This window comes from Thalia democratica, chromosome 3 (assembly GCF_965202585.1).
Source record: "Thalia democratica chromosome 3, ktThaDemo2.hap1.1, whole genome shotgun sequence".
Classification (NCBI taxonomy): domain Eukaryota; kingdom Metazoa; phylum Chordata; class Thaliacea; order Salpida; family Salpidae; genus Thalia; species Thalia democratica.
Window position 1 is genome coordinate 97,100,814 of NC_139167.1, and position 72,089 is coordinate 97,172,902.

Genomic DNA, 72,089 nt, shown 5'->3' on the forward strand with positions numbered 1-72,089 from the left:
GATTTATTTTGTATTATTATTTTTTTTTAATTTTGTATTTTAAGCGTGATAGCTATTATACTTTATTATGACAAAATGTAAGTTTCGTAAGTTTTAAATAATTTAAGAAGAAACTAACAAAAATAATAAAAAAAGTATACATTAAAACTTAGTAAAAAATTTTATACGGATATCCCATCTTCGAAAGATATACCATTCTTCATTCTTTTAAAAATAATTTAAATTAAAGTTGTAGTATTGTATCATAGTAAAATTTATCTTAATAATAAAAAAGTATTTTTATTCTTCTTAAAAACTCTTGTGTAAACCATATAAAAAAGCATTACAAATTGTCAACAAACTTATTTTAGTATATTTGTTATATAGTTATCTATTGCATTACATATAGTAGTCTTAAAGATTTCTCTGAGACTAAATGAAGTTGTTTTTGTCAAGTTCAAACTTAATATTAACAGTTCAAAAAACAAAAAGTAATGATTTTCCACGAAAAGTTTTTTATGACAATAGATATAGCTACCAAGATGATTTCAGTGTTTTAACTAGTGAAGGAAGAAATTAAAATTGCATGGTTGTTAAGATTGTTTATAAACTAAATATTCGCAAACTTAAACTTATTCAGATTTATTTGTTTTAGTTTGAAAGTTCGAAGAATAGTCTGAACTCACTAAATCCATGAAAAAGGACTTTCAAACGCAATTACATGTAGACAATAATGAAGTTTATGTTTGGCTTTCAAATAGAAAAATTATATGTATAGTTTAAGCAAATTGTAGATGTTATGCTTTCAATTTTAAAAGTTACAACAGTTCCAGTTAGCTGACACTTAAGGAATACGATATTTCGCAGCTTGTACAGTTTTTGAGAATAAAATTGACGTTTCAAGAACATCAAATTAAACACATGATTGTTTACGAAAATAATGAACTTTTTTTACCTTCTAAGAGTAAAGGAAAAAGCTATAAAACTTTGTTTGGCATGGGTAATATGACTAGAGATAAATGTAATCATTAGTTTTGATAATTTGACACACTGTAGAAAATGTTTAGAAAAGTTAAATATTTTAGTTGTTTGTAAAAATATCTTCTATATTGTCTTCAAATGCATTAATCCTATTCTACAACCACTACGAAAAAAAAAAACACTTTTTTATTACTTTAAAATGTATAAAATAAATAAACAAAAGAGCAAAATATTTATTTTTATTTAACCAAGTAAAAAATGTAGAAAAAATTAGTAAACTTAACAACAGCCATGATAAAAAAAACGAAGTATGAAAATAACCGTAATAAATCAAAAATATGTTTAGTTTATAGAACTAAGAAATATTTTGTTCATTAATATTATAAGTTATATTTAATATAACTTGAATAAATTAAATCATTTACAACTTCAATTTTCTTTTCTGACCAGCTATCATTAAATACATCATAAATAAAAACTTTTGTTTTTACTGAAATGTTTGGCACACAAAAAACTAAAATTTTATTACCAACACAAACAGCTTCACTTAGGTCCATACAATGTGTTTTGGACGAAGTAATACAAGTAAATTTTCTTGTGGAACTGTCAAACACTTCGCAACCTAAAGTATAATATCCACCAATAACAAACATTTTATTACCCATGCTAACTGTATCATGCCAAAATCGTTTTTCAATCATATCAGGTAAATAAGTCCATTTATATTCATATTAATCATATGCTTGTACTGACTTAGAATAACCTCCAGTAACAACAATTTTGCCTTCAAAAACTGTACAAGCTGCAGAACTTTTTTTTATAGTTCTAGCTAATTGAATCCATTCGTCACTTTTCAAGTTGTAAACATAACATGTGCCATTTTTATAAACTACATATAAATTGTTTTTGAAAGAACAAGAACTAAAATTACACTTATGTAGATTTAGTTGCGTTCTGCACGACCAAGTTTTAGTTTTATTAGAAAACATTCTGATAGAATTATCATATTCATCGTTTTTTGTTTTACCACCAAAAACAAATAAATCTGAACTAATAACAGCAGTTTTACAATTATTAAGTTCCTTTGGCATTGAAGTAAGTTTTTCACATTTTAGTTCACGACCATCTAGTTTAAAAATACTGTTTACCAAATTTCTACTATTATTAGTCAATCCTCCACAAACTAAAACACTAAAATCATCTTGGTTACAATATCTATTTTCGTACAAAACTTTTGGTGGAGAATATAAATTTTTCTTTCTTTCATTGTTACTTCTGGTTTTAAACTTGACAAATGTACTTAACTTCAGAGATCTAGAAAATGTAACACTAGTATTTTAGAATAACTAGTTTTTTACAAGAAATAGTTTTTATTTGATTAAAATAAAAATAATATATCTAAAATATATTTACAATGAGTTTTAATTTTTGTCAAAATTTAAAAAGTAAGCAAGTTAATCTGTATATAAACATTTTATCAACAGTAAATTAGTGTTGTTTAAAAGTTCAATTGAAACTAAACCTGTTTATAACATGTTTTAATGTTTTACTTAAAAAAATGTCTACGTTGAACAATAGTTAACTGTTTTCAAAGATGTGATATGTATAGAAAACTCAGTATTGTCTTGACAAAACTTGTATTACATTACTAGTTATATTTGTTTTTAATTGCTTGTTCAGCTTAGTAAAACAGCATAAAAATTTAATGTTAAATAAACTAAAAATACTGCAAGTTTTTCAAAGAAAACATTAAAATACAGGAAAAAAAGGATATAATAGTATAAAGAAGTGATAAATAATATTTTTGATTTGAAAACTTAAAAATATACATTTTTTACAAACTATTTACTTTATTTATACACATCTTATACTTTTCATCAATTTTATTTACAGTTTGAAAAGCAGTCTTACATCACCTGTAACAATAGAGGATATATAATATTCAAAACTTTTAAACTGTATATTTTTGAACTTTTTATTATTTGTTTATAAGTAAAATTTTAAAGTATTACTTATTGTTTTTATGTAACAGATACAAGTTTTGTTGAAATTATATTTTCAAATCACGTAAAAAGTTGTTTACGTTTATGATATTAAGTGTTCAATTAGTTTTAAACTTTAGCATATTACTAATAATAATTATAATGAAAACTGCATAGTTTTTTAAAATAGCAATATCTAATAAATTAAAAAACCATAAACTTTATGGTTTAGTCTAACTAGAATAACTTTAATATTTATCCCAATTTTTGTTTGTTATTTTAGACCTTGAGACCTTTGCACGAAGTTACTTACAAAAGTGCTTAATTTAGGTAGAAGGAACCGATCAAGAGGTAGTAGTAAAAACAAAAAGATAAAATGTTAGATAGAATTAATAATAGAAAAGAAAACAGACCGTAGAGTTTAAAAAAAAATTGAAGAACAATAAAAGAAAATTCATTGAATGATAAAACAAAAACATTATAGAACATAAAAGAGAAGAAAATTAACCCATACAAAAGCCATAATTCGGGATAAAATGAAACTTTGCACAAAAATTCTGCACTTCGTTAAATTCTGACGCTTGCCCTTTCTTGAGTTTTTATTACTTACTATTTTTCGATTTTTTGAAGTTCAAAATAGACTGAAAATGCAAGTTGGGTTTAATTTATTTAATAAACAGATAGACGGCTTACTTCTTCACACAGTTGTCATTTTTACACAAGGTGTCGGTTTTGCATGGCAAAAACTTAAATCATAATTTTACGTTTCGAACGACAAAGCTTTGAAAAAGCTTTTTACTTATATTTTATTAGTTTAATTTTACATTTATTTAAGTTTTTAAATTAAAACTAAATCATCTGTTCGCCCTAATAAGAAGAAATTGACTACTCATTCAAAACTAATATCTATTGGTTTAAGCATGTTTTTATACTAAAAGTCAATATTTTTGCAATATATAAAATAAAAATACAATAATTAAAATGTCAACTCAATATTTTACTGTTGTATACGTAAAACTAATTCGATTTAAAATATTTACACTTAAATAATTGACTCATAACTTGACATGAAGTTTTATTCTGTTTTTTTTTCAGATCTTTATAAAACATTGAAAAGTACTCAAACGTAATGTTCTGTCCGACTTTAAATAAGATGACTATTTTATTTTTGACATTATTTCTATTAATTCCAACTAGTCCTTGACAAGACGTTAGAAAGTATCCGTGCTGTGCGATTTAATAACCGTAAGGTGTTTTGTGCAACAGGTCCTGGAACCAAATTTTTTGAGTCTCTTTTTTGTCATTCAATAAACTATAAAAGATTACTTAATAAACAATTTTAAATTAATGAATGTCTTAATATTATTTTTTTACAGAGTACTATCTAAGTATTTTTCCGTCAAGTAACACACAGAAAAATCCTGTGAAGTTAAATTAAGTCGTTTTTGTCGAGTTAAAACAAAAAGTAACAATGCAGTTTATAAATAGACTTAACTTTCTTCAAAAAGTTTTGTATGAAAATAGATATTGCAACCAAGATGGTTTGAGTTTTTTAGTTTGTGGAGGAAGAAAAAAAAAGAAATTGTCGTTGATATTGTTTACTGTTTGTACGGCAACGAAACATTTTATACCTACTATTGATAACCTGAATAATGTAGATATCTTACTTCAAGTTCCATACAGTAGTTTTTATATCAGAACAATAATACAATGATTTATAAATGAGACAAGGGTTATAACATTTAAAGCTTTATAAATGTTTTTTTTATAGTAATAGAATATGCAGTTTTGAAAAGTTTTTGTACATTATTAAAACAACATAACAAAAAAATGTTATAGTTTTTTAATTTAGCTGTAATGTAACCATATTCTAAATATTTAAACATTACACAAGATAAAACAAATCAAGTATCTTAAAGCTTTTTTATTTAAGTTTTCTGATTAGTTTTCTGTTTTATTTATTAAGTTTTAAAACTATATATTTCTTTCTAAAATGTTATACAACAGTACTAAATCAAAATAATTCTACAAACAGCATTTCCTTGTTAAAAAAAAAAATTCCAAGGTAATATTCCAATTACTAATATATACTGAATGTAACTACAAATTTTTGGCCAGTATGCTCACCCTCCATTTCCCAGCAATGCCAAAAACGATGTTTGTACTCAAATTTCTAATCAACCAATGCTGGGTTAAAGAAATATATGATTTTAGATAGAAAACAATTAAAGATATCCACTTATGATACAACTTAAATTATTTAAGAGTTCTCTTTATAATAATCTTTAAATTCAAAAAATAGAACATCAAAAAAAATATTATTAAGATTTCATTATCAACATTTTTTTTTTCTTTAAAATATTGTTTTGAAAGTAAATATCAAAATTAAAGCTATGTGAAACATTTGATGCTAATGTCATACACAAGTATACTTGTTTTGTAGATCATAGCATCACCGACATTAGAAGACCACGTGTGAAATGTTTATAAGAGTTGTTGACCACATAGTAAAATATAAACGCAATTTTTGCGTACTTGCACGTACTTGCGTGTACTTTGTCAAAATTCAATATCGATAATAACTTTTATGTCATTAAAAGGTGTAAAAGTTTTATAGTTTGTTATCGATGCTCATTGAAAAAAAAAACCAAAACTAAATGTACATTAAGTTTCTGGAGATGGAAAGATCATTATATTAACCAAACTGTTGTTATTATTTTACTTTAACTAGCAGGTTTTTTTTAACTCTGTACAACTACGCCATATCAAGTTTTAAAAAAGTTATATTTATACTAAAAAATGTTTAAAAGTTCATTAAACATTAGAAATAGAATTAGAGATAAGATTCGAAAAGCTTTGTTTTACAAACTTGTGAAAGTCACAATTTTTTATATGTTAAGTTTTAAGTGATAATTAAGACAAAACAATTCCTTCCGACAACAGAGTTTAAAATAAATTATAGCGTTGCTTTGATACTTTTCATCATTAAAATTTTATATTATCTAATGTTATACTTTTGGCTGACCTTAAACTAATTTACTCATGTAAATATTTAAGTTAATTATTAGGACTTATCTAGTTAAAATACTAATAAGAATTTTTGTTAAATAAGTGTAAGGTAATAAAGGATACTTAGTTTTAATAAGATTATTTAAAAGCGTTTTGTGTGTCACTTTTATTTGATTTATTAAAGTAGTCTTCTCTTAAATTATATAATAATCATGTTAATAAACAAGGATACGTATAAAATAGCGAACTTATTTATTGTAATGAATGAAAAAAAAACCAACTATATCACTTTAACAAAATTTCAAAAAAAAAATTTTTGTCTGTAATAAACTAAAAGAAATTAAAACTAATATCAAACAGAGAAGCTATTTACTCAATGATAGTCGGAACTATATAAACTTAATATAACTTGACCAAATTAAAAAATTCACAATTTTAACTTTCTTTTCTTACCAGTTGTCTTGAATAACATCATATATAAATACTTTTGTGTTTAATGTCCCATATACCTTAAAAAATACTAAAATTTTATTACCAATACAAACAGCTTTACTTATTAATGGTATCATAATTTTTATTGTAGCAAAATTAATATAAAAAAATTTTCTTGAAAAACTCTCAAAAACTTCACAGCTTGTAGTTTTCCATCCACCGATAACAAACAACTTGTTACCCATGCTAACTGAAGCATGGTCTTTTCTTACATTAATCATATCAGGTAAATAAATCCATTTATTTTCAAAATAGTCATATGCTTCAACTGATTTTGAACTACCATCATCACCTCCAGTAACAACAATTTTGCCTTCAAAAACTGTACAAGCTGCATGATATCTAATTTGTTTTGTATCAGCTAGTTGGGTCCATTTGTCTTTTTTCAAATTGTAAACAATAAACATTTTATCTCCATAAACTAAATATAAGTTATTTTTGAAGGAAGAAGTACAAAAAAAATTAGAATAAAGATTAAAATGTAATTTTGTTACACGTAATGCTCCCGGTGTTACCGGCGTCCCCAGATTCCTCTGAAGCCAACCCTGTAACAGGTTCAGCAGCCTCAACAGGAGCTAGATTCGCGGTAGTTCCGGGGCATTCTTCTGAAGTATTCTCGGTTTGCGATAGTACTTCGGTCCTGGATCGCGTTCTTGGGGGTTTAAGAACCTTTTTTAAGGTTTTTTCAATAGAGGACATTTAATTAGATTAGATACAATGAGTTTTTTATAGTTTCAGTTTATTATTTACAATAAAAAATACAAAAAAACAAGTAACACACAAATAACTGCAAAGTTCAGTTAAATTAGGAAAATGAGCAGAAATATGCTTTCTGCTCTGTTTCACTGCGGTGTGACGAGTGGTTGTTTTGCTCAGACTCCGTTGATGGTTTACCTCGAAGGGTCGGGCTGGGCACGTTCTCTTGGTCGTGGTCGTTGAATTGTGATCGTGCGATAAGCGAAATAAAATTTTAATTTACACAAGAAATATTTACAAAATAAATGTACACTATTTTGAGTGTTGGGTTGCTGAACAAAGACTTAATCAGAACAATACCACTCGCAATGGTTTCGTTAGGAGTTATCTATCAAATGACTTAGCTATACGCTACAATTCTAAAGCACGTTACAAACTCAAGTCGAGTTTGACGCCCCGATATTTATAAGTTACAAAATTAAAGACACGCAAACCTCAATTTGAGCTAAGCGCCTCGTTGTAGTAATTAAATTAGAATCACTCAAAAAAAGCGCTTTGAATGATTAATTTGAAGTGCTTGTGCGGCCACAATCACGGATTGTGACGTAATGAGATAAGATTTGAGATCTTCGATTGACGTTGTAATTTCAAAATGGCGACCGTCGCTTCGAACTGAAACCGGCGTAGTGGTGCTTCTTGTTAACGTTGAAATCCAAATGATCTGCCTTCTCGTTCGCTCGGCTCTTTTTATATGCTTCTCTTACATAACATCACCTGGTCAAGACATGATTGTATGATGTAACATGCTGATTAAGGCATGAAAACCCGGCGTGATCGGTGGTTGATTCTATATTGAGTTCAAAACGAAATGCGTCAACTAGCGGTTGTTTAATATTATAATTTAAAGTGGTTTTTATAGGAATAAGTTTTGTGATTTAACAAAAAAACGAAATTTTTTAAAAAAATAACTTTAAATGAGTTCAATTTTAAGGCAATCGACGTGAAAGTAATAAGACCTTCACGTTGATGTCCAACATCGATTTCACTTTATTTTTTTTTTTTTTAATTAATTTTTTTATTTATATATTTCCTTTTAGATTGACCGGCAAATCGTTTATTAGAGTAAATCAATTCAAAAGATCTATTTGATATTAATTGATCATAGGATGGAAAAAGGAAAAAAAAAAAGTCAATAAAGTTTTACTGCGGTGAATAGTCTTTGCCCGGCGACACCAAACACTCAAAAATACAAACGTGGTCGTAAAACGGGAAAAGATAACTAGGCTTTTTGTGTGTAATCAATTGGCAATAAAAAACAATTTACAATTTTACAATTTATATTATTGATGTAATTATTTTTAAAGCAATACTTGAACATTGTAAAATCAGGAAGTGGTAAGAGAGAAAAAAAAAAACGTAATAAGAAAATTTATAAGATGTTGTAATGGAGAGTTTAATTGAAAACATTTGGTAAATCATAAAAGGAAAATGAAAATAGCTTTTGTTGTACCAAAGTTGTATAAATATATTATTTTCAAGTGTATGTTGCTTATAATATTAAAACAAAAAGTTAGTTAGTTATAAGTGATGATTAGAACAATTAATTAAATTTTTTCTTACTTACACAACATTTGAATAATTGAACAGGTATAAGTTTAAAAATACATAGTTGGTTAAATAGAATGATATTGAGAAAAAAAAAAAAAAAAAAAAAAGTTTACATTTGTTATAGTTCAAAACATGCCTCTTTTTTTTCTTTTTGTTTTTATTTTTTATTAAACAAAAATCTACAATTAAATGATAATTATGATGATAAAAATGCGAAATACAATGTTTTACTAGTATAGAGAATTGGATTGGTAAGAAAAAAAAATATGTTATTGTCATTTCAATGTTATTAATGTTGGTCACAAACGTTAGTTAGGTGTTAGAGAAATTTACATAGCAAAAAAAAAAAAAAAGGAAAAAAATAATATATATACACATTATAAGAATGGTTTTAGTGTTTTTTTTTTAATTTTTAGTACCAAACAAAAACAAAAAAAAATCTAATATATTTATCTTTATTTATTTACCACATTTTTATTTTATTTTTATTTTTAATAGGTAAATAAAATAAAATACCTTTATTTGCTCGCTGCTTCTTCCTCTGCCTGCTTTGAAGCTGCTTCTTCGCGGTCCTCAATCAAAATTTCAAGGCTTTCTGGGTAGAAGTATTTTTCTTCAATCGATAAAGCTTGCCATACTTCTTTTGTTACGGTGAAATTTGTAGCAGCAAAATCTCCGTGATCATCTGGTTCCTTCCACCAGTTGTCTGGATCGGTTTCATATCCATCGTCATTCGGTGTTAGGTTATTAAGATTGTTGATATTTTGGTTGTTGTTATTATTATTATTAAAGAACATATCTAGTATTTCTTGATCAATCACTTCTAACTCGTTAGCTGGTGGTGCGCCAAAGACGTTCATCAAGTCAAGTGGCATGTTGTTCATTTCGAATTAATATTGAACGATGTAAATTAATGTGAAAATGATCTGACAGTTAAATACAAATTGATATTTTTAATAATTTTTTTTTTAAATTTTTTATAATTTTTATTCTTCTTTTTTTTTTATACTTTTTTATCTTTTTTTTTTTATATATATTTAAAAATTTTTATATACTTTTTTTTTTTTCTTTTTCTAGACATAACTAAAAAATAAAGGATGAAGACAAGAATAATAATAATGTAAAATAATATTGAAAAGAAAAGAAAAGAATAATAATAATAATAAAAGGAGAACAAGTGAATTAATGAGAAAATATTAATTTATACACCTTCATTAACATCTGTTGTAGTTCTGCTACTGTTGAGAATGGCTTTGATTATTATTCCGCAACAAATATAACTTATAAGTAGAATTATTAAAGATATGCATATAAGAGAACTAAACAGTGCAAGTTTTTTTATTATATTAGGTATTTTGGGGTGAAAAAAATCTTTTATTTCTTTCACAAAGTTCAAGTGGTCGTTTTTTGTCATTGGGGCTGTTAAGAATTTTTTGAGTTTTTTTTGATCTATACCATTCGCTATTAAGTGTTCAGAAGTGATTCCGAGTATGCTCTGTAGCATGTGGAACATGTTTTGAAAATTGTTAGGGTCAGAAACTGCAGATAGCTCGTTCAAAAGAGTGCTTTCGTCCCAATTTACTGGGTCGGGAACAACTGATGTAGATTGAAATCCTAACTTATTGACTTTTGGAAGTTTATTTAATAAGATTCCATTTTTAAAACAAAAAGTTTTACCCTGAATTACAAAAATTCTTACGTTTTTAGACATATGTGGTGTAAGACCTTTAAGACCCCATCTTAGATATCCCTCTGACGTGTATTGTGCCAGGCGGCTTTCATTGGCAAAGCTTACTCTAAAAATAGGAGTAGGTGACATTTCATTTCCGATTTGTAAGCTCGAAAGAAGCGTTGCATTGACTTTTGTGCAAGCTATTTCCGTGAGAATTTGACCTTTCATTATTGCCTTCACATCTCTACCCAGCATCAAGCTAAGGGTTTCACTAGGTTTTCGATGTTGGGTATTTCTCAGGTTGGTAATACTTATTTGAGCCAGTTTGCATGTGACTTGTGAAATGTCACGGGCTAACTTTTCTATTGCAGTCGTTGTTTTGATAGAAAGAGATTTGATAGCTTGGCTTAAAATGTTGTCCCGAGCGTTAACTTTAATACTCGGATTTAATTTTTTTTCTAGGGTTTTATTATTTAAAATTGAGAAATTATTGAACGTAAGGGCAAAATTTGTGGTTGTACATTTAATTTCTTTATGTTTCCCAATTTTTAAAATACATTTCTTTATAAATGGGGGGCAACTTATTAATCGTTCAAAGGCCAAGTCTAATTCTGGGACTTGAAAAAGAGTACCGGACTTTAGATTATATTTGTGTAATGAAATATTTTTGTAAGCATTCCAGGTTTTACATACATTTTTAAATGGTTTGAAAATAAACGTGTCTGTTTCTGAGAAACAGACACCTTGAAGCACATCACATGTCAAATTAGAAGATGTAAAGTGGCTGCCCTTAAGGGTTTCTCTATCAAACATTAAGGTCGTTTTCATTGTTTGGGCGTTTTCTACCACTTCTGTAATTGGCCATGTCCAAAAGTAAATATTTTGTTTTGTATTTAACGTTGAATATAGATTTGGTGTGTTTGGTTGTAAAAAAAGATCTCCCAGTTTTTGGTCCGTTTGTTGCTTAATCCATCTTAAACAACGGTTATAGGTTACTGAGGAAAACTGTTTTCTTTTAAGAGTAGACGTTTTCGTAAAAAACAACCATAAGATATTTTCATAAACATGAGTAACTTTTCTGCAGGAAAACGTCTCAATTTCAATCAACGAGTTTGCAGGTGGATAAATGTTTATATTCTTAAGAATTTGGTAAGTTGTGTCTTGTTGAGAGCATCCTCCGATGTTGGGTGTTATGTAAAATGCTTTTGAGGGTTTATCTTCAAAACAGATTTTTAGATTGTTGAATCTAAGGTCACGGATGGTTTGGTTATTCTGGCAATAAATGCTTCCTAACATGAAATGAGTAAAAACTAAAAATATTAGGCTTCTTTTATTGGATGAGACGATTTTCATGATGATGAATTTTATTTTTTTAAATTTTAAAACTTTAATAATCGTCTGAAAAAAAAACTATAAATAATATTTTATGAACATGTGCATATACTAATTGTTTTTTTTTTTTTTAAAAACTAATAACTATTGGCAAATTCATGCATTAAAAATTAACAAGATAATATTAACTGTTATCCAGGTATAAATTGATTTATGTGTAAGTTGGCATAGATGACCGGGTTGCTAATTGTTGTAAGGGGCATAGACCACAATGGAGCTACTAATTTGTTAATGTTTAAATGTGTATGGGAAGGTAAATTATGAAATAATAAAAAAATGAGTTTTGGAAGTTTTGTTTTTTTATATGTGATTGTGGTTATGAAAATGGTATCGTTGTGTTTGGTTGCGTTTGCGAGAAGGAAAAATTCGAGATTTATTAAAAGATATTGGGTCAAAAAGATTGATAGATACTTCGCATTTGATTTGTTGATATTAGAAAAGAAACAAAGGGACACAATAAAACAAAAATAAAATACATAAAAATAAAATAAAAATAATAATAAAAAAAAATATAATAATAAAAAACTGACAAATCTACTTTACAATTTAGACAAAAAGAGAAAAAAAAAAAAAATTTTTTTTTCTTTTTTTTGATTAAATTTATTGATATTTAGCTTTGTTAAGTAATAACCTACTAAATTGAAATCAAAATGACTGAAACAAAATAAAGAAAAAATTAAAAACAAAGTAACAATATAAAATACAAATTTCGTACTAAATACTTTCTTTAATAAAACAAAACTATTAAATCAAACTAAAATACAAACGCATGAAAAAGAAAAATTGTCGTATAAGTTGCAATTTAAACTGAAAATGAAAATTTTGTTCCAAATACTAAACTAATGATTCGAGGAAAAAAAGAAAATAATTGACACTTTATTACGTTGTTTGTTATCAGTGATTTTATGAGTTTTTAAACAGGTTTATAGTTGCAAGAGAATTTTGCTACCCTTAAGTGCATTTGTTATGTTGCGGAATCTTTTAATACGATTGTTTAAGTGCTTAGTTAAATACTTAATTGACAGGGAGTTGAATTTCGGCTGCTCGTGTCTTGTATTTTAAGAAAGGAATGTGTCATAAAATGTGATAATGAAAACGAAAACACCTGTTAATTTTTAAGAATTGCGGCGATAAAAATTATTCAAATAATAGTTTGTTGTATTTTTTAAAATTAGTTTTTGGAATACATGTCACCTGTTAACGCAAGATTTTGGCAAGAGTAACCTTTTATAAAATAGCGTTTTGTGTTTTTTTAATATATTTTTGAAAAAAATCTTATCGCTGCAGCTGTATGTTCATAAATTGAAAAGAAAGTAAGGACGCTTGAAACGAAAAAAGAAAGCAAAACAATTTATATTAGTGTTAATTAAATTAGTATGCTGCATTTCATTTTGCTACTTTGTTAGCTAGTAATAAAACTATCATGTTGTTTTTATTTATAGTTTTAATTTCCCTTTTTTTTTTTTAATTTTAGATTTGATTGAAAAATACTTATTAAATTGTGTTGAAATATATATTTTTTACTTTTCACTATTAGAGCCCACATTGTTACCTAGAGAACTTTCTTCTGGTGACGTTGCTTGTGTGTTATATGTGTGTATAGTAGCATTGGTGCTATTATATTGTCTTGAAGTTTGTTGTTTGTTAATTGTTTGCGAATAATATGGGTTGGTAAAAGTGTGTGTTTGGTACAGATTAGAATTGGTTTTTAAAAATGTAGAGTTGTAGTTTTGGGAGGTTGTGGACTGAATTTGCATGTTAAACTTATTATTTGGCACGAATTCGTGAAAGTTCCAACTGTTATTTCTTAGTTCATGATTTTCCATAAATTTTTTTGTAATGGTATTTTCACAAAGTCTGGGGTTTTTATTGTTTCTTATCTTTGCTTTTGTAATTGAACGGTTTTTTCTAATTTCTGTTCGTTTCATTTCTTTTTGCGTCCCTTTATCATTTGTAAAGCGTTTAGTTGTTAAGTCGAGAGGTTTATCTTGTGTTGTTTCTGTTGTGTTATACATTGTATTTATTTGTATCACTTTTCCGTTATGTGCGACATGAAATATTTTGTTTTCCCAGGTCGCAATCACAAGACGCCATTTATTTATAAAATCCAGTCCTAAAATTGCAAAATTGTGGTCATTTTGAAATACAAGAAATTCATGAGTAGTTAAGTGTGGAATGCCGATGTCTATTTTAATATTTGCTTTTCCTAATGCTTTCTCCATTATTCCGTTAAATCCGGTTAATACACAGTTTGTATTGCTATAATATTGACCAATCAGTTTTTTTGGAATTATCGATACGTCTGAACCGGTATCGATTAAGTACGTTAACTTGTTATTTTTATCCCGTACAAATGGACGTTCCATCGCATACCTTTTGTTGCCTACCATACAAAATTTTTTATTTAATTTGCGGTTTTTTTCAGGTCTTAGGTTATGGTTGGAGTTTTCCGATCTGTCTTTACTTGCAGTCGGAAATCTAGGAAAATACGCTTTTAAGTTTTCAATGGCTATCTTTCTTAGTTCTGCTCCTTGTTTAATTAAAAAAGAATGTGGACCTTGTTCAATTACGTCAAACGGACCTTTGTATAGATCATCCAACGAGTGTTTGTTATGGTTTCTTACCAATACTTGTTTTGCTGTATAAAGTTGTTTTTCAATATATGTAGTGGCCTCATTTGGGTTTCTCCATTCTCTCGTAAATTCATTCATGTTTTTTATGAATATTTCTGTTTCAAACGCAGATGGCAGCCCATTATTTTCAGAATTCGGAAAGAATAATTTTCCTGGAATGTTTAAGGATACTCCAAAAGCATACTGAGCGGGGCTGAATCCATTTCGGCCGATACCTTGGTTATTCAAGGCTAGGGTGATGATCGGCAGGTGTTGAACCCAGTTCAATTTGTTTTTAAGGGCTCTGAGGGCCACTTTTAGCTCCCTGTGCTGCCTCTCTATCATTCCATTTGTTTGGGGGTGATAAGGTGCGGTAAGGTTGTGTCTGATGGACAGGTCTGCGCACATTGTTTCAAAGTGATGATTGTGAAACTCTCTTCCATTGTCTGTGACAATTGTGCTTGGTATTCCATAGTGCCCTATCCAATTCTGTAGGAAAGCGTCCTTAATCGTTTCCGCCATTTTATTAGGCAACGGACATGTTGCAAAAAAACCAGTTTTTCTCTCTTTTATAGTTAATATGTATCGCATGCCATTCGATTCAATTAAAGGTCCCACTAGATCGGCGTGGACGTAGTCAAATCTATCAATTGATTTCGGGTAACATCCTATGGCTGGTTTGTTGTACTTTGTTACTTTAACTTTTTGGCATGTGATGCAAGATTTTGTGTAAAATTCAACATCTCGTTTCATGTTTGGCCACCAGAACGTGGAACCTATCGCTGCTAAGGTTCTATCGGGCCCTTGGTGTAAAACTTTGTGATTTTGGTCTAAAACGTTAGATTTTAGGTTTGGTGGGACCCATATACGAAAACTGTTGGTTTTAGTTTCGATAATACCTTGTATTTCGTGATTCTCGATGAACTTAGATGTGGCCATTATTGGGTTTTTTGAATTCTGTGACTTTGCTACCATGGTAGGCAAATTTATTTCAGCTGAATTTTGCATCTTTGAAATTGTTTCCATGCTTAAAGGGATAAGTTGTTCAGTTTCTGATTCATTTTGTAGGTCTAGTTCTTCGTCCGAATCGCGGTGTTCTAAGTATTGGACCATTTTATTGTTCGTTACGACGTTTTTACAATTGTCATCGTATTCTTGAGTTTCTTCGTTGAAAGCAACAAGTATTGGGCGACTTAATAAATCAGCTGTTTTGTTTTGATCGCCTGGAATATACTCCATTTTTGGAGCATATTCTTTAATAATGGCTATGTACTTTTCTTCTTTTGGAGAGTGATCTCCGGTAGCGTTGTTAATAGCATCTACCAAGGCTCGGTGGTCTGTTTTTACTCGAAGTTGCCTTCCAATAATTCTAATTTTAAAATGCTTTATACTAAGGTATAAAGCTGTCAGTTCACGGAAAAATACCGATCTTACTGATTGAAGTACTGGTAATTTTTTTGAAAAGAATGCAAGAGGTTTAAGATTTCCTAGTTCGTCCTCTTGTTCAAGCACTGCCCCAATATGCGTAGAAGAGGCGTCTGTAGAAAGAATCAGCTCTTTTTTTGGATTTTCGTAGGAGAGATGAGTAGCTGAGACAAGGGTTTGAATTGCTTTTTCAAAAGCTTCTTGATGTTCTGTCTTCCATTTTAATCGTTTTCTTGAATTTTTCGGTTCTCCTTTGGTAAGTTCATATAACGGTTGAATTTTCTCGGCCAAATTCGAAGCAAATTTATTGTAGTAGTTTAAACAACCAAGGAAAGATCGCAATTGTTTTATTGTTTGTGGTGGTTGAAAGTTTTCGATTGCCTTAACTTTACTTTTCTGCATAAAAAAACCTTTGCTGCTCAACATGTGTCCTAGATATTGAACTTCTTCAGCTGCGAATTTGCACTTTTCGCGGTTGATACGTAGGCCAAATTCGTTTAACCTAAACAACACTGTAAACAAATGTTTCATATGTTCTTCAACTGTTTTTGAGTAGATTAAAATGTCGTCTATATATGTGAAACTAAATTCATGGCACGGGGCCATTATATCGTCCATAAGTCTTTGAAAGGCCATAGGGGCATTCTTAAGGCCAGACGTTGTTCTTAATGGCAGAAACGTGCCATATTGCGAAATCATGGCCGCTACTTTTTTTGCCCGGTCGGTCAAAGGGAGGTTGAGATATGCCTCTTTCAGGTCGAGTGTGGAAAATACTTTTGAGTCGATTGGAATAATGGCCGAAAGGTCATCGATATTTGGCAGAGGATAGCTCAATATTTTGGTGTATTGGTTGATATGTTGGTAGTCTACACATACTCTTGGTTCCCCGTTCTTTTTTCTAACCACGGTTAGTGGGGATACTATGTCGGAGTTGCCTCTTATGACTGCTCCTTGTTTAAGTAGTTTGTTAAAATTGTTTTCAATCTCTTTAGAAACAACATTGTTTGTTTTTCTAGCTTTTTGATGTCGTGGTAAAAATCCTTTTTCAAGGTCTATGTCTAGTTCGTGGTTGTGTTTAGGTTTTTCGTTGTAGTTTGGTTCTTTCTCAATTTCGGGAAATAATGTCAGAAGTTTTTCTATATCATCTAATGTTTTTGATTTACGTGGCAGATTTGTTAAATGTTTTAATTTAAGTTTAATTCCAGTTTTTGTCTGCGCGATGATTTTTTCTTGAGGTATAATTGTCAAGTTGCGATTTATAATGAAATCTAACCCGAGAATTGCAAACGGGTTGTTTGAGTCAATTACGTAGAAAAAATGAGGTGAATCTGGTTTTAAGCCAATGTTAACATTTAACATTACGTGGCCTAGCACTTTCGTTTTGTTTCCATTTATGTCAGAAATGAAAGGTGCTGATTTATCTTCTTTATATGAGTTAACCATATTTTTTGAAATTATAGATACTTCTGCACCAGTATCAAATAAATATGGTATATTCGTATGATTGTCCGTTAAGACTAAGAGTTCTGTTTTGCTGTTTGGTTTTGTTTCGTATAAGACTTTATTATCAAGAAATTTGTCTAATACTATTGTTGGTTCTTGTATATTTTGTGTATCGTTTTGATCAATAGTAGCACATGATTCTTCTAATTCTTTTGTGCTATTTATTGATTTTTCTTCTATTTTATCAATTTTATTGACGCCTTCTTCCTGTATTCTTGTCATATTTACTACCGATGATTTTTGTTTAAGATACTCTAATTTATTTTCTAAAAATTTTTGATACATATCACATTGCGGCCCTTCGCAGTTGTAGGCTTTTTCACCAAAACGCATATGATGGTAACATCTATTAGAGTTTTTATTATTGAACTGGTTTTGATTTTCTCTGTAGTCTTGTGAGAAATTGCCTTTGTTTTTATAGTTGTTGTTCGTGTTATTTTGTGCAAAGTTCTGTCTAAAGTTTCGGTTTTGTTTTTGATCAAGTGTGTTGTGCAATTTATTGTTGAAATTATATTGATTGGTGGAATTTTTAGCATTGTAGTTTGTTTTTAATTCAGCCGGGCCTTGTTCAAGAGTCCACATCACTCTTGACTTGAATTTTTGAATAGGTAATTCCAGATCCTTTCTTAGTATTTCCTTTGCCCATTTTGGGCTGTAACTAAGAGTTAGATGTTTATAGAGGTCGTCTTGTGAACAAGTAAGACCTTTTGTCACTAGTTGATGGATATCTTTAAATGTTGGGGTACGACTCCAAACGGGAGGTGATTTGTGTATATCAGGTAAACATGGTGTCATGCTTAAAATTTCCTGTTTAAAACAAGTGTAACTAGATGGTTTGCCAGCTTTTACATATGAGAGTACGTCATTTATTGGCCAAATTCCAATAATGATTTCAAATTGCGCATGGTCGTCAAAAATTCCTTGACTTTTACATTGGATCTCAAAAAGATCGAACTCAGCCATGGGCCTTTCGCCTGTTATTTTTCTAAACGCTCGTTCTTGAAATTTGTTTGATAGTCTTGAATTTGTTGGTTGATGGAAGGTACGATGATCAGTCGGAAGACTTTGGTTGTCAATGTGGTTGCCGTTGGGTAGATATTTGTTGTTTTTATTATAAGTTTGGTCTAGCTTTTTTTGTAAAATGTTCATTTCTCTTTGTAAACTTTTTATTGTAGTACCATCTTCACAGTCTACGTCTATGCTTTGGTCACTTGACTGTGTGTGATTTGCAAGGCGAATTGGGTTTTTTTTAATAGAACAGGATTTTGCTACAGAATTAGATGAAAGAGTATTTGAGTGTATTAGCGGGGCAGGGAGTGCGGACATTGTTTCACTTGTCGTTGGGGGAATAGTGTGTAATCTTCTCGTGTTTGGGTAACCTTGAAGGTTGTCGCCGAACATCGCTTCATCTGTTGTAGCTGAATGTGATCTTCTAGGATCTGTTGAATTTATTTGTGAGTTATAATTACAAATTGTGCCTACCTCGGCTCTTGCAGGGGGGTTGAGTGATTGATTATTCTGTAAAGAAATTGCATTTATAATAGTATTAAATTTATTTTCTACTAATTTAGTTAACTCATTTATTCTTTTTGTATTGTCTTCGATGGTTGGTTTGCTGTTCTTCACCGGGACGCCATTAATGCTCCCGGTGTTACCGGCGTCCCCAGATTCCTCTGAAGCCAACCCTGTAACAGGTTCAGCAGCCTCAACAGGAGCTAGATTCGCGGTAGTTCCGGGGCATTCTTCTGAAGTATTCTCGGTTTGCGATAGTACTTCGGTCCTGGATCGCGTTCTTGGGGGTTTAAGAACCTTTTTTAAGGTTTTTTCAATAGAGGACATTTAATTAGATTAGATACAATGAGTTTTTTATAGTTTCAGTTTATTATTTACAATAAAAAATACAAAAAAACAAGTAACACACAAATAACTGCAAAGTTCAGTTAAATTAGGAAAATGAGCAGAAATATGCTTTCTGCTCTGTTTCACTGCGGTGTGACGAGTGGTTGTTTTGCTCAGACTCCGTTGATGGTTTACCTCGAAGGGTCGGGCTGGGCACGTTCTCTTGGTCGTGGTCGTTGAATTGTGATCGTGCGATAAGCGAAATAAAATTTTAATTTACACAAGAAATATTTACAAAATAAATGTACACTATTTTGAGTGTTGGGTTGCTGAACAAAGACTTAATCAGAACAATACCACTCGCAATGGTTTCGTTAGGAGTTATCTATCAAATGACTTAGCTATACGCTACAATTCTAAAGCACGTTACAAACTCAAGTCGAGTTTGACGCCCCGATATTTATAAGTTACAAAATTAAAGACACGCAAACCTCAATTTGAGCTAAGCGCCTCGTTGTAGTAATTAAATTAGAATCACTCAAAAAAAGCGCTTTGAATGATTAATTTGAAGTGCTTGTGCGGCCACAATCACGGATCGTGACGTAATGAGATAAGATTTGAGATCTTCGATTGACGTTGTAATTTCAAAATGGCGACCGTCGCTTCGAACTGAAACCGGCGTAGTGGTGCTTCTTGTTAACGTTGAAATCCAAATGATCTGCCTTCTCGTTCGCTCGGCTCTTTTTATATGCTTCTCTTACATAACATCACCTGGTCAAGACATGATTGTATGATGTAACATGCTGATTAAGGCATGAAAACCCGGCGTGATCGGTGGTTGATTCTATATTGAGTTCAAAACGAAATGCGTCAACTAGCGGTTGTTTAATATTATAATTTAAAGTGGTTTTTATAGGAATAAGTTTTGTGATTTAACAAAAAAACGAATTTTTTTAAAAAAATAACTTTAAATGAGTTCAATTTTAAGGCAATCGACGTGAAAGTAATAAGACCTTCACGTTGATGTCCAACACACGTAACCAAGTTTGAGTTTTATTACAAAATTTTTTAACTGATCCATTAAAATCATTATTTTGAAAATATCCACCAAAAACAAATAGTTCTGAATTGATAACAGCTGTTTGAAAATCATACAGTTCATCTGGCATTAAAGTGAACTTTTCACATTTTAGATCATGATCATATAGTTTATAAACATTGTTTACTCTTTTCCTAGCATCAGTATTAAATCCTCCACAAACTAAAATACTGAAACTATCTTGGTTGCAATATCTATTTTCATACAAAACGTTTGGTGGGAAATCAAAACCTTTTCTTTCATGCACTGTTGATATTGAGTTTGAACTTGACAAAAACGACTCCATTTAGTTTCAGAGAAATTTAAAAGATTACTATGTGTTTAGTAACAGATAACTATATAACAAATATATTTAAAAAGGTTTATTGAGAAATTACAATTCTATATTAAAAATGAATAAAATACATTTAATTTACACAATAGTATTTTGAAAATAAGAAAAATACATTTTTTATTCTTAAGTAAATCTTAAAACTGATATAATATTACAACTGTAAGTTATTTTGATATTCAAAGAATGAGCTACTTTAACAACATCTAAATAACTTCGTCTAAAATGGTAATTGCGTAAAAAATTTAACTTAAATCTTAATGTATTTTTGTAAGATTTTTTTCCTTTATGTTTTGTTTGATTTTCTGTTGAATTATTTAAACCTACGAAACATACAATTAGACAAAATATAAAGTTAAACATATAGCACACCTAAAATTAAAAATAAATAAGTTTGAGAAGTAAAAAAAATGAAGTTTATGTTAATTAAGTTATAGTTTGTTAATCAAAAAAAATTCTATAAGACTTTGCTATTTGATTACATATTTTATGTTATTTTCGTTTATTACTTAAAGCAAATTTTTGAAAGTATTTTTTGTAATACCTTTAAAACTTTATACAACATTGATAAAAAGATAATATCTACTTCAAGTACTGAAATTACTAAATTACTAAAAAACTACTAAAACCATGTTTATACATTTTGCTTTTATAGTTTAAATTTTATTTTGAAATAATATTTTAGTTAGTCTAAAACTCTTTTCTCTTTAAGTTTGAATTTTTAAATGATGCATAAATTTATATACTAAATATGTAGATTAGAATTTACTATTCTAACTGTAACAAAAACCATATAATTATAAATGACATTATAAACTAAACATATTCTTATAAAAGTTATAACTTATAAAATTTATTTTATTTGTATACTCCGTGAATAACAACTCAATAAACTTACACTACATGTTTTAAATGAAAATTTAAAATATTTTGAAATAATTTTAATATGTTTATACTTATTGGTAATTATGATGCTATAAATAGTTTAAAGCAATTTACTTTGTAAAAAGAATAGCTAAAGCATAAACTCTTTTATGTTGTTATTTTCGTTGTTGTAAATGTATTTGGTTAAACAATAAAATTTTTATTTAGATAAAATTGCTATTTAAATGAAAATTTTATCTCATTAAAGTAACTTTTGTAATGTATAAAACAAGTTTATAAGATTTATAAAAAGTACCAAGGATAACAGTAGTCAATTAATAAAAATAAATAATAAAAGTTAAAACAAAGAATAATTTAGCAATGTTAAGTTTTTCGTTTGAAATAATTATGATATCAAAAAGAGTTGTATAAGTATAGTTATTACTAAAATTCTATGATTAAGTTAACAAACTTATGTTATTTTTATAAAAATATTTAACTTAAGAGGTAAATTATAACTGTTTTTTTCACTAACTAAACAAGCGTATGATAAAATTCATGAAGTTGTAAAAACAAGTAAAATTAAAAATAAAGTTGAAACGAAAATTTAAATATTAAAACTAGACATTTACGAGAAATTAAATTTATAGATATAAAAGTTGGCAAATCATTTAGTAATTTAGTTAAATATATTATTTATTTTGAAATAAAGTTTCAATTAATTCAGTTTGTTTTATATAAAACACTTTTAAAAACAAAATACTTTTATATGATATATATTTGTTTAAATAAACAAAAAGTTTTACATAGTCTAAACATTCGAAGTTTTGAATACTTTTTATTTTGTATTCTTATACTTCTTTGAAGACTAAAAAAACATAAAATATTCACATTACACCCCGATTTTAAAAAGTATCGAAACTGAAATTTATAAATATTTTTAAAATTAATTAAATTGAAATGTGAATTAATAATTATTGAAATTCATTATAAATCTTAATACTTAACAAAAGTTTGTGCTTTACATAACACCTAAATAATAATTTATTTTAGTATTATAAATTAAGGTAAAGTTGATATATTTAGTTTTAAAATTTTTGTACTGTTCAAAAAGCTAAACAAAGTTTAAATTTAAAAAATGTAGCTAAATTAGCTACACAACAATAAAAAGTCTTAGAAACAACTTAAAATATAAGATCAACTTTACTGAACACATTTTCAAAACAACTTAAATACTGTATTATCAGAAAATCATTCTATAATACAAAAACACTTTGTTTTAATTGTTAGTTGTTCAAAACTTGTGCTCGAAAAAAATATTTCAGTTGTTAAAATTATTTTAGCTTTTTTATGTTCAATTATCTAAGTTATACTAAACACTGCTAACTTTTAGTTATTATATATCTTAAAGTTTAAGTCATACTTTTATTTGTCGAACAAAGATAACATAAATGTTTAGAATGTACTGATGATTTATAAAAAGTATTAATTCTAATGTTATTTATTAATATTTCTAGATTTTTATTTTAGAAACGATTCAATGTTCTTAATAGCTTTTTTAAATAATAAAGTTGCTATTCTTTATGTAATTATATTAAATGTGAAAGGTTTGTCAACTTTAAAAGCTGTGCAACGATTGATTAGAGTTAGATTAACATTTACTATCACAGGACTGCGTACTTTTTTAGTATAAAATATTATTTGTAAAGTATTGTAATTAATAATTCCTATATTATTTTGATCATTAATGAAAACTTTTAATCGAAAACGAATCAGTGTTTATACTTAAAGTGTTACTGTTAATTAATTTTAAACTTTTACTCAGTTTTACTTATATCTACAATTTAGAAAAAGTTAGTGAATTATAATAAACAGCTAGATTGTTGTTGGCTTATGTGGAAACAACAAACACTGCTACATATATAATATAATAATTATTGTAATAATATAATCAAATTTTTATCTTATGCGATTAGTTTTAAAACTTTCTGTGTGATAGAAACGAGTCAGAAAATGTTTTATTTGTTTTGATAATACAAGGTTTACTCCGATTCAATCAGCAGACCACAAGCTTTCGGTAGACTTAGACCGGTTTCTTCCTGATTAGGACTAACCAGTCAGTCTCACGGCAGATGAAAATCCAGGTTTCGTTTCTGTTAATTTTTGCTAATTCTTGTTGACCTTTTTAATAATATGCGTTTTTTTCACATTGGTAGAAAAACGTTGCCCCATAATTATCCCATAATAATAGTTTCATTATTTACAAAAAAAAAAATCCCGAGTTGTTAATTCAAAGAAATAAAAACAATGTTGTTACTAAAACTGTCTCGATTCGTATGCTAAATTTTGTGAATCTTGATAAAATCTTTAAAAGTTTTAAATCTGATTCAAAAACTAATATACTTAGTTTTATGATGTTTGTTAGTTGTTGATGACAATATTTGTGGTTTTAGAAAGTTTATTTATATATAAAAACTGACATAATTATTCTGGTAAAATAAAAATCAAATCGAGATTTTAGTAATATTGTTAGCTTTAAATACAGACTTATATCTTACTTGAAACTAAATAGTATTTGCTATTGTTTCAATGACAAACAAAATTTTTATAGTAATATTCATAATTGCTGTTGTTATTATGCTGTTATAAATAAAAATTATTTAATCGATTTTAACCTACAAACGTACCTAAGTAGAAATAATAAACTTTTTTTTTGATAAGGTACATATATATTTTATTTACTTATATAATTTTAACTGATAATAAAAAAAAATAACCGTTTTAAAGTAGAAGTTTTATCGACTTATTATCTTCAAAATATCAATTAGCAGTAATTTTTTATGTTTAAAAAAAATTACTGTTAGTCATTGAAACTTTGACTATTATATGCGCTTTTTTTATTACGCTTAAATAAATGTAAACTCTGATTTGTTAATTTTTGGTGGGTGGTCTAAACAAGTGGTTACAATAGGTATGTTAGAAAATTTTGTAACAAAAATAAAACTTAGTCATTTAGAACGCAACTAAAAATAAAGCACACTAATTTTTCTTAGAGGAAATAGAAAGTAGAAAGCAGAATTGTTGTTATTGGAGGTAGAAATACGAAATTAGTAGTAGCATATGATTATTATGAAAATAAATTGACTTATCTACCTGATGTGATTGAAGAAAGGTATAGTCATGCATCAGTTATCATTGGTTATAAATTGTTTGTAAATGGTAGACACTACAATATTAGTAGTGAAATATTTGTCAGTTTTTCAAGAAAGTTTACTTTATTGCTACCAGCTAACTTAAACCTTAACTATTTATGTAAGATATACACTAATTGTATTGGCTATAATATTTGAGTATTTTATGAGAAATATGAAAATACCACTATTTCCTTATACGATGTAAATAACAAGCATTTGTGTAATCTTGAAATAAAAATTAATAGAAAACATGACTAATTTTAGCTGTGTTAAGTACTCTAAAAGTTAAGAAATAAATTTTGTTTAGTTTGCAGTTTTTTAAAACTGTCAGTTGAGTTATATGATCTCAGTTGCTCGTTTCCTGAATTCTGTTTAAAACTGTGTTGTTTACTGTTTTGGTTTAGATGTTTGTTTTAACTATTTGTTAAACAAATAATTTTAAAATCAATAAAATTTGTAATAGTAATTTATCCTGAAAAAAAGTTTTATTTATTTTGTTAACTTATAAATTCTTAAATTATGAGTACAAAAGCTAAATAAGACTCTTATTGCCAACAGACTTTTTAAGATGCTTTGGTAACTAATTACTGTAAAACTTATCTCAAAAATTATTTAGTATGGATAGCTCAATCATTTAAAATCTAACTTACAATATGTTAGTATTGTTTTATCATAGTTTAAGAATTTAAAGACGAAGATGCATTGAAAACTTAACTAAAAAACAACTCAATCCATTTTAAAAGAAGATACAAAAAAGGAATTTAGATTTCTTAAGAAGATAACAGCATCTGATTTAATAAAAGTTTCGTCGTATTTTCAAACAATTATCTTTAAGAATTTTACAGTTCTAGTGATATAATTTAAAAAAACAGACACTTGCTTATTTGAAATTCATATTTATAATTTTGAGACTTGTTTTTTGCTACAATATGCATACTATGTAAAAAATAAATGTAACTAAATTGGGGTTTAAATATAAATAAAATTAAAATTAAAAAAAAACAAGCTAATTTTTAAAAAATACCTACTTAGTTTTTCTTTTATTTATTAAATCATTATTATCTACAACTATATCTTAATTTTTTTCAACAACTAGATATAAACCTAAGCATTTGGTTACAGTCTTTAGATACCTAAACAGTTTAAAAGGTTAAATTTTTACTAACATTCTGGTTAAACCGATTATTAGTCAAAGTAATATGTGCTCAAAAACTCTTTTTTTTTATCAGTCAAATAAAAACGTAGTGCATACAAAATATAAATTAGACATTTTGTATGAAGGTTTTGTAAAATTCTGAACAGCAAAGTAGTCGTGACGTAAAACTATTAAAACTACAAACAATTATTTAATATTGTAACATATATGTATATGGGTTATACAAAAACTCTACCCTAAAGAACTTAAATATTTTCTTGTTTTTGAGGTTGAGCATTTAAAGAGATTATTTCCTGGTATTCCTGGTTAATCATTAAAAAAGAGAGCAGGAAACATTTTTTACAATGTTTTAAGTTTAACCGAAGATTGTTTTGTTTTTCTTTTATGCGTTAAAATAATATTTTTATTTAATTCAACACATATACTTCATTACTTTTCTTCTTTTATGTTACTGAAAAATTATGATTTTTTACAAATTAATTTCTTATTTTTTGTAGTTAGATTACTGTGCTAAGAACATTTTCTATTAAAAGCTCAAATATACAAAAAAATAAAAGGGTTGATCTTGCCAATTCGATCATCAGACTACAAGTTTCGGTAGACTGAGACCGGTTTCGTCCTTTACAATCAACAAAATCGGCGAAAGTCTGCAGAACAAGTCCGGACTTTCGTTTGCCGTGAAACAAGTTCAAATTTAACAAAAGGACGAAACCGGTCTCAGTCTACCGAAACTAGTGGTCTGATGATCGAATTGGCATGATCAACCTTTTTGTTAAATTTGAGCTTGTCTCACGGCAAACGAAAGTCCGGACTTGTTCTGCAGACTTTAGCCGATTTCGTTGATTATACAAAAAATATGTAATAATTTCTGTAACTAAAAGGGTTAATAGGCCGTTATTAATTTTGTATCAAACGCTAAATAATCTTACTTTGAAGAAATAAAAATATTTTTCACTAGCAGTCACTTATGTTAAATATATGAAATATAGTCAACTAAAATTGCTTTATAAACTTGTTATTTGTTTTTATTGGTTTGACAGAAAAAAATAAAATAACTTCTTTGCTGGTTGTTTAATAGTTTTTGTTGAAATAAGTATTTTGAGATAGTGTTTTGTATAATAACAAGTTGTATGAAATGTGTAGATTAATGCTTTAAAACAAATTTTAAACCAAGTTTCTTTATAACAAAACTATATAAATCAAAAACAAAAATAATTGCATTTTAAAAAACAAAACTTATCTGTTATAAACCAGCATAATAGTTAAACTATATATACCAAACGGCTCTTTTGATACTGAGCTATCATATACTGGCAGTTCTTAAACTTTAAAAAAAATTTCACTGTACCTGATCAAAATTTTAGAACAACTTTTTTATTACACAGTTTTACTTAACATAATGTATTTATTAAGAAGGATTTAAGAAATATATATTTTGCTAGTTAAAGTGTTATAACTATTTAAAACTTTTAGATTAACATAATTATTTTTTTTCAAGTTTAGTATTTGAAATTAATGTTAGAACTATTTGAAAAAATTTACGACTATTGAATTTGTTCATGTAAAATGATATAACGAAGGCTGCTTAAGGTTACACTTTAATTTTCAAGTTTATCTTATTTTTTCAAACCAAACGCAACTAAATAGTCTAAAGTATTTGCAATTATTATCTGCCTTAATTTTGACAAGGTTTGTATAGTAAATATAATGGCTTAAATCTGTTTAGGACACAGTCAATGTTCGTTTGTGATTTTTACAGAATAAAAAAAAACAAATGCTTGTTAAGATAAGCTACAAAATTTCAATGCATATATAAGATGATAAAGCTTTAAGGTTCAATTCATTCTTAAAAACTAATTAAAAAAAAAAAACTAAAACATAATTTTGCAACTAAGTTGAAAATAGCGAAAACTTACTTCTTGAAGTAAGTAATTCAAAACTGCGCATAACATAAGTTTGGAAAAAGGTTAAAAGTTTTAAACAATATTAATGATTTATTTTATGTCAAGTAAATTTTAACTATATGATAATACATATTTCCGAAAAAAATCTTACGATAACAACTATCTGCACTTAATAGGAACTATTCGATCTAATACATTGTTAACAAATATTTAAAGTTATCAAAGAAATTTAAATAAGTATCCATTTAACGCAATTATTTAATTTCATACCAATGATATGTGTTTTTTAAACCTTTGTTATTTGAATGCTTTTTAGTTTATTGTTTTATTCTTTTTAATTAAATGAGTATTTTTTTATTTTTAGGTTAAAAACAGATGAAATTTAACACATTTTAAGCTCCTTTTCAAATAGTCGATGGAAATATTTATAACTAATATGAAATTGTATTTATAGCAAATGATAAATAAATATTATTGGCTGTAGCATAAATACTATTCGGAGTTGCATTAGTCTTATTTCTGTTTAAGATTTATGAATAAGTTTATGTATAAGAGATCAAATATCTTTATTACTTCTCAGTTTCTTATCTTGGACTAATTTATTCATTTCAGACAAACCCAAATTTATAAAAATTTTTATTAACACAAAAAACCAACAACAACAGTCTTAACAAAATTAAAGCACAAATTAGATTAAAAATTTGTAAATACAACATACAGTTTAACGAAAAATAATTCAATTTTTAAACATATGGGGTACTTAACACAACTAACACAAGTAAAATTTTTTAAAACTTTTACAACAACATCACACCATTGATTGTTTTTGACATCGTAGATGGATACGGTAGTTTTACCAGACTGCCTAGAAAACACCACAATATTAAAGCCAATAGTAACGGCTCGAACACTGAAATTATTTCGTAGGGTTGAATGAGTTGATCGTAATAAAGTAAACTGTCTTGAACAACTATTAAACATTTCAGCACTAAAATTATAACATCCACCTAAAATAAAAAACTTCTCGCCCATACTAACTGAAGCATAATAACTTCTTGTTTTAATCATATCATGTAGATAAGACCAACTATTTTCATTATAATCATATGCTTCTACTGTTTTTGAAAAACCACCAGAAGCAACAATTTTACTTTCAAAAACTGTAAAAATACCACCATATCTAGATTTCTTAGTATTAGCTATTTGACTCCACTTGTTTGATTTCGAATTGTAAACAATACATATACCACTTCTACTTATAACATACACGTCTTTTTTGTAAGAACAAATACAATAATAGTTTTCGTCTAGGTTCAATTGAGTTTTATATGACCAAGTTTAAGTTTTGTCACTAAACTTTTCAACAGTTGCATTGAAATTTTCATCTTGCAAATTTTCACCCAAAACAAACAAGTCTGAATCAATAACAACAGTTTTACAATCATGGAGGTCTTCGGGTATGTAGGTTACCTTTTACATCTTAGTTTAGGACCATCTAGTTTAAAAAAACTATTTACTGCTTCGTTTTGTTTATTATATCTTCCATAAACTAAAACACTGAAATCATCTTGGCTGCAATATTTATTTTAATACAAAACTTTTGGTGGAAAATCAAAACTTTCAGTTCTTGTTTTGAATTTGGTAAAAGTGCAGTCATATAATTTCACACATTTTCCCTTTACAGTTTGAAAGGTGATTTTTTCGATAATTTTTACTTTAGGTCTCAAACTTGGTATTAACAAACCCATTATATTAAAACAAAAGAAAATTGAAGTGCTCTGTTTTATCTAAAAATTTTAGATTACAACCTATAAATAAATATCTATTAATGGTTAATAAATTTATATTTCAAAAAATTACGAAATAGACAAACTATACTTTTAAAAATAAAATGTTTTGCTTATAAAAATTTATGTTGTTTTGAAGTTGTCAAATGTACAAAAAAGTTATGTTGTATTATACTAAATATTGTTATAGTTTTTCATAAGTATCTATTTTGTGTTCAAATTTTCTCAAAAGATATAAATTAAAAGTAAAAAATATTTCAAGTTTTTTATTCTAATTTAGACTAGTACTTAGTTGTTGCAAAGCCCAAACTTTTGCTAAGTAACATAATAGCATTGTGGACTAAAAATTAATTACTTGATATTCATATTTACCTTTTTCTTATATTTTATACAGACTACTAGTTGTGTTGATCAACTTTAATTAATTTAATTAATTCTAAGATTTAATTAATTTTTAAATATTATGTATTTTCCATAACAGAAAAATAAACTGCTAAAAATTATATTTTAAAAGTTTTAAACGTTTTTAATTTGACATTTTTATAAGTTATAATCTAAAAGTTCAAAAAAAGGTAATTTATCAAATAAAAAAGCTTGTTGAAAAAATATCGAAAAAAAAAATTAAGCTTTAAAATATATAAGTTGTTTAGATACTACTTAATTCTAATTTACAAATGTTTTAAGTAAGTTGGGATTATTGAAAAAAAAAGATTTTTATAAATGTTCAGTTTTTTTTTTTATAACTTTATCACTATATTCTTTTATAGTATTGCTAAAAACTCATCCAAATAAAACAGCTTACGTCAATTATTTCAACTGACTTAAACTAGATTTATATTTTGTAAAATTATGTTGGTTAGACTTTTAGTGAATAAACGAAAATAAATTTCTTTGAAACTTTTTATAAATGTATAATATATTTTAACTCTTAATATAATCAGAATTTAGCGCTCGTAAGTAGTCTCTTTTTAAATAACGTGAAATTTATGAAAATCATTTATTGAAATTAACTTAAGTAGTGAAAGCTTTAAAGTTTTTGTCACATGTTACACGTTTCGTTTTTGTAAATATGAATGTTGAAAGTTTTAGAATTATCTAACAGTTTGATTAGTTTAAAAAGTTAATAAGTTTCTCCAGTAAAAAAACATTTTTTGTTTAAGTATTTTGTTTTATATTAAATATATTACTAAAAACATATTTTTTTTTGTATGTAAAAGTTTTTAATAGTTATCTTGTATAGCTTATTATTTTAAAGATTTTTGTAAACAATACTGATATATATTTGAAATTCATATGCCAGTAAAATTATAAATTGTAATCTTTAAAAAATTAAAGTCAAAACAATATTAAAAATAGAATTTTTTATTTTAATGTCAATACCAAGTTAATGTTGTATCAAAATATTAAATAGCTTATTAATTTTTTAATGTTTAAACTATTGAAACAATAAAACTTACTATATAGAGTAAAAAAGGAGAATAAAATAAGTTATTAGATAACCTGAACTTTTTCCTGTACGTATCAAATTAAAAAAAACATTTAAATACTTTTCGTATACTTATAAAATAATTAAACATTCAAAGTAAAGCATTTCTAACTCTCGATATTTTTTATTTCATTTAAACTTTGCTTTCAAAAAAAAGTAATTATCTTTTAAAAGTAACAATACATTATTATAAATTTTCAGTTATACGTATATCTTTCAAAATACTCCTTTAGGTGTTCTTAAATTCTCAAAAGTTTGATGGGGTCAGTTTTTTCAAACTTGCTAACAGGTAAAACAATACAAAAAAGAAAAAAATGTTTTGATTTTCTACCTAAAGTTTTGTACGAAAACAGTTATTGCAACCAAGATGACTCTAGTGTTTTAGTTTGTGGAGGAAGGAATAAAGACAAAAAAGTTGTTGTGAACAGTGTATATTAGCTAGAAGGTCCTGAACTTGATTGTGAAAAGTATACAAGTATGCCAAATGAACTCTATCGTTGTAAAACTGCTGTTATTAACTCTGATTTGTTTGTTTTGGGTGGGTTTTTGCAAAAGAATCATTTTGATAAATCTATTAGAAAATATCGTTGTAAAGCTAAAACTTGGTTATCTATAGCGCAATTAAACCGAAAAAAAAAAGCGTTTTTGTGTTTGTTCTTTCAAAAAAAACTTGTATGTATTTTATGAGCCGAGGATTTTTTTTATTTACAACTTGATAATAAAGAAGTGGATTCAATTAGCTTTTACAAAAGAAAACAGAAACTTTACAGCTTGTACAGTTTTTGAAGGTAAAATTGTTGTTACTGGAGGTACACATATGAGGTACAGTAAAATTTATCAAAATCAGTTGAAGCATATGACTATTACGAAGATAAATGGACTTACTTACCTGATATGAATGAAAGAAGAAGTACCCAAGCTTCAGTTAGCATGGGTAACAAGTAGTTTGTTATCGGTGGTTGTATTAACTTAAGTTGTGAAGTTTTCGAGAGTGTTTCTCGAAATTTTACTTTAATTAGTTCTGATATTATGAAACCTTTGAAACTATTTAACTTCAAAGCTGTTTGTGTTGACTATAAAATTTTAGTTTTTGCTGAGAAAAATTCCACATCAGAAACAAAAATTTTTATATGAGATGTAATTAGTGACATCTGGCCAAAAAAGGAGATCAAAACTCTGAACAACTTGACTGGATCAAGTTTTTTAATTGCAGTTCAGATTTAAATGAGCCAAAATTGATTTAGTTATATTATTTTTCTTTACTACTATTATGTTCATACTTCGTTAAGTTTAATAATATTTTTTTTAAGTGTTTATAGCTTTTATCTTGCAATTAATATGTTTGATGAAGTTCAAGTAATGTTGTCTATTTAGAAACAGTTTAAAAGTGTTTAGGTATTTTAGTTTAATTTATAAATCAGTGTTGTTAAGATCAGTTTGTAAATTATGCAAAATAGAAATTATAGGCCTGATTATTTTTTAGTTTTTAAAATTAGAACTATGTTGTATGTAGTTTTAATTAATTCTAAAAAATAATCGTTATTGTTAAAAACAATTTAGTTTAATTGTTTTCGTTAAGTAGATTTTAAGGTTTATTTTACATTTACTTGAAGAAATCCGTAATGCTATTATAAATAAACAAGGTTTTAAAAACATTTTCTTCAATAAAGATTAGTTCTAGTTTTAAACATAAGATGATGATTTTTGAAATTTTCCGAATTTAAAATTAAAGCGATTAAAAAAATATTAATAAATAAATATAAATGAAATAGTATATGACAGGGATCGGAAAGTGAAAAAAAAAACTATTTATAGTAGAAGCTAAAAGTTGAGATTGTACATTTTTAAATTTAAACCTAACTGTTAGCTATTGCTACGAACAGTTTTTTTTTTTCCTTGTTTCCAAGTATACTAAATAGTGCTCCAATATTGCTTGTTTTACTAGATTATTTGTTCAAAATAGTATTTTTTGTTGATCACTACATAGTTTGAAATTGTAGTCCTACAGGGCCTGAGGTAGGAACTACCTTTAATTGGGGGAAGTCCCCTTTTTTGTGCTAAACTCTTAGCGCGTTTAGCTCTTGAGGTTTTTACTGAATTTACCTTACTCATTAGGTTTAACTTAGTAATTAATAAGTATGTAATAAACTTAATATATATAATTTCTTTAATGAAGTGAGTTTATTGAAAACGTGATGTTATTTTGAAAATTAGGAAGTAGAAATAATAAAGCAGCCAATTTATCAGTAGAATAAAACTGCGAATATAAACACAACAAGCAAAAACCAAATGCTTCAAGTCAAATGTCTCAATAATGTTCTTAAAGTGCCTGAATGTCACAAATCTTAAATACAAAATAGGTCTTATTAACACTACTAATAATACAGAGTCTTAATATATGTCGTGCTTCATGCACAACGATGGTTAAACTAAGCACAATGTAATATAATAATGCAAATAAACATCAAGATCTTATAAAATGAAAATAATAAAATAGTTCTTATAATCAATTAATGTGCCTCTCGCACGGTCTTATGGCTTAACTGAGCGTAATAACAGACATATTTCAAGTTTTATTGTGTGTTGATTTGATAAACAATCGTCTAACGCCCCCTGGCGGTCATTTAAAAAACAACAAAATGCATATTTAGTTACATTTCCCCACCTTATAGTCCTCGATTGAAGTCTTTTGGTGGGGTCTTGCAACATTTTAAGTGTCTTAATAAACATAAATGCATAAGTTTTGAATATTAATTTTCAAAATGTACAAAATCGTTAGATAGTATTATTTTTAAATTCAAGTGGTTCTTACAAGTGGTTATACAATAGTGAAAAGTAGATAATACTGTTTGTCAAAAATTTAATAAGTGTTCACTCCATCGGCGGCCGTCAGCTGCTGCGTTTTCTGCCTGCCTCTCCAATCTGACCACTTTTAGGCGCTAAGTCTGTCTGTCCGTTGTATACCTCTCTTCAACTCGGTTCGATCTGTTTGTAACATCAGATGTGGTGTGTAACAGCTACAAATGACTTCACACTTCAGAAACATTGCTTTGCGTGTCTTTAACTATCTGATGACGTATTTGGTGTTTTTTCCGTTAGGCTGTGCACAAGAGCAAGTATTTGCAACTTTCGTATATAAACTGTCTTGCTTACTAGCATCGTTATGAGACGGTTTGTACATTTTTAATCAATTTTTTTGATTAATATTTAACATAATCATGTGAATCCAACAGTTTTTTTTTTGCTCAACCATTAATTACAAAAAATTAAATACAAAAGTTATTTTATATACACACAAGGCAAGCAATAAAAGAACATTAATAGCGATATCGATAAAAAGGTTAGCTTTTAATTTTTCAAAACTCGTTTGCGGTTAATTTGGAACAAAAAAAGTGTAATATATTTTTAATTTCTAATAGTTAACAGCTTTGCTCAAAAACAACATTACTAAAATTTTAATTGTCAAAAAAATAAAGTTATTAAAATTACTTATTAAGACATAATACAGTAAACCTCTTAAAGTATTGCTTAAAATAAACGAATTAATAAAACACAAGTTTTAAAAACAATGTGTGAAAGCAATTCAAATTCCTATTATTGCAAAGTTAATAATTTTAATCTCAATGCTTATCACAATAAAAAACTTTTATTTTTTCTTAAATCGCAAATTTTTTCATGTTTTCCGTATAACTTTGCTATTAGTAGAGTTTAATTACCCGAGTTTAATATACGTGATTAGCCAACTGTAAAATTTTTACGTCTTCCCAGTTTGCTAAGCGAAAAAAATCAATTAGCTTTAAAAATTTTAAATTAAAACTTTACGAAACAATTTTAAGCAAGTTATAGCAACATAGTTTGAATATTGCATTAAATCATTTTAAGTCTTATAGGTCAAAAATATATTGGTTTAAGAGAACAAGTTAATCTAGTGACTAACATAATTTTACACATGTTTTTTATTAAAAGCTGTAGAAATTGACTTAAAAATTAAAAGGCCAAAGTTTAATTAGGTTAAAGATGTATTTTTTTAAGAAAAACACGTTATTGAACTTAATTTGGTTCTTTAAATAGCTTGAAAAAGCTGTTCATTAATGGTCGTAAAATTTGACCTATAAAACACTCAAAATACATTTTCACAAGCCGTTTTACTTTTCAAACCGAGTTGCTATTTTTTTTAAATCTTAGTGGAAAAGTTTTTGGAAACTTTTTATCAGCTGCCATTATTACTCGCACTTTAAGCAATAATAAACTTTTTAGTTACAATAAAATTCAAAACTGACTTCACATACCGTTTTTTTTACGTTCTTTTCAAAAATAAACTTGATCAAATACATACAAAATTCAAAACTAAAAACTCTTTAAAACCTCTCACCACAAGAAATTATAAAACTTATAACCACAAAATATAAAAAATTTTAACAAAAAAATCTACATTGAATCTTAAAAATACATTAAATTAAAAAACATTTTAACATATCTTAATTTTATTTTAATTTGATTGTGTTTTACTTAATAAGGTTATTTTAAGATAAAGTACTTAAAATATTCAAAATTGATTATTCAAAATAATAAACAATTTCGAATTTGTTGTTTGAAAGCTTTTTACATTTAGTCACATTGAACTTATAAAGGTTGCGTAAAATTATTTTCAAGCTACAGAAATTTTACAGTTCACAGTTAAATTGACTAATGTCAAAAAACATTTAAATTATCAAGTTTAATTATCTAAGCTTTTTGTTCAAACAAGACTAAAGCTTTAAAGCAACAGAAGTTATTAATTTAAATAAATCTTTGAAAAATTATTTAGTACAAAATAATGTCACAACCAACAAATTTGCTGCTATATCACTTGTTTAAATTTATATAGAATATTGATTAATTGATTTTAATGAAATTCAGTCAAACGTTCTAATGAGTGTTTCTCGAAATTTTTATCCTCTTTTTCTAAAAATTTCATAATAGATTTAAAAAGATTTTAAGGTTGCTTGCCTGATTAAAAACATTATTTAGAATATTTAAGCTTTTGAAACTAATAGTGTTTGGAATCTATACTTTCTGCATAGTTGTAAAATAAATTGTTGGTATCTGATGCATATCCAGATTCATTGTTTTCAGAAGGTTCGTAGCAGCCGGAGTTTTTTTCGTACATTTCATAATACTTATTCGTACTCTAGGATTATGCTCGTATGTGTATCTTCTTCTGTAGTTGCTTGGTCTCCTCCTATACTGATGATGGTTTCTTAGTGTACAATAACCATAAATTATATAACTGTTTTGTTGAGGCCTTTGCTGGCTATAGCTTGGCCATCTGTTTGGGGCATACTTGGACCCTCGGACAGGTTTGCCGTTCGGACCTGATACGTTTGAGGCCTCAGGCATATTCTTATTACCCATAACAATATCGAACTGGACAGCTTCGCCTTGTGCGACTGATCTTAATAATTTATTTGGGTTGTTTTTGGTAATGGAAGTTTAATGGACAAAAATATCAGTGTTTTGATCATTACGATGAATAAATCCGTAGCCTTTGCGTACATTAAACCACACCACTCGGCCAGTAATTCCAGATTCTAAAGTCTTTTTAGATCTTGTTTTTTTGAGTCTAGCTGCTTTAAACGTTCTAATCGTTCTAACTAAAGGAGCTTTTCTGGTAGCGGACAAACAGTGTCTTAAAATTTTGTCATTATCTTTATGTACAGAAATGCTTTGGTTTTGAGTGTAGGTATTTATAGGATGGTTGTTATTTTCAATTATGCTGTTATATTCATTATTTGGACGAATATTTCTTTGGTTGTTAATATAGTAATTTGATTTAGATCGTTCTTTACTAAATCTGTTAAAACTATAGCTTACATTTTTTCCTTCATCCCTTGTTTGTCTAAAATCCATATCACAAATGTGCATCACATACCTTTTGAAATCTTTTAATCCTAGTGAAAGGCTACTGGACACCCTGTTTTTCAAATGGTTTGGTAATAGGTGCAAGTATAAAAATTTTTGCAATACCTCTTCGTTTTTCAAGTCGAGTAAACACCTACTTACTTCTGTGTTCAGGTCGTACCCACTAACAGACTTAAATTCTTTCTTTGGCATTAAAATATGTGGCAAAACTCCATCTTTTTCCAGAAGATATTTACGTAAACTTCCAAAGTTTCTATCTTTAGGCGCTGTACACAAGTTATAGTCTGACATGTCTTTGTTTGGCCAAAATTCACGAATCATCCAGTATTTTTCAGCATTTTCAATGATGCCATGGTCAACTAGGCGTTCTTCGAAATAAATAAATTGTGCCTTTGAATGATCAATACCAAATTTAAATGACTTCAGCCATTTAAGTCTACTGTCTCCATAATCAATTGATTTTGAGTATGAGTTATAACCAATGTTGTAATTTTCCGTTTGAAACATTCTGTGTTGCATGGAGTTGTGGTCTTTTTGACTGGTTGCACACTTTAGCGTTTCTGTGTAACGAGATGGTTTTCTAGAAGAGATATGTTGTGGTGGTATTTGGTCAGCCATCATGATACTATTGGCATTTCTTAAATTTAAAGAACTTAGTATATCTACCTCAGCAACATCAGAAGGTTGCAAACTCGTATTAAACACAGGGTCACCATTTGTAGTCCTAAAGGGGCCTGTGGTAGGAACTACCTTTAATTGGGGGAAGTCCCCTTTTTGTGCTAAACTCTTAGCGCGTTTAGCTCTTGAGGTTTTTACTGATTTTACCTTACTCATTATGTTTAACTTAGTAATTAATAAGTATGTAATAAACTTAATATATATAATTTCTTTAATGAAGTGAGTTTATTGAAAACGTGATGTTAATGTGAAAATTAGGATTTTAAAAAATAATATTTTTTAAATTTTAATTTATTTAAATAAAGCAGTCAAATTATCAGTAGAATAAAACTGCGAATATAAACACAACAAGTAAAAACCAAATGCTTCAAGTCAAATGTCTTAATAATGTTCTTAAAGTGCCTGAATGTCACAAATCTTAAATACAAAATAGGTCTTATTAACACTACTAATAATACAGAGTCTTAATATATATCGTGCTTCATGCACAACGATGGTTAAACTAAGCACAATGTAATATAATAGTGCAAATAAACATCAAGATCTTATAAAATGAAAATAATAAAATAGTTCTTATAATCAATTAATGTGCCTCTCGCACGGTCTTATGGCTTAACTATAAACAATTGTCTAACGCCCCCTGGCGGTCATTTAAAAAATAACAAAATGCATATTTAGTTACAAAATAACTGCGGCCCGTAGAGGATGCTTGATAAACCAGCAGATTTTTTTTAAGAAAAATTCTACAAGATTAATAAAAAGCTGCCGACCACTGTGCTATGAATATCCCTGCATATACTAATCTGCAGCCCGAAAGCCTGAGGCCAATGAAGGGTCGAAGAGTATATTTATAATTTAATTGGGATGCGATAATGAAACTTGGACCTGCAAGCATGTAAATGTGGCATGGGTATTTAAAAAAACTTAAACTAGATATTCTAAGTTAAAATGAAGATTAAAAAAAAAGATCTTAGATATAACTTACTGAAAAATTATTTATTTACATTAGGTATTTTTTACTTAAGTGTAAAGCAAAAAACTCTAACTACGATTACGGACCTCCTTTTTTAGTTTTGAAGTTTGGTCTGCGACTAGCAAATGCTTGTCGATCCCTGCTCTGATTAAATAATGAAGTGAAACTGATTAATTACTTTATTAACATACTATATTAAAAAGAATAAACATAGTTACTTTGTCATAATCAGAATGTTAATTTCTAAAAACACGAATTTATTAGTCTATTTAAGTAACATAACATGGAGAGTTAAAATTTAAAAATATTGTTGTGTTTTTGATTTTAATTTCAAAAAAGTCAACACAAAAAAAACACTTTTCTAATCTTATAGGTTTTATAAATATGTTTTGATATTAACATATCTAGCTTCAGTGTCAATACAGTGGTTATATTTTTAAACTTTTCCGGACTATTTTAATACAAAAGTTAAAGTTTAACAAAAACATTTAATACCTTAGTAGATTATTAGAATTTTAGTTTTGTACTAATATGCATTGTGTTTAAAAAAATTAGTTATTATTTCCTTTATTATTTACTAGTTTTTTTTTTCATTATGAACCTCCCTAATATATTTTGTAATTAAAATAACTAGGATTTGTTTTAATTCGAAAAATCTTATAACGATGCTGATATATTGTTTTAACTAGTTTCTATTTAGAAAACTGACTTATGTTAGTCATGTGAAGTAATCTACATGTTGAAATACTTTATTTTTATTTAAAAACTAGTTCTTTCTAATTGTGTGTTGTGTTTTGTAAACTTTTTCTTTATTTTTTATTAAATTTTGCTAGTTGTTTATAAAAGGAAAATTATTGTAGTTTCTACTCTACAATTTATTAATACTATCTTTTTAACTATATATGCTAATTGGCAAATTAAAGCACATGTCAGCAGGTTTAATTAAAACAAAAATATAGTTTATCATTAATCACCTTAGAAGTTCTAATAAGTAATTTAAGCTTATTTTTTCCACTACTATTTTATTTACTATTACTTTTGAATTAATTAAAATCAAGAGTTGAAATAATACTTTTAAAATGTGGTTATTGCTTAATTATAATTAGGTTTTAATTTCTGTTTTATATTGATTAAAATTATCCTGTTATAAAATAAACGTTCTCAATTTTTTTTTTTCTTGTGCGTACAATGAAATATAATAACTGATATTTAAAACTTATTTCAAATTAAAATTTTGTTTAATTATAACTAAAGACATTTTTAACAACCTAATTAAAATGTTAGATTATTCTTGTAAGTTTCTCACCCGTTTTATAATATCATTATTAGTATTATAAATTTAAAACCGTTTTTTATTTCCAGTGTCCAAGATAATGAGAACTTCTTTGTTCAGACAGAAAGTTAGAATAAATAAACAAAAATAAAATTATTGTAGAAAATACAATATTGTTTCTACTGTTTTAGAAAAATAAACAAACCCACACTTTTGTTTCACTAGTACTTTGGTTTGTTAAAACATTTTCAAGTGATAAGAGGCTGAAATTATACAAACACAATTATTAGTAATATATTTATCAAGTAAAGAAAATAAAAATTAAACTTTAAGGCTATATAAACTTATAAAGTATTTCCATAATAAAAACATAATTAGCTATAATATAAATTTTATAACTAAGATTTTACAGACTAACAACTTTAAACATATATAAGTTAACAAGCTAAACCACAATGTACAAAAATGCTCTTTTCCTAAAAATCGTAAAATACCGAGCTCTAAAATATTAAATCTTCATAAATTGTCTTATTTAAAATAACTTTTGCATTTATCCATATATCCATAAACTTTCTCTCTAGTCTAAACTTAAAAGTTCAGGTTGTTCTTAAAACATAATCTTGTAGGCACTGTCCAATCCTATACTATCAATATCAGTATGATGATTCTCAACGTAGTGTTTAAATAATGCAGATTCGTCTCCATTACCAACCAAGTTAAAGTTTTTTTTGAATTTTTTCAGTTATTTCTTTGTGCATTCCATCTTACATTAAATCTGTTTTTTGTCTGATCTACATAGATATTTTTGAATATTGAACACTGAGCAAAATATATTCCATAATTTTTACAGTTTAATGTTGGTTTTATGTCTGTTGTTTTGTTTTCAACTGATATTCTATGTAAATCTTCTCATTTTTTATGTTTTTATAACTGTTGTATCTTCCGCATATTGCACAATTTTTGCATTTATGCATTTATTAAAAGGTACGTTGCTTCCCTTTTTGTCTATACTACTAAATGTATTCAGTAATTGACTTAAACTTCTTGGTTTAATGAAATATGGTTTTGCAAGTGGGAAAAGTTTCTTTTTTTCTTTCGTGAATTTAGATAAAGTTTTGAATTAAGACGACCAGTATATGTTCTTAAACTTTTGAACTTTTAGCAGATTTAAATTCTCACTTGAGTTAAATTCACTAACGTTTTCGAACTGGTTTTTGACTATTTTGGGATTAAAGTAAGACCTTATGCATTTCTTTTTAAGTTTCAATTACCTTTCCTTAGCCGTATTACCTTATTAATTCATGTATTTTATAAACAGTATTAAATTCAATTTTAATTTTTTTTAAAGGAAAAAATTATATCTACTCAAAAACAAAACTAGTTTAAAAGTTATTTTATAATATAAAAAAACCTTAATTTTTTTAACAAAAAACAAAATAAACTAGACACTTCGAATAAAAAAAGAAAACAAATTTTAAGAAAAAAAGAAATTAGTGTATCTATTCAGGTTTTATTGTTATGAAATTAGTATTTAGCATGTGAATAAATATTTTAATTAATACTTAAGTATAAGTTCTAATATATTTGGCTATATATATTGTATCAATTATTTAAAACATAACGAGCTCGGTAAACAAATAAAGTATTTTATAACAACACCTGTATTCTTTAAATATAAAACTCTCTTAGTAAGTTGAAGTAAAACTATTGTGTGTGTTGAAATTTATTAAAATTGATGACTTAAAGTTATTTCTAAAGCTTTTCACATTTCAATTGTAACTAAACAAACTGATTCAATGAATAGAAATTATATTAAATGTTAAAACTACTAATTTAGAACAAAGACTACTATTAAATCAAATATTTGTACTAATAATTTAGTACTAAGACTACTGCAAACTTACATACTAGTTTTTTTGATAACATTTTGAAAAAAAAACAATCATTTTACTTAAAGCAAAACTTCTAAACAAGCGACTAAACGTAATATCAAATTTAAAACTTTAAATTTAAAATCTATTACAGAAGCAATTGCAAAGTATCGTACTGTTGTATGAAATTTTTAAATCATTAATAAGTGGCCACAACAAGATGATACTAAGTATATTAACTAAAAGACCAAAAGAATAATACGCGCAACTGTCGCAACAAAGATTCCTGCCCTTTAAGTGGCAAGTGCTTGCAGGAGAATGTTGTATATAAGGTAAAAATCACTAGTTAGATCGAAACAAAGGAATATATAGAATCCAAAAGAGGCCAATTTGTATGTACACATTAGTGATAATAGGAATAAAAATAACTAAGGAACAGAACTTTCCAAGTAAATTTGGAGATTAAAAAACAATTACACTGCTACGAATTAAGGTGGAACTACATGCATAATATTAGATAAATAAATAGGTAAAATCTGAAAAAATTGCAACCTTGAAAAAATTAAAGTAGCACTTGCTAACAAGAAACGAATTTTAAACAAATGACAAGAGCTTTTTTACACCTGAACGCACTTTAGGAAATTTTATTTTAAACTTAGCGTGTTTAAAACTTTTATTACTTATTTTTAAGTTTGCTTGTACCCTTATTTGTTAAATGCCGTTTTGTTTTGCGTTGTTATAAGCTAAATCTAAATCTGCATAAACATACTAATTATTGTAGGTATAAATGCTATTTAAAATTTATTATTCTTTTTATTATTATTGCTTATGTTTTTTAATTTTGTTAATTTAAATATTTAGTAATGATACTATATTTATATTATGATTTTTAATTTAATTTGATTTTATTTTAACTTTTATTATTTATATTTAGTTATCCATCGTCTTATTTTTCATATATTTTGCAGGCCTGAAGATCCCTTAAGGGTAAAACGTCGTTGCCTTTGTGTAAATAAATAAATTTTATATCAAATAATATAAATTTACTGATTAAAAAAGTTAAGTGAGCAGATATTTAATCACTTAATAATAAATTTTAAAAGGAATCTGTATTAGTATAATGGTGAGTATTTTAAATCGTTTTTTTTTATAGTTTATTATAAAATACCCTAACATACGGTCTTAATACAAATGTAGTAATTAACTATTTTTTTCAAACTGTTTAAACTATTATATCAACTATTTTGTTTTGTACATATTCTTATATAATGCAGATAACAAAAACACAAGACTATAAAACATAGAAAATTTTAAAAAATAAAACAGAACGATCGAAGACTGTTAAGGAGTATAATACTTAAAAAAACTATAACAAGATAAGTTTTCTAGAACGTCTACAAAACAATCAAACCATTGATTGTTAGATCGTTTTTCTAGCTTTGTAGATAAATACTCTTGTGTTGTCAACTCTCATAGAAAGTACTTGATACTATAACTAATACATACAGCTTAAACAGAGGAATCTAAAATAAATTAACCGGTCTCAATAAAGATTGTTTTAGAAAAACTTTCAATGCTTCACAACTAAAATTAAAAAAAACATTTATTACCCATTATAACGGAAGCATGATAATATCTTTATTTTTTTATATCAGGTTAATTTGACAATTTGTTTTCATTTTAATCTAATGTTTCTAATTATTGTAGTATAAACCAATTTTGAATACGAAATTCAAATGATAAATTTAGGAAACAAAACGGTTATACTTTCATTATCAGCTATATCTAGCGGTAGTGCAAAATTTAGGTTACAACGGCTTTACTTATAAATACAAGTTAGGAAAATAGTTAAATTTCATTAAAAATGTTATTCATGGAAGTTTAAAAAACTTACAAAATAGTATCTCACTAATTCGCATTAAATGTTAAAAAAAACTGTTTATTTTTAATTACTGTTAATAAGTATCTTATACTGTACTTTATTTACATAGATTTATTAAATAGTTGTTAAATATCAATAAATTTATTAATTTTTTTTTATTATATATACCAACATTTTTTAGAATTTTTTTTTTTATAATTTTAACAGGAGTATATATAAACGTAAAACAAAGTTTATTTGTATAGTTACAGAATAAAAAAACAAATAAAAATGCACACAAACATAGAAATAACAAAAAGTTTTGTAAACACAACAAATAGTTTATAATTAGCTCAAAAATAAGAAAAACAGTATTTCGTCAACATAAGGCGTACTTAACACAACTAACATCATATTCTAGACTTTTAACTTCTAAATCACAACAATGATCATTGACAATATCGTATTTATATACTCTAGTTTTATAACTCTCATTACAAAATACTATAATATTATAACCAACACTAACAGCTTGCACGCGCCAAGAATAAATGTTTGATTCCAACAAGGTAAAATTTCTGAAAGAACTGTCAAAAACCTCACAGCTTTTAATATAGTGTCCACTAATAACAAATAGTTTATTACTCATGCTAACTAATGCATGAAGACACCTTTCTTCAATCATATCGGGTAAATTTGTCCATTTATTTTCATGATAATCGTATGCTTCTACAGATTTAAAATTTTGCTGATCATAGTTGTAACCTCCACATACAACAATTTTTCCTTCAAAAACTGTACAAACTGCGAAGCCTCTTTTTTCTCTTGTTCCAGCTAAATCGGTCCATTTGTCATTTTTCAAATTGTATTCATAGCATAAACCAATTTCGTTAATTACATATAAGTTTTTCCTTAAGGAGCAAACGTAAAAATACCTGCAGGCGTGATGTAATTGCCCTTTAGATGACCAAGTTTTAGTCTTATTACAAAACTTAATGATAGACTCATTGAAGATTTCATTTTCAGAAAACCCACTGTAGTGTACGGAATTAAGCGAAATTCCACCCAAAATAAATAGTTCTGAATTAACAACAGCAGTTTTACATTCTCCAAGAGAGATCGGCATTGAAACATAATTTTCACATTTGAATTTAGGACCATCTAGTTTATAAACACTTTTGTCAGTTACAGTACTTACACTTCTTGAATAACATCTTTTAATCTTTCCTCCACATACTAAAATACTGAAATCATCTTGGTTGCAATATCTATTTTCATACAAAACTTTTGGTATAAATTCTAAAGTTTTTTTTCCTTGCATTGCTACTTCTGCTTTTATACTTGTCAAAAAGGACGTTATTTAACTTATGATCTAGGCAGATTTAAAAATATGTGTGTCAAAAAAGTACTTAATTAAATTCTATAAGAAACACTATTTGAATAAATAAAATAAAATAAACTTCTATAGACTAGATATAAACTGTAATTTTTAGTACAACTCCAAAAGTAAAAATTCATTTGAACATCAATAGTTTATTAACAGTAAAATAACTGTTATTTAAAAGTTCAATTAAAGATAAATCTACTGACTACATATTTTAATGTTTTAGGTAAAAAAGAATGTTTTCCCTGAACTACAGTTAACTTTTATTGAATATGTTATATGTATATAAAGTTAAATGTTGTCTTGTTAGAAATTTTGTTTCATAATTAGTTTTATTTGTTTTTAGTTGTTTGTTTAACTTAGTTAAACAGTACAAAATTTAAAATAAAATTAATGAAAAATACTGAACTTTTACATCAAAACATAATGATATGGAAGCAAAATTAAATAATAGTATACACAAGTAAAAAGGTTCATTAGATGACAAATAATGTTTTGGATTAAAAAACATACTAATTTATATTTTTTAACTATTCATTTTATTAATACACACTTTATATACTTTATATACTTTATAAATTTAATATATAACTGAAAAAAAATGTAAATTAGAAAATGCTATTGGACTAACTGATTAATGTAACTTTAAAAACTATTGTTGTCCTTAAATAGTTTCTAAACATGGACTTTTTAAACAATAGAAAAAAGAAGATTGATTTTAGAAAATTAAAAATAGTTTTTTTATCTGAGCATATTTTAAGTTTTAGAATACAATTTTGAATCATCTTTTTAAGGTTTACATTTTTTAAGTATTGTTTAAAGAAATTTAAATGAATTATAATTTATAAAAGTTAAAAAGTATTTCAGAAATCGAAATATAGGCCACACCTTACGCTACCACTAGTTTACATAAACTAGTTTTGAGTGATTAAAACATTTCTTTAAGTTTTCTTTTAATTTATGTTTGTGCAAGGCGTATACAAAGCTTAAATTTCTTTACTGTTTTTTATTCTTTACATTTTGTGTAAATAAATCAATTTTATATTTCATTATTTTTTATATCTTTGCTCAAAGTTATAATATGATTCAATTTTTTTTATTTTGAAATGTTTAAAAATTATAAATGTATTCTTTATAATCAAAAAAATTATTTGTATGTGAGCTTTCTATAATTACCAGGGTTTAAAAAACTAAATTTTAAACATACAGTACAAACATATAAAAATGCTTCAGTGATTGATATTAATATTTTTCTTCTACTTTCGCGTCTTATTTGAAAAATATATATAATTAAACTTATTTATAATATGAATTTTTTAACTATCATCTGACATAAAAACCACCTTAATAGCTTATTGATTTTATTTTTTAATATCTGGGTCGTTTTTAGTTAATTACAAGTTTAAAAGTATCGGTTCAAGAAAGAATAAGTTTTGATGATGTTTATTTAATACAAAAGTTTTTTGTTTAAACTTTAACAACATTTTCAGCTAATAAAAACATATGTTTAGTTATAACATTAAGTATTTTATGAAAAGAAACGTATAAGTAGTTTTTTGATAGGTAACAAGACCTGTTTTTATAAATATGTATGCTAAAATAAACATTTTAATGTACTCTCACTAAACAGTTTTCTATAATATAAAAGTTTTTTTTCGGTATTAAAATTTATTAGTTGTACAAAAAGGATAAGAAAAATGTAAAACCTAAAATGTACGCATTTAATATAACTTATCAGTTTTGAAAGTTATTTTGAATAGATTTACAAAATAATATTTTAAGTTATATATTAACATATTTATACTAAACTTAAAAGAACTGATATTAAACTAAAGCATAAATCTAGACAGTTTTCTTTTGAAAAGTATACTTAAAGGTCGGACTTATTAAAAAAAATTACTGTGTTAGCAATTTTTAAAGCTTGTTTTATCTATTAATTTTAACCTTATCCTTAACCAGCGTTTCAAAAATATATTAATAACTAATTAAAGAAATTTGCAAATATTGATAACAGACCTGTAAGTAGTTTTTGCTGTTTCTTAAAGCCGTTTTTGGTAGATTAAATTTCAAAAAAAACTTTAAAGATTAGATAATGTCAACTAAAAAACTAATTTATGTTTGTTAATAAAACTTGTAATATTTCTGTTGTAGTTGAAAAACTTTTTAATTTTCAACTATTGACACATCTTAAACAAACAAATTAAGTAAGTTTTTTTAAATTAAGTTAAAGAAGGTAGAATATACTTTTCTGTACGTATCACACATTTATTAACACATAATATTGTATTAGCAGAATATTCTTACTTATATTAAGTAATTAAACTTCTTATAGTTGCTCTCTTAAACGCGAAATTTAAAATATGTTTCTCTATGGTTCTTATATTGTTTCTGTGAAAAGTAATCTTTCTTTATTTTTTTTTGTCAAAGTTTTTTAATGGTAAATTATTAATAATAGTTTTTAAAAGATTTTAATTATGCATATATGTTTTCCGAATTTAAATGGAATCGTTTTTGTCAAGTTTAAAAGCAAAAGTAACAATGCAACAAAGAATAAGTTTTGATTTTCCAACAAAATTTTTGTGTTTTAGTTTGTTGAAGAAGAATTAAAAACAAAAAAGGTGTAAATAATATTTATAAACTAGATAGTCCTAAACAAAAATGTAAAAAATTTAATTCAATGCCAAAAAAACTCTATAAATGTAAAACGGCTGTAATTTATCAGATTTGTTTGTTTAAGGTGGATATTTGCAAAATGTTAGATTTAATAATAGGGTATGAAATTTTTTGATTGCAAAAACTATTTATATTTTATTTTATTAGAATACTTCATATGTTACTGAATTTTTTTAACACATATTAACACTGTTATAACTTATTTGCAATACTTGTTTTCATTGTAAATACTATTTTATCAACCAAAAATCAAAATATTTCATTTCTTTAACTGCTACTTCTTGTACAAAAATGACTCAGATAGTAACTCAATACAACTTAAAAGAAATAGAGATATTTGATACATAAATAACAAGTTTTATAGTGTCCTTCTTATATTTCATTAACACAGCTTTCTGTGTTTAAAAGGATTAATATACTCAACACAAGTCTAAAATTATAAATACCGTGAGGAAATAGTAGAATCTAAATTAGATACATACACGTTTCTATTAGAAAAAAATAATTGTTATATACTTTTATAGGTTGATGTTTAATAATAGATAAAATACATTATGTTATACCCTACTGCTATGAAACTATATTATACATGTAGTTATTAAGTCTAAAATAAATGAATAGCTACGTTTAAGTGTATTAGTCTGTTACACAGAAACATGTGTTAATGTTATAATAGGATACTGTATAATTTGTTATTTATATATACTCCAGTGAACTTGTTTTGCTAGGATCTTTTGTTAACAAACGCTGAAATTTATGTTTTGATTAGGTGGTTGACATAAAAATTTTTAATTATAAGTTTTTGTTAGTTTTTAAAAATGTTATATCATATTAAAAATTTAAAACGCTTGCAATTTAATAATGTTCAAACAAGCCCTTTGTTAATTAAGAATTACCGTATATTTATATAACTGTGGCAAACATAAATAGATTAAATAAATGTTTTTACTAGAAGTGCTTTTAGATTTAAAGGCTATATTTGTTTTTGTAATATTGTTTAACAAGTGATATTATTACATTACAGTTTTGATTGTTCAATTTGAAAATATTTAAAACATGAAAAAATACTTAAATAATTAAATAAAGTTGAGAAGAATATAGAATCTTTATATACACTTTATTAAAACTTTACCCAAAATAAAATTAACAAAACAAAAAATTTAATAAATATTTTTAAACAGTATTCTTTTGTGGGCTCATAAATTATAAATTTGCAATACCCGGTAAGTTCGCAACTTTAATCAAAAACGTTGTGTTACTTTTTTTCATTTTCATAAATTCACTCTATTTGTTATCAAGTATTTATTATATCAAATAGTAACCATTTTTAAGTATTTTTATTCATAATTAAGTATAACATAAAACGAATATCAAAATATAATGAAATGATTCTGACATAAAAATCCCAAAACATGAAGAATACATTTGATTTATTCAACAGATTTCATTTCACTTCTATTATACAGCTACGATAATTTTAAATAATAAAATAGTCTAAAACTATAAACCAACTGTTACCTGTTTATAAATTTTTGTTTTATCTTAACATTATAATACTGTAAGTTTAACCATGCAAATGCACAATGATGAACAAACTATAGTTTATTGCAGTTATTCAAATTAATTAATATGAAATAAACATAAAGACAACAAAATACTATTAAAATGAACATAGTATTTAGTACATAAAAGATAAAAGCACAAAAAGATTAACTCTGTTAACAGAAAAGTTCTTTTTTAATCAGTTGTAGCAGTTGTACTTAGTGATGCTCGATTGAGTCAAAATATTTATAATTTTGATGTTCTTTTCCGGCCAACTACTATTAATAACATCATAAATAAACACTTTTGTTTCTGATGAATTATTTTTTTTAGCGAAAACTAAAATATTACTACCAATACACACAGCTTTACAATAAGATTCGTTCATGTTTTGTATAAAAGTAGAATTAATGATTGTAAATTTTCTTTAGCAACTGTCAAACACTTTACTACCCGTATTAATAGATCGACCAATAAAAAACAGTTTATTACCTATACTAACTGAAGCATGAAATCTTCTTTTACCAATCATATCAGGGAAATATATCCACTTGTTTTCAAAATAGTCATATGCTTCTACTGATTTAAAATACTCTCCTAAATAAGCACCACCAGTAATAACAATTTTACTTTCAAAAACTGTACAAGCTGCTCTAGGTCTTTTTTGTTTCATTGTAGCTATTTGGGACCATTTGTCATTTTTCAAGTTGAAACAAGATATATTAAGAACATATAAGTTTTTCATGAAAGCACAAACACAAAAATAATTATACTCTTGAGATAAATGCATTTTACATGACCAAGCTTTGGTTTTGTTACAAAACTTATCAACAGATTGAATAAAACCTTCTTTTCGTGGGTTCTCACCTAAAACGTACAAATCAGAATTTGTAACAGCAGTTTTACAATCTAAACGTTCATTTGACATTAAAGGATAATTCACACATTTTAGTTCAGGACCATCTAGTTTACAAACGCTATTAACTAATTCATTTTTTCATTCTTTCCTCCACAAACTAAAATACCGAAATCATCTTGATTGCAATATCTATTTTCGTACAAAACCTTTGGTGGACTTGATGCTTTTTACATTATAACTTCTGGTGTTGAGTTTGACAAAATGAGTCAATTAGTCTTAGAGAATCTTAGAGGACCCAAAAATGTTCTTTAACAGATAAATGTGTAATTAATAATTAAATATAATTACTTATAATTATTGTTGTTACTAAAATAAAAATTATATATTGCATAATATAAGGACGTAAATAGCAATTAAACAAGTTTTTTATTTATTTTAGTATTACTGTACATTTTTAAACAGCTTTTAAAAACTTTATAAGTTGTAGAAATTTCTTTTACAATTTTATTTTGTTTTTAGTACTAATACTTTTTTGACTGAGAACATTACATTTAAAATAAACAATGTAACTATATTGTATGTTTAAGTCTACATTTTAAAAAACCATTTTAATTAAACGAAAACAAATATGTGATTAATCAAAACAAAATTTAGACATTAAAAAACAGTATAAGTATAATACCTCCCTAAAAGCTCAAAACCAAAATTAAGAGAAAAATTCATATTGACTAAACTTAAACATATCATATTAAATAAAAGGCTCTTGAGTTTTTAATTTCCTTGACTTAACATGTTTTACAAAAATAAACGTTTTAAAAGAAGTTTAAATTTGTATTTGTAGATTTAACATAAAACAACTCTAGTATAAGCTAAGTACGTGTTATTTCGATGTAATAAAAAAAAATGTCTAAAATTGTTTCTGTTTTTATGAAATTGGTCGTAACGAAAAGAAATCGTTCAAAAAAAATCCTAAAATAAAATCTTTATTTTTGTTTAAAGTTTGTACCTATAATAAAAAGTTTCAACCTATTGTTTTTACAAAACTAACATTGTTAAAAACCTTTCATTGACATACTTTAGATCAGTGGTCTTTAATCTAATCAAATTCTGTGTACACCAAGCTGCAAAAAATAAAATTGGTGCACCCCAAAATCTAATTTTGTTAGCGCCGTTAGTGGTGGGACTACGTCAACACTTTTATTAGAGCATTATCTTTAAAATTCATAACTTATTTTATATTTACATGCAAACCATTCAACAAATGAGGCTGAAACTTTCTATTTTAATCACTTTTTTATTGACCTCTTTATTTGTTTTACCTTATTTTCACAATGATATTTTAGTTATATGGCTTACATACTTGTTAATTGAACACTTCTCTGCAATTTTTACAAAATTTCCAGTTAAGTATTCTTTAAATACTTACTTAAGTAGTAAATACATACTTAATCTAACTCTATGAACTTTTTTGTAAACTCAAAATTTCGTTCATCCCTAAATGAGTTTCGGGTACCCTAAAAATTTCGTGCACCAGTGTACACCTTGACGACCACTACTTTAGATAATAGAAGATAACTATAAAAATAAATTCAAATGAAAAGGACCTTTCTGTTAGTTGCTAAAAGTCTTATCAACTAAATGCTTTGATTTTATTTAAGTCAATTAAAGTATGCATTTCTTCTTATTTCAGATAAGATGCAATTAGAACAATTAAATGTTAAAACTGTAGAACACAAATAAATGATTAGAAACCATTAATTTTTAAAAGCAGCTTAAAATATCTATTTTAACTTAATAATTCACAATTAAGTAAATTAATTAGCTTTCACTACAAACCATTTTTTTCTACATGGATAAATACTTGAATCTGTGTTGTTAAAACTTTTAAAGTTTAATAGTTGCAAATATATTAGTCGTAAGGCCTGCTTTAAAATTAAAATTTCAACTGAAAAAATTAAAATAGCTTAAATTTGTGAAAACAAAAAAAATATAGATTTAAATATTTATATTTGAAATTTTATGTGCATTGTACTATTATAAAAGATACTAAAATTTATGTTTTGCATCATCTAAGTTTCATGCATCTAACTTCTTAGTTTAAAGTTAAAGATAAAAACTAAAGAATTTTTGATTCACTTATGTTTCAAATATTTTAGTTTTAAATTTGTTTAAAAAAATGTAATAAGTTAATTAAAATAAAGTGTTTAATTTTCTGAACCACTATTTGAAAGTAGTTTAATTGTTGTTCAAATATATACTATAAAAACTGAATAGTTAGTATTTTTTTAATATAACTATCGGAAACAAAATTTTTGTAAATAAATAATAAAAGTTCTTTTAAGTTATATATTATAATTTACTCAATCAAACAAAACGTTTGAGTTTTCTTAAACAGTTTGAAGATTAATGAAGTTATTTTGTTGAGTTGAAAACCAGAAGTAACAATGCAAGAAAGAAAATGTTTACAATTTCCACCAAAAGTTTTGTACAAAAATAGATATTGCAACCAAGATGATTTCAGTATTTTAGTTTGTGGAGGAAAAAATAAAAACAGCAAGGCTGTAAAAAGTGTATATAAACTAGATGGTTCTGAGCTAACCTATAAAAACTTTACTTCCATGCCAAATGAACTGTATAATTGTCAAACAGCTGTTATCAATTCAGAACTATTTGTTTTTGGTGGATATTCGCAAACAAATAACTTAAATAGATCTATTAGAAAATTTTGCAATAAAACTCAAACTTGGTTATACGAAACGAAATTACATCTAAATGATCCATATTTTTGTACTTGTTCTTTCACAAATAAATTTTATTTTATTTATGGAAATAATATGTTTTTTGTTTACAACTTGAAAAAAGACAAATGGACCCAACTAGCTGATACAAAGCAAAAAAAATATGATGCAGCTTGTACAGTTTTTGAAGGCAAAATTGTTGTTACTGGAGGTAGAAATAAGATATACAGTAACAATTACTTATCAAAATCAGTTGAAGCATATGACTATTACGAAAACAGTTGGAACTTTTTTCCTGATATGATTGAAAGAAGAGACCACCATGCATCAGTTAGCATGGGTAATAACTTGTTTGTTATTGGTGGATATGATACTACAAGATGTGAAGTATTTGACAGTTTTTCCAGAAAGTTTACAGTTATTAATTCTCAGTTTTTGAATAATTTTAATCTTACTAGCTGTAGAGCTGTTTCTGTTGAAGATAAAATTGTGGTACTTTGGAAATGTTGCAATGAAATAGGATGCAAAGTTTTCATTTACGATATTAGTCATGCCAGCTGGTCAGAAATGAAAATTGAAGTTTTAAAAAATTTGTTTAGATCGAGTTTCATTAAGTACAACTCAGAATAAAGTTGAGTAAATGATCTTCTCAGCTAGTAGAAATAATGCTTTGTTTCAATTTTTTACTTCTTTGTTTATTGATATATAAATTGTTTATGTTGTAAGATGTTTTTCACTTCGATAAATTAAAAATTTTTTACGTTTTATAAAAATGTTTATAATTAAATTTAAAAAAATTATACATCTAGAACAGCAATTATATTTTAATTTACATTAGAATTATAATTTAGCGTACAAATTAGAGAAAGAATAATAAAGTTAGACATATTTTAATTGAGTTATATTAGAAACTAAACTTAAACTAATGAAATAAAACATTGATAAATATCTGACTTTAAGATTTTTTTTTGAACATAATTTTTTTAGTTGATATTACTGATAAATATATGCTGGTATATAACTTCAACCCAGAAACTTATATCATTCCATAAATAAAAGTACGTTAGCAACTACTGTGTATATTTTTAAATGGTTTTTAAAAAAATGTTAAAACATACTTAATAATAATATTAAACAATAAATCAATTTAAAATAATTTGGGTTATGTTTATACTTATTTTACTAAAAGCCTTTAATTGAAGTTTGAAAAAGTTTAAAAAGAATGAAATCAAGTATTTTATTTTTATAACATGTCTATTATATTTTCAATATTGCTTATGAACTTTTTTATACGATTTTTTTTTACCTTTATAACTTCATACTGATTGCAAAATACTTAACCAGTTTAACCAAATAACAAAAATACTTTGATTATTTTTATATAACTATAAAGTTAAGTTTTTAATAACTTAGGTGTAATTTGTTAAATTAAATTAAGTAGGTTTTAGGAGAAATATTAAAAGGAAACACTTTTACTAAATCAATAGTAGTTTCAACATACTTCTGAAGTTTTTAAGTATATATTGATGAAGTTACAAAAACCGAAAAACTTTTAAAAAAACTTATTTTGAGATGATAGATATTTAAAGTTCTAATGTATACAGCTTTTAGAATGATATTTTAATGTGAAATAAAAATAAAATAAACATGGAGATTGAATCTAATTCATAACAGGTCAAGCAAACAGTTATGATTTTAAAATATTACGTCTTAATTTTCTTTTTATAAAAAAGTTTAAAAATGTTTTAAATAGAATTATGAGTATTATATATTTTTGTTTTAAGAAAACAGAATTATAAGTTTCAAACTTGCTTATAGATTAGGGACGGTGTACCGATGGTGTGGAAACTCTTAAAAATAATCTATTAAAAACGGGAATCATAAGTAATTAATGTTTTATGATTTTAGGGCGTGGGAATATGTTGTAAAAATTCTGCATTTTGATAAGCTTTCCCACAATAAAATTATTTATTTGAGAGAACTAATGCGTTTTTTAATGCATATATAAGCAGTTTCGGCACAGCATTCGGCGGTTATTGGTGTGCTTTAAGTTAAGATGCATTTCAAACATGTTAGATTAAAGATTCTTTCTTGATTAAATTATAAGATACTTATTACAACTGTATTAATTTGTGTTTAAATGTAGTTCTAGTATAGAGTGATGTGATTGTATCTTTGTGTTGTTTAGTTTATGTAAATAAAATATAAGTGTTGTTTTGATTGTTGTACTAATCTACTTTACTAATCCCTATTACCTTAAGAAATCTCTGTAACGGGATAGTGGGCAACGTACGGAGTGAAAATGACCGGCGCCATTTTTTTTCAATTTAAATGGATCCGGTTAAGGATTACTTTTACTTTATAAATTCAAATACTGCCTAGTATATATTGCATTCTATTAGTAGCTGTGTTCAATAATTTTTATTTATCAAATCAATGCAAAACATACAGTAGTTAAATTTATCAAAAACTTAAAACAAATCAAAAGGAAAACATACAGTTTGAGATTACAAGTTAGTGTGTTAGAAATAAAAAAAACGTTTTGTTACATTTTCTCTCCTCAATTTCTCTAACTGAAGATCTTATGAGGGATTTAAAACTTTTTTTATTTAAAAACAACCTTATAGTTAACAACCTTATAGTAAATTAAATAAACAATATTAACAAAATTTTCTTAATCAAAAATCATTCCTTCTAAGAGTTTTTTTTTTCAGCATTAGCTGCTGCTTCGACTGGCTATTTCTCTCTCCCAGGACAATCTCGGTCTCTAAATTCGTAGAAGATACGTCCTTGACGCTTGAATGCGTATACAACATTGTTCATAAAAATCGTTTTGGTTTGGCAGTTTACTTCTATTTTGGTAAGAAAACTGCTGATTTAGTTTTTGTTTCGTGAAATACCTATTAGATGAAATTTTAGCACATCCTTGTCCATAAACTACTTTTTGTTGTGGTAGATTAATTTTACTTTTGTATTTGAACTGTTGGATGTTTTTATAAAAACTTCTACCAAAGATGTTACAACATTTTTTTTGCCCATCATTGACCTGTTGAAGTGGCAGTTTATTTCTTTCTTGGTATGACAACTGTTGGTTTTGTTTTAGTTTCTTGAAACAACTCCGTTGTTTTGTTGTTATCTCGTCTAAGTCACAAGTTAACATCACATACTTTCTAAATCCTTTAAAACCTATTAACAGGCTACTGGGTATCTTGTCATTTAAATGTTTTAGCATGAGGTGCAAAAAAAGTAATTTCTGTAATACTTTCTAAACTTTTACTAGCTCTAAACTATGTGTAGTCAACCTACCGCTTGAGTACGTATTTTTAACTTACCGTTTAATTACTTTATTTAAAAAAATATTAAAAGTTATTAATTAAAAACAAATAATATAAAAATTTAATAATTTTTAACCGCTAGGTGTCGCAAATCCACAAGATTGCACTATATCGGTTTTTGAAAAAAATAACTAAAAATATTTTCGGGTTTTTTTACCACACGGTGTCGCTGAAAAGTTTTACTTTCTGTAAATTTTAGTTTTGAAATACTTTCTTGTCTTCAAAATCAGCAAGCCGCTTTTTTTGAAAATAAGACTTTAATGTTGAGGTCGTTACCGAAATGTAGTTCCTTTTTTGGTAATAAAACCCTTGGCAACAATCCCCCTTTTCTATTAAGTAAGCCCTGAAACTTTTAAAGTTTCTAATTTTACGGTCAGTGGTTTAGGTATAGGCGCACATTTCTTTGTTTGGCCAAAACAAGAACCCAGTATTTTTCAGCTTCATTAAAAATGCCATGGTAAGTCTTAGGTTTCTCAAGATACAAAAATTGTTCTTTTGAGTCTTTTTTATCAACGGTAAATATTTCTAACCATTTTAATCTTTTATCTTCATATTTTAAGTTCTGTTCCCCTAGTTAGTTTTCAATCATGACACTATTGATATTTCTTGAGTTTTTACAGCAGATTTTACTGTTGACATGTTCTAAGTCAGCTAGAAGGTGCAATGTCTAAGTCCGGTCACCAATTGTAACCCTTGGCCTGGGTTGAGGATTATTTTTACTTTATAAACACAAATAATGCCCAAAATACATAAAACTCTATTAGAAGTTGTGTTAAATAATTCTTATTTAACAAAGCAATGCAAAGCGTACAGTAACTAAGTTTTGTAACAACTAAACACAAGTCAATAAAAGATAAATGCTTTTTAGCGCCAAGTTTACAAATTAGTAAAGTAGAAATCAAAATAAAATAAAATAAACATTAATTTTGTATCAATAAAAAATCTCATTTCAATTTAAATTACCTACTAATTTAACAATTTTTTATATAATAAAAATTATAAAGAATAAAGCTAAGCTTTTAATAAGATTTAGAGTTCTTTAAACATAATATTCAAAATTACTTTTCTAATGATTAGTTTGTCAAATATCTTTATAGCGAAATAGATTAAACAGTATAGTATTTTTTCACTTCTGTAAACACGTTAACAAATAAAATTAGAAAAAATTTGAAGTAAATAAAACACCTTCAAAACATCTTAAAGAAATTGCAAAATATGGTGCTCCGTATATGATAGGAAAGCATCGTGAATTAATCTCACATTACAAAGAGTTAAACCCTGATATATTTAATATTCATTGCGATATACATCGCCAACATTTAATTTAAAAAAAATTGAGCATCCGTTTGAATGACTCCTTAAACTTTGTGATAAAAGCCGCCAATAAAATAAAAAGGTATGCTTTACAAAGTTGTCTGTTTAAAAAGTTGTGCAATGACAATGATGAGGTTTTTGATAAGATGATAATGTATACAGAAGTGAAATGGTTATCAAAAGGAAACTGTTTCGAAAGTTTTTGGCTGTTTTTATAACAGTTATTGATTTTTTCTGAAAAGTATAATGTATTGGCAGACAATCTTGTTAAAAGAAAAATAGACATTGCTTACATTTCAGACTTATATTGTAAGATCAACAATCTGAACTAAACTTTACAAGGTAAAAACTTCAACCTTGTAAAAGTAAAAAGTAGAATAACCAGTTTCAGAAACAAATTTGAATTATTTAGAAAAAATAATCACTATTTACAGATTGCAAGTTTGGAAAACTTAAAACTTCAAATAAGTGAAGGTGAAATAGAACTATTTTCATCTCATATGGATCAGCTTAAATGTGATATTGATAAACGGTTTACTGACATTATTCAATAAACGTCCCAAAGTGGATTATGGATCCCTTCGAAGCAGATCTTTTTGAAGTAAACGTTAACTTACAGGAAACTTTCTCAGAATTACAAACTGACCTTGAATTTAAAGTTAATTTTTCCAAAGATCGATATAAAATCTTTCGGACTCAACAAAAACTAAAGCAAAAGTATCCAGTCATTTGGGAGGAAGTTGGATAGTTGTTTATAGCTTTTACTTCTATTACTACAGCTCTTTTTTTTTTATCTTAATTCAAAATACTTTGACCCTGAAAATATGTATTTTATTTTAATATTTCAACTCTAGCTTTTAACTTTTAACTATTTTGCTCTGTTAAATTATTATAGGTTGATAGCTAGAAAAAAAAATTCATTTTTGAACAAAATTAAATAAGCCATCGAAAAGACTTCTACAGTTAAAAAACATAATTTTAATCTAATGAAGTTTTTTTTAATTGATAACTTTCTGTTCACAAAACTAACTGTAAAACCTTTAGTTTCTCTTTTTAAAATTTAAATATATTTTTTTTTAGTTTTTAAAAGGTTATTCCAAGTCTAAAACTTCTTCATAGTATTCTACAACGAAACATTTAGTTTAAAATGTTAAAAGTTTTTAAAATTAACAAGTTATCTGAATTAACAGAAGCTATTGATAAAACCACTTTTTATATAAGATAATCAACCAGTCGATCAAACTTCCTAAAACATATCAGTAATGATGTTTTAATGTTTAGTTTGATTTGTGTAAAATAAGCTGTTCATCCTTTTGTAGTTTTTTAATCTATATATATATTTATAAAGATTTCTTAAAATCTTTAAATTTTTTTTTTAATTTTTAGTCAAACTATTTTTTAAGAGTTCTTAAAAAAGTTGAACCTTAAAAAGTTGACGCAAAATTGTTTTCTAAAACTTGAAATATGCTAAATAAAAAAGAAATAATTTTTAAGACTAATTTTCTTGTTTCAGTTGGTTAGAAAATCTATATTTCAGAAGTTATTTAATGACAACGATAGTATTTCAAGTCACATTAGTCAGTTAGTACAAAAACATTATCTAATTTCGAAGTTTTTAAAATATACATTAAATTGTTAAACTATATAAAATGTGTATTAATAAAATGAACAGTTACAAAAAATATATATAAATATACTTGTGAATCAAATATATTAGTTGTCATCTAATGAACCTTTTTACTTATGTATACTGTTATTTACTTTTGCTTTAGCATCATTAAGTTTTCAATATAAAATTGCAGTAGTTTTCAATAATTTAACTTTTAAGTTTGTGCTGTTTAATTAAGTTAAACAAGCTATTAAAACAAATAAAACTAATTATGTAACAAAAGTTCTAACATTGCTACATTGAATTTTTGTACATATCACATCTTTAAAAACAGTAAACTGTAGTTCTAGTAAAATATTATTTTCTATGTAAAACATTAAAATATGTAAACAGTAGGTTTATTTTTAATTGAACTTTTAAGTAGCAGTATTTTTACTGTTCACAAAATATTTATTTTTGAATGAATTTTTACTTTTGGAGTTATACAAAACATTACAATTTATATTTAGTCTAGAGAATTTTTTTTTCTATTCAAAAATTGTTTCTTGTAGAAATTATTACATATATGACACACATATTTTTAATCTGCGTAGATCGCGTAAGTTAAATAAAGTCTTTGTTGACAAGTATAAAACCAGAAGTAGCAATGCAAGGAAGAAAAACTTTAAGTTTTTACCACAAGTTTTGTATGCAAATAGATATTGCAATCAAGATGATTTTAGTGTTTTAGTTTGTGGAGGAAAGATTAAAAGTTATAAATCATTAAGAGATGTGAGAACTGTCAAAAGTGTTTATAAACTAGATGGTCCTAAATTCAAATGTGAAAACTATGTTTCAATACCGATCTCTCTTGGTAAATGTAAAACTGCTGCTGTTAGTTCAGAATTATTTAATTTGCTTGCAGTTTCGCATAATTCTGAATACAATAGTGGTTTACTCAAAAAGAAAAATTCAATGAGTCTATCATAAAATGTTGTAATAAAACTAAAACTTGGTCATCTAAAGCGCAATTACCTAAAGACTGCAAGTATTTTTGTGTTTGTTCCTTCAAGAAAAACTTATATGTAATTAACGAAGCTGGTTTATGTTATGCTTATAATTTGAAAAATGACAGTTTTGTTAAGATCTGTACAAGTTATCAAATCTGGATTTTACAAATTAATTTATAATTTTATGATATGTAGTATAATACTTTTATTACTTGGCTGGTTTTTTGTAAAGACAGTTTCTTTTCTTGTTTTAAAAAAGAAATATTAATTCTTGGTATAAAAGAATATCAACTTAAAAATAATAAAAAATTATTACTCATTGCTAATTTTATACAGTGATTTTTTCTAATTATTTGGTTTTAATTATTATTAATAATATTAAAATACGTCTATTTTTTAGGTATTTTTAATCTCAGTTGTTCATATAGTGAAAACAAATTCGTGCGTCAAATTCTAAATCACAAGTTCCATATTTATCATTTATAAAAAACAAATAGTATTTCAAAATTTAGTTATACAACTTTAAAAATGATTTATTTTATTTGTAGTGTTTGATATTAATACAATAGTTCGAAAGGTAACTGTTAAATTTCATTTATAAATTTTTAGAATTGAATTTTAATGTATAGCGTTAAGGTTTTAAAAAAGTGTAATGTACACTTCATGTATAAACACTGATTAATAATACATAAAAGCTTTTCATTTATGACTACTACAAAGTGAATTTAGTATTTTTTGAGGTTTTTTTGATTAAAATATACATAAAACTCAAAAAAGTATGAAATGTTATAATAGCCATTAAAAAAACACTTTAATGAAGTTTTATGTTGAAGTTACATGACATTTGATAATAATAAATGCATTCAAAAAAGTTTGTACTTAACTATTCATACACTAATTTTACTGAATTAACAGAATAATTAATAATGATTAAAAGAGTAATTAATTTATATTCAATTAAACAAAATTTTTACTTTATTATAATTCACATTAATTTTAATTGAAAAGCGATTTTATATTTAAACATAGTAAAAATAAAAAGTAGTCTTAAATTAGACTAAAATTTAGCAAAAAATTTTAAACTTTCATAATATTTAACGTTTTGAATACTTCTGATATGTTGGATTCATTTTAAAGATTGTGTTACTTAAATCAATTAAAACTTTTTTTTTAAGTTCAATTAAATATTTTTGATAATTGTTATAGATCTAATAAAACAATTTGGTATTTTAAATTTTAATAGAGAAATTTTACTAACGACAGTCTAAATAAAATAACGATTGTAAATTTAAGTATGTTTGCAAAGTAAAACTATAAATAGTATTTGTAACTTGATTTGTTCGATATTTTGATTATAGTGGTAATAAACAATTTACAACTAGATTTTTCATTTTTATAACATAGATAAATTAAAATTCTTTTATTTAAATTCAATATGATCATGACCCTACTTTTTAAGTCTTTTAAATTTTAAGAATAGTATTGAAAATACAGAAATAATAAAGGTCTTTAGATGTCACTTTGCACGAAAAGTCATTTTGCATAGCGTCACTTTTGCACATATTCATCCTGATCATAACCATAATTAAAATCTGACCATTACTTTACTTTAAGTAAAACATTGACCCTATCTAATACTCTGACCCTAACCCAAAACCTAAACCAAAATCCTGATACATTAATAATAACTTGTGAAAAATGACGCTTCATGCAAAAACTCCTGCATGAATTTTGACGCTCATGCAAAAATGACGCAAAATGAAGATTTAGAAACTTTAGTGTAAATATATGACAAATTGTGCAAAATAAATTGTGACTTCAAGGGCAAAAGAAAATATCAACTCAAAATGCTTAATACTTATAATTATACAATACTGAGCACCTTAAGTTGTTGAATTGTGGTCATAGACTTCTTTTCACAGCTTTAAGTAAATAAAAGCGTAATAAATATTGATGCTCTTTAAAGATAGTATTGAATGCTTTTTGTTAAACTTTTTACCTTTTTGATAAATTCTTGTTAAAATTATAAAACAAACTGCATCATTTTTTATCTTCATATTTTTCGATAGCTCTATTAACAATTTATTTACTATATTAACGCTTAAGAATAACTCTAAAAATTCTGTTTATAGTTATTGACCTTAAGTTTTTCACAAAATAATTTTACTCTCAATCTATTTAATTATGTTAATATACTATTTTTGATATTTTTTTACACTTCATTGTTAGTGGTTTTAGTACAAAATACTGCTTACTATTGAGTAAGTTCATAAGAACTCTAGCTATTAGCCATAACCATTGTTTAAACAATACACATCTCAAAAATAAGAGCATTAATGGTATCAAAAGTTTAAGATTTTCTAAATTACTAATTATAATTGTAAAGTAAGTTTTAGCAAAATGTGATTTCTGTTCAAAAAACATAATTACAATATTGTTGAAGTAATGTATGAAAGGAAGCAAAGTCATGACTTTTCAATCATTATCTAAATTAAGTTAGGACGGACAACTAGTATAGAATCAACAAAATATTGCTATTAAAATCCAAATTACGCTTATTGCTTATTTATTGTTATCATTTAATTATTTTTTAATTACCAGAATCATTAATGATTCTAGTTTAAAATTCCAGTCACAAGTGTAAGTATGTTTATAAGAGCTTTTAAATTTGGCCAAGTCTCATCTTTGTTATATTATAATTCATAATTTAGAGTCTATATAAAAAACGATATTGTAGAGCGCTAATTATTGAAAAGTGATTTCTGATAAAAAAAACGAAACTATCTAACCGCAATATTTAATAGTAAATTTGCTATTGTAATGGAATATTGTACATAATTTAAAAATAGCAAAGATTTTTTTCTGATTAACAAACGTAATTATCTAATAACAATGTTGTTTAACTTTTGTATTGCTAGAAAATAAAATATCAGTTTAATAAATAAAACAAAGAATAGAAAACAATTAATTATTTATATTATTTTATTTTGATTTTAAATTACTCTGAATTTTAAACTTCAGTTTAGAAAATATTTTTTTGAAGTGTTAATTATACTATTATTCGGTCAAATATTACAGTCAAGTAATTTCGTTTTCGGTAACTTCAAAACATAACGTAACAATGCAAAAAAGAAAAAAATCAAACTTTCCACCAAAAGAATTGTATGAAAATAGATATTGCACTCAAGATGATTTTAGTATTCTAGTTTGTAGAGGTTTCGATAAAGAATACGGTGAAGTGGATAATATTCTCAAACTTCATGTTCCTACACTTGAATGTAAAATGTTCACTTTAATGAAATATGCAAGTACTGGTTGCAAAACTGCTGTTATTAATTCAGATTTGTTTGTTTATGGCGGTTATTCGGAAAGTAAAGGATATAATATGTGTATTAGAAAATTTTGTAATGAATCTAAAACCTGGTCGTATAAAAACAATCTAATGATCGTTGTTTTGATTCTTTTGTTTTAAGAAAAATTTATACGTTTTCAAACGAACCAGTACATGTTTTGTCTACAATTTGAAAAATGATGAATGGATCCAAATAGCTAATACGATGCAATCTAGGTCTTATGCAGCTTGTACAGTTTTTAAAGGCAAAATTGTTGTTACTGGAGGATGTAACATAAGATCAGTAGAATCTTATGATTATTATGAAAACAAATGGACTTACTTACCTGATGTGATCGGTTGTAGAAATAACCATTCTTCAGTTAGCATGGGTAATAAATTGTTTGTCATTGGTGGAAATAATAATTTGAAGAGTGAAGTATTTGACAGTTTTTCAAGAAAGTTTACTAATGTTAGATGTCCAATTATTAATAAAATGTATAATTTTAAATTCAACGCTGTTTGTGTTGGATATAAAGTTATAGTTATTACTGAGAGTTGTATTTTATCGCAAACAAAAATATTTATTTATGATGTTGCTAGTGAACACTGTTCAAATAAGAAGATCTACCAGGTGAATAAGTTGTTCTAGTCAAGTTACATTAAGTACGACTCAGATTAAAATTGAATAAAGAACTTTTCTGACAGTAGAATTGGTATTTCTTATTTACTTTTTCCTTTTTTTGGTCTTACTACGTTTTTTAGCAAGATTATTGTTAAGTTTAAAGTAGTGTTCGTTCGTTTTGACTTACTGCATTAAATACTAAGTTTTCAACTCTGTTCATTTGTTTATATAGAAATATTAAAAACACAAATGTTAATAGTAGATTATTTTAATCAAATAAAACTCTGATCCAAAAGTAAAAGTTTAATTAAGTTACGTAATACTAAGCTTAAAGCAAAAATAAAAAGATTTAAAGCTAAGCTTGATTAATTATTATTTAAACTTAAAAAGTTCTGTCGTAAGTTGAAATTTCAAATAATATATTTAAATCAAGTAATTTTATTTTTTGTTTCCTACTTTCATTGCAAACTGTTTGAGGCCTTAAAATTTTATAAAAATTAAACTAATTACAGTAAATTTAGAATATTCAATTATTTAATAAAAATGATCTTACACGTATGATAGAATTGAGCGAGTTATTGTTTTAGAAATATTTTTTATAAATAAAAAACAATTAAGACCTAACAGAATAAATACTTTTATTTAAATTTACTCTCTATAAGGAAAAAAAGCAAATAGTTATTACAACAACAGTCTTCATAAATCAGGTTTAAACATTTTAAATAAAATTTAACCACATGTATAACTTTTGATTATGAATTCAATTCGAGAAGAAAGTCGTAATTCTTGTAGTGACAAAATTCGATGGCAGTATATCCTAAAACTATATTTTGTGTGAAAAAAACTGCTTTAAATTTGTATTTTAAACATTTGTTTAGTTATCTTATACAGTGTTTTTTTATTACTATCAAAGTTTATGATTATTTTTATATCTATTTATTTTATTAAAATCTTGTTCGTTTTTTTTTTAAACAGCAGTTGTTTGTATTATTTTGTGATAAAAACTTCACCAGATTTAAACCGAATACACGTTTGAACGTTGAAGTATATTTAATTAATTGTGAATCGTTAAGTTTTTTTTACTTATATTAGGTGTTTTTAAATGTGGTAACATCATAACTGAAACAAAACTAATATAAATACAGACGTAACTAAATATTGATTTTTTTCTGAAAATAGATCGTTATCGTGAATCGTTTTCGTAATTTTAAGAATGAGTTTTGATAAAAGTAAACAGCCAAGAGATCTTTATTATTTTTTTTTTAGGTTTTTTCGAAAAATTAGAATACTTCAATTAAAATTTCTTTGATATATATTTATACCATAACACAAACTTTTTTTTATTTTATTAAATTTTTCAATTTAAAACAATAACATATTCATACTTTTTAGCATGTATTTTTTTTTCTTACTTTTAATAAATTTCTTTTAATTTACTTTAAATATTTATTTTATAAATGAGTCATTTTAAGTTAGCATTTTAATTACTAGAATTTTCATTTATTACATTTATAACAAACTTTTCTAAACTTTTTTGAAATAGTTATTAGCATTAAAAAAAAAGAGTAAAGAAATTAACTTTATTGAAGAGTACTTCGAATTACTACTCAATTTATTAATGTACTATAAAAATAAAGACAAAAGCAAGCAAATATATTTTAATTTTTTTGATATTTAAAAAATACTGAAAACCGTTTGTGACTTAACTCTCAATAATTTGAACTCAGGCAAAATTTGTCACATTAACTTTTTATGAAAAAATATAAACAAACTTATCAATAAAGTCTTGTGTTTTGATATTTTTCGGAAAATAATAATGTCATTAAACATTTACAACAATTGTTTATTCGTATCTAGTATTCATAAATTTCTTCAAAACAATAAGTTAAATTAAATAGCTTCATAAAACCAATTTTAAGGTCATACAAATAAGGACACCTATTAAAAATCAAAATTTTATTACCAATAGTTAATCTTAAGATAATAATGAATTTTAAAAGTATATTTGTAACGCTAAAAGCTACCCTACCTATAGTTTATATAATTTAGTTTCTAGTACATAGTTAGAGATTAAATATTATTTCAGTTTTTATTTTGTAGGTGGTGATTCATTCATCTACTATTTTCAAAACTTTAGTACTGAACAAAAAAGCAAACGTAACAATCGTTAAAATAATTTAAAAAACACTTTAAAAAGCATTTCATTTATAATTGGTGTTATTAACTAAAAATTTAAATTTAAAACTATTTATTAATAATTAGCCTGTTGATCAAATATTACTGTTAAGTCAGTAGTTGTATTAAAGAAAGTATCTCAGTATAAAGAAAAAAAGTTAGAATTTTTTTTCCTGTTTAAATTTAAGATTTTTAATACAGTTAAAATAGTAAATTATATTCTACAAATTTTTGTTTAATATGAAAACATGTGCATCATTTAAAAATACAAACTTAAATAAAAAAAAGTCTTGAACCAAATAAAAGTCATTTCAGATTTTTTTTTAATTTCAATAGTGAAATATATCAACGTGGCTTAAGTAATTCTTTAGTAATTTAGTAATTTTAGCTGAATTAAAATAAAAAAAAAACTTAAAAAATGTTGAATATATTCTTGATACGTAAAGTTGTAGATACGTTTTCTTTTGTATTAACATTGTATAAAATTTTGAAGGTTTAATACTTTGAAAAACACCAGGCTTAAAATAAGCTAAAATTTAAAAATTAAAACAACATAAAATATGTAATCAAAATATAAAAATTCTTATAAAAAATTTTTTTGATCAACAAACCATAATCTTATTAAGTAATTGTTATTTTAATTATTCGTGTGTTTATTAATTTTGTATTTTAGGCGAGATCATTGCATTTATTTCTAAAGTTATTGGTTTCGTACGTTTTAAATAGTTTATCAGGAAACTAAAAAAATATTAAAAAAAGTTTTTTGATAAAAATACAATAAGATTTTTCACAAAATTTTATACGCATATCCCATCTTTGACAGAGTTTAGACGTTGTTTAAGTAGTTTTTTCTTTTAACAATGAAATAGTTTAAACTTAAAATGTTATATAAATGGTAAAACTTATCTTAAAAATAGTTTTTTTTTTCTTCTTAAAGTACTCTTGTGTAACCTATTTTTTAAATATAGCATTGCAAAGTCAACAAATTTTTTGAATATATGTGGTATATAGTTATCTGTTACACAACTCATATTAGTCTTTGAGATTTCTCTGAAAATAAATGGAGTCGTTTTTGTCAAGTTCAAACTCAAGATCAACATCGCAGCAAAGAAAAAGTCTTGATTTTCCACCTAAAGTTTTGTACGAAAACAGATATTGCAACCAAGATGATTTCAGCATTTTAGTTTGTGGAGGAAGGACTGAAAACTACAAAGCTGTTAAAAGTGTTTATAAACTAGATGGACGTAAATTGAATTGTAAAAATTTTACGTCCATGCCAAATGAACTGTATGATTGTCAAACAGCTGTTATTAATTCAGAACTATTTGTTTTTGGTGGATATTTGCAAAATATTTGCTTTGATGGATCAGTTAGAAAATTTTGTAATAAAACTCAAACTTGGTTACATGTAACAGAATTACAATTTTATTCTAGATGTTTTTGTACTTGTTCCTTCAAGAATAACTTATATTTAGTTTATGGAAATATTAAGTTTATTGTTTACAATTTGAAAAATGACAAATGGACCCAACTAGCTGATACAAAGCAAAAAAGGTTCGATTCAGCTTGTACAGTTTTTGAAGGCAAAATTGTTGTTTCTGGTGGCGATGATGGTAGATCAAAATCAGTTGAAGCATATGACTATTATGGAAATAAGTGGATTTATTTAGCTGATATAATTGAAGAAAGATATGATCATGCTTCAGTTAGCATGGGTAACAAATTGTTTGTTATCGGTGGATGGAAAACTACAAGCTGTGAAGTTTTTGATAGTTTTTCAAGAAAATTTTCTCGTATTAATTTTGCTACAACAAAAACTACGATACCATCCATGAGTAAAGCTGTTTGTATTGGTAATAAAATTTTAGTATTTCTTAAGGTATATGCGACATCGGAAACAAAAGTATTTATTTATGATTTTATTCAAGACAACTGGTCAGAAAAGAAAGTCGAAATTGTGAACACTTTAGTTTGGTCAAGTTATATTAAGTTTAATTCCGACTATCATTGAGTAAATAGCCTCTTTGTTTGATATTATTTTTAATTTCTATTAGTTTATTACAGACAAAATTTTGTTTATGAAATTTTGTTTTAGTGATATAGTTGGTTTTTGTTTTCATTCATTTCAATAAATAAGTTCGCTATTTTATACGTATCTTTGTTTATTAACATAGTTATAATATAATTTTAAGATAAGACTACTTTAATAAATCAAATGAAAATAACACACAAAACGCTTTTAAATAATCTGATTAAAACTAAGTATCCTTTATTACCTTTCACTTGTTTAACAAAAATTCTTATTAATATTTTCATCTAGATTAGTCCCGTAATAATTAGATGAGTAAATTAGTTTAAGGTTAGCCAAAAGTATAACATTAGATTATATATAATTTTTAATGATAAAAAGTATCGAAACAACGCTTATAATTCATTTTAAACTTTGTTCTCGGAAGGATTTTTTGTACTAAGTACCACTTGAAACTTAACCAAAAAACAATTTTGACTTTCAAAAGTTTGTAAAACTTAAACCTTTTCGAATAATATCTTTGATTCTATTCCAAAAGTTGACTGAATTGTGAAACATTTTTGAGTATTGATATAACTTTTTTTTAACTTAATATAGCGTAGTTGTACAAAAATAAAAAAAACATTCTAGTAAAAGCAAAACAACAGTTTTGTTAATATATTGATCTTTAAATTTCCAGAAACTTAATATATATTCAGTTTTGGTTTTTCTTTTTCAATGAGCATCGATTCAAAACTATAAAACTTTAACATCTTTTAAGGACATTGAAGTTGTTATCGATATTGAATTTTGACAAGCTACACGCAAGTACGTGCAAATACGCCAAAATTGCGTTTATATTTTACTTTGTGGTCAACAACTCTTCTAAACATTTGACACGTGGTCTCCTAATGACGATGATGATATGATATACTAAATAAGTATACTTATGTATGAAATTCGCATCAAATAATTCACATAACTTCAAACATTTTAGAATTATATTTCCAAAACAAATACTCTAAATAAAAAAGAAATCCGTTAATAATAAAATCTTAATAAGTTTTTAATAATTGTTTTTTACGTTCTATTTTTTGAATTGAAAGATTGTCATAAAAAGAACTTTTAAAATAGTTTAAGTTATATCATTTGTTGAAACCTTTAAATGTTATTTATCTTTAAATCATATATTTCTTTAACCGCGTTTGGTTGAATATAAGTTTGAGTACAAACAACGTTTTTAGCATTGCCGTGAAATGGAGGGTGAGCACACTGGCTAAAAAATTTGTAGTTACATTCAGTATATGCTTAATAATTGGAATATTACCTTGGATCGTGTTCATATTTACTTGCGGAGAATTATGTTGTAGAAATATTTTGATTTGTAACTGTCATATTACAATTTATAAAGAAATATATAATGTTCAAATAAAGTTAAACGTTTAAAACATGTTAAAGATTAATAATAAACAGAAATTTTAATGAAAACGCATTAAAATTTTTAATTTGTTTTATCTCTTGTAATGTCTAAATATTTGGAATATGTTTACATTACAGCCAAATATTAAAACTATTTCATTTATTTTGTTACGTTGTTTTAACCAATATACAAAAACTTTTCAAAACTATATATTGTGTTACAATATAAAAAAAAGACATTCATAAAGCTTTAAATGTTATAGCCCTTGTCTCATTTATAAATCATGGTATGATTGTTGTGATATAAAAACTCCTTTATGGAACTTGAAGTAAAATATCGACATTATTCAGGTCATAAATTGTAGGTATAAAATGTTTCGTGGCCGTACTTTTCAGTAATTAATTGGTGTGTAAAAAAAACTTAAAAAGTTTTAAGTTAGCTTGTAATTCAGAACGGTTTGAAAAATATAACAACTGTATGATAACTTAGGCTTTTATTTATAATCTGAAATAAACTTTAAAGCTAAAGCATGTAAGAATTGCGAAGTACATTATTTTATCAAGTTTAGTTTGTTAAAAGTTAATTCTTATAAAAACTTTCTTAATTCATAAATTCTTATAAGTGCCAGTGCTATGTTACTCTAAAAAACTTATAAGTTCGTTTTTAGAGTAGCTAACATTTTTGATTATGGTGAAGTAATTGTGTGTTTTTAGTATGGTACGTTACTGGGTCAATAATCAAAGTTTTAAAGCATAGTTAGTAGTCTATTAACATTTTCGGACTGCAGGCAAATTTTAAAAAAAGTAATTTGCGGTCTCCAGACGTTTTTTAGATTTTGGCTTTCCACTTAAGCCTAAGAAATATAAATTTAAGTGTTAAAATTCCCGTAAACTTTTCGCATTATCTCTTTTTCAACATAAACCTTTAAACACTTAGACATTTACTTTTTAACACTTCTAAATGATCAACTATAGAGTAACTCAATTTAATTACAACGATGAAAAAGGAACGACGTAAAGAATATAAACACAGCGAATATATTATGGAGATAAAATTAATACTAACATAACAGTAAAACAGAAAATAATAAAACAAAATTATTAATCGAAAATCGTCTATAAGTTTAAATCTTAACTATTCTTAATGAAACTGGCTTCAATCATACTATTTACGACTTTAAATATTTTTCTGACCACCTGTAAATAACATCATAATTAATTACTTTTGTTTCAAATGTTTTCCATAGCGTGGAAAATACTTTTTTTTGTAACCAAAAAAAAACAGCTTTATATCTAAAATGATTCATAATACTTACAAATGTAGAATAAATACGTGTGAATTTTTTGGAAAAAACTGTCAAATAGATCACAGCTTGTAGTGTAGTATCCACCAATAACAAACATTTTATTACCCATGCTAACTAAATCATAATAAACTCTTTCTTCAATCGCATCAGATAAATGAATTCATTTATTTTCATGATAGTCATTTGCTTCGACTGACCTATTTTTTCGACCCCAAGATAAAACAACTTTACCTTCAAAAACTGTACAAATTGCATAATATATAATATGTTTTGTGTCAGCTAATTTGTAACTTTCATTATGGTAAACAAAACATTCACTAATTTCATAAATCACATACAAGCGTTTTGTTGTAGGATCAAAAATAAAAACAATTGTTTTTAAGATTTCATTACGTATCACACAACCAAGTTTTAATTTTATTACACAATCTTGTAACAGATTTATTGTATTGACCACTTTGCAAAAACCTACCAAAAACAAATAAATTTGAATTATTTAAATTATTTTACATTTACAAAACTTCTCTCGCATTCAAGTAAAGTTGTTAAATTATAGTTTGCGACCGTATAGTCTATAAACAGTGTCGACAGAAATTTCAATTTTATTTCTTCTTCCACAAAATAAAACACTGAAATAATCTTGGTTACAATATCTATTTCTATACAAAATTGTTAGTGGAAAATTAAAAAGTTTTCTTTCGCTTATTTAAAGTTTTTTTGTTATTACAGACTGTTGCAATCTTAATCATTTATTATGCAAGAAATATTTTTACATAGACATACTTAAATGAAAATAAAATTTTATTTGTATAAAATAGGTTATGATGTATGGTATATTTATAAATATATAGTATTTAATACTTGATTTAATAATCTAGCATGTTTAAGTAGCTAAAAAATTAAAATCTTACTAACAAACAGCAGTAAAACCTTACTAGTTTCTACGTACAGAAAAACTGTGGTAAAAAAACAATATTTAAACTTTTATAAAATACTGAATTAGTTTGCTTGAAATTTTACCATGAAAATAAGTTGTAATATTTATATTTCATTGATTGTATATTTTCTATAAATTTTTTAGCAGGGCTATTTTGTTTTATTTTAGAAAATCTTCGTAAAAACTTTACCTAACAAAAAAGTTTTGGACTCTTCACTCATGAAAACTGATAAATTAATCAATAAAAAAAATTAAACTAAAAATTAATAAGAAATG

The 72,089-nt window shown here is 25.9% G+C and overlaps 1 protein-coding gene across 1 annotated transcript; it reads right to left on the reverse strand.

Annotated features, from left to right (window-relative positions):
* Positions 1-38,641: 38,641 nt before the first annotated feature.
* On the reverse strand, positions 38,642-44,694 carry LOC145832668 (kelch-like protein 38). Its single transcript, XM_082939970.1, has 2 exons — positions 44,098-44,694; positions 38,642-38,707 (listed from the first exon to the last, which is right to left on the reverse strand). Exons 1-2 carry the CDS (start codon positions 44,692-44,694, stop codon positions 38,642-38,644), a joined length of 663 nt encoding a protein of 220 aa, XP_082796096.1.
* Positions 44,695-72,089: the final 27,395 nt, after the last annotated feature.

Coding starts and splice junctions, on each gene's coding strand:
- LOC145832668 (XM_082939970.1), bottom strand. CDS start 44,694: ATGCCGATCTCTCTTGGAGAATGTAAAACTGCTGTTGTTAATTCAGAA. Junction 38,708..44,097: donor ATTCTTGGCGCGTGCAAGCT/GTTAGTGTTGGT, acceptor TTATTTAATCAG/AGCAGGGATCGACAAGCATT.